The sequence below is a fragment of the Oncorhynchus keta genome, chromosome 4 (genome assembly GCF_023373465.1).
Source record: "Oncorhynchus keta strain PuntledgeMale-10-30-2019 chromosome 4, Oket_V2, whole genome shotgun sequence".
Taxonomy (NCBI): Eukaryota; Metazoa; Chordata; class Actinopteri; order Salmoniformes; family Salmonidae; genus Oncorhynchus; species Oncorhynchus keta.
Genome location: NC_068424.1, coordinates 81,738,388 through 81,810,060, shown reverse-complemented (window position 1 = coordinate 81,810,060; position 71,673 = coordinate 81,738,388). Strand labels below are relative to the sequence as shown.

Here is a 71,673-nt window from a genome sequence, read left to right as displayed (position 1 = left end):
CATAATACCTGCTTGAAATCAGATCCATAATACCTGCTTGAAATCAGATCCATAATACCTGCTTCAGATCAGATCCATAATACCTGCTTGAAATCAGATCCATAATACATGCTTCAGATCAGATCCATAATACCTGCTTGAAATCAGATCCATAATACCTGCTTGAACTCAGATCCATAATACCTGCTTCAGATCAGATCCATAATACCTGCTTGAAATCAGATCCATAATACATGCTTCAGATCAGATCCATAATACCTGCTTGAAATCAGATCCATAATACCTGCTTCAGATCAGATCCATAATACCTGCTTGAACTCAGATCCATAATACCTGCTTGAAATCAGATCCATAATACCTGCTTGAAATCAGATCCATAATACCTGCTTCAAATCAGATCCAAATACCTGCTTCAAATCAGATCCATAATACCTGCTTGAAATCAGATCCATAATACCTGCTTGAAATCAGATCCATAATACCTGCTTGAAATCAGATCCATAATACCTGCTTGAAATCAGATCCATAATACCTGCTTGAAATCAGATCCATAATACCTGCTTCAAATCAGATCCATAATACCTGCTTCAAATCAGATCCATAATACCTGCTTCAAATCAGATCCATAATACCTGCTTCAAATCAGATCCATAATACCTGCTTCAGATCAGATCCCTAATACCTGCTTCAAATCAGATCCATAAGACATGCTTCGGATCAGATCCATAATGCCTGATTCAAATCAGATCCCTAATACCTGCTTCAAATCAGATCCCTAATACCTGCTTCAAATCAGATCCATAATACATTCTTCAGATCAGATCCATAATACCTGCTTCAAATCAGATCCATAATACCTGCTTGAAATCAGATCCATAATACCTGCTTGATCTCAGATCCATAATGCCTGCTTGAAATCAGATCCATAATACCTGCTTCAAATCAGATCCATAATGCCTGCTTCAAATAATATCCATAATACCTGCTTCAGATCAGATCCATAATACCTGCTTCAGATCAGATCCATTATACCTGCTTCAAATCAGATCCCTAATACCTGCTTCAGATCAGATCCATAATACCTGCTTCAAATCAGATCCATAATACCTGCTTGAAATCAGATCCATAATACCTGCTTGATCTCAGATCCATAATGCCTGCTTGAAATCAGATCCATAATACCTGCTTCAGATCAGATCCATAATACCTGCTTCAGATCAGATCCATATTACCTGCTTCAAATCAGATCCCTAATACCTGCTTCAGATCAGATCCATAATACCTGCTTCAGATCAGATCCATAATGCCTGCTTCAGATCAGATCCATAATACCTGCTTCAAATCAGATCCCTAATACCTGCTTCAAATCAGATCCATAATACCTGCTTCAGATCAGATCCATAATACCTGCTTCAGATCAGATCCATAATACCTGCTTCAAATCAGATCCATAATACCTGCTTGAAATCAGATCCATAATACCTGCTTGATCTCAGATCCATAATGCCTGCTTGAAATCAGATCCATAATACCTGCTTCAGATCAGATCCATAATACCTGCTTCAGATCAGATCCATATTACCTGCTTCAAATCAGATCCCTAATACCTGCTTCAGATCAGATCCATAATACCTGCTTCAGATCAGATCCATAATGCCTGCTTCAGATCAGATCCATAATACCTGCTTCAAATCAGATCCCTAATACCTGCTTCAAATCAGATCCATAATACCTGCTTCAGATCAGATCCATAATACATGCTTCAGATCAGATCCATAATACCTGCTTCAAATCAGATCCATAATACCTGCTTGAACTCAGATCCATAATACCTGCTTGAAATCAGATCCATAATACCTGCTTGAAATCAGATCCATAATACCTGCTTTAACTCAGATCCATAATACCTGCTTGAAATCAGATCCATAATACCTGCTTCAAATCAGATCCATAATACCTGCTTCAAATCAGATCCATAATACCTGCTTCAAATCAGATCCATAATACCTGCTTCAAATCAGATCCATAATACCTGCTTCAGATCAGATCCCTAATACCTGCTTCAAATCAGATCCATAAGACATGCTTCAGATCAGATCCATAATGCCTGCTTCAAATCAGATCCCTAATACCTGCTTCAAATCAGATCCCTAATACCTGCTTCAAATCAGATCCATAATACATTCTTCAGATCAGATCCATAATACCTGCTTCAAATCAGATCCATAATACCTGCTTGAAATCAGATCCATAATACCTGCTTGATCTCAGATCCATAATGCCTGCTTGAAATCAGATCCATAATACCTGCTTCAAATCAGATCCATAATGCCTGCTTCAAATAATATCCATAATACCTGCTTCAGATCAGATCCATAATACCTGCTTCAGATCAGATCCATTATACCTGCTTCAAATCAGATCCCTAATACCTGCTTCAGATCAGATCCATAATACCTGCTTCAAATCAGATCCATAATACCTGCTTGAAATCAGATCCATAATACCTGCTTGATCTCAGATCCATAATGCCTGCTTGAAATCAGATCCATAATACCTGCTTCAGATCAGATCCATAATACCTGCTTCAGATCAGATCCATATTACCTGCTTCAAATCAGATCCCTAATACCTGCTTCAGATCAGATCCATAATACCTGCTTCAGATCAGATCCATAATACCTGCTTCAGATCAGATCCATAATACCTGCTTGAACTCAGATCCATAATACCTGCTTGAAATCAGATCCATAATGCCTGCTTCAAATCAGATCCCTAATACCTGCTTCAAATCAGATCCCTAATACCTGCTTCAAATCAGATCCATAATACATTCTTCAGATCAGATCCATAATACCTGCTTCAAATCAGATCCATAATACCTGCTTGAACTCAGATCCATAATACCTGCTTGAAATCAGATCCATAATACCTGCTTGAAATCAGATCCATAATACCTGCTTGAACTCAGATCCATAATACCTGCTTGAAATCAGATCCATAATACCTGCTTCAAATCAGATCCATAATACCTGCTTCAAATCAGATCCATAATACCTGCTTCAAATCAGATCCATAATACCTGCTTCAAATCAGATCCATAATACCTGCTTCAGATCAGATCCCTAATACCTGCTTCAAATCAGATCCATAAGACATGCTTCAGATCAGATCCATAATGCCTGCTTCAAATCAGATCCCTAATACCTGCTTCAAATCAGATCCCTAATACCTGCTTCAAATCAGATCCATAATACATTCTTCAGATCAGATCCATAATACCTGCTTCAAATCAGATCCATAATACCTGCTTGAAATCAGATCCATAATACCTGCTTGATTTCAGATCCATAATGCCTGCTTGAAATCAGATCCATAATACCTGCTTCAAATCAGATCCATAATGCCTGCATCAAATAATATCCATAATACCTGCTTCAGATCAGATCCATAATACCTGCTTCAGATCAGATCCATTATACCTGCTTCAAATCAGATCCCTAATACCTGCTTCAGATCAGATCCATAATACCTGCTTCAAATCAGATCCATAATACCTGCTTGAAATCAGATCCATAATACCTGCTTGATCTCAGATCCATAATGCCTGCTTGAAATCAGATCCATAATACCTGCTTCAGATCAGATCCATAATACCTGCTTCAGATCAGATCCATAATACCTGCTTCAAATCAGATCCCTAATACCTGCTTCAGATCAGATCCATAATACCTGCTTCAGATCAGATCCATAATACCTGCTTCAGATCAGATCCATAATACCTGCTTCAAATCAGATCCCTAATACCTGCTTCAAATCAGATCCATAATACCTGCTTCAGATCAGATCCATAATACATGCTTCAGATCAGATCCATAATACATGCTTCAGATCAGATCCATAATACCTGCTTCAAATCAGATCCATAATACCTGCTTGAACTCAGATCCATAATACCTGCTTGAAATCAGATCCATAATACCTGCTTGAAATCAGATCCATAATACCTGCTTGAACTCAGATCCATAATACCTGCTTGAAATCAGATCCATAATACCTGCTTCAAATCAGATCCATAATACCTGCTTCAAATCAGATCCATAATACCTGCTTCAAATCAGATCCATAATACCTGCTTCAAATCAGATCCATAATACCTGCTTCAGATCAGATCCCTAATACCTGCTTCAAATCAGATCCATAAGACATGCTTCAGATCAGATCCATAATGCCTGCTTCAAATCAGATCCCTAATACCTGCTTCAAATCAGATCCCTAATACCTGCTTCAAATCAGATCCATAATACATTCTTCAGATCAGATCCATAATACCTGCTTCAAATCAGATCCATAATACCTGCTTGAAATCAGATCCATAATACCTGCTTGATCTCAGATCCATAATGCCTGCTTGAAATCAGATCCATAATACCTGCTTCAAATCAGATCCATAATGCCTGCTTCAAATAATATCCATAATACCTGCTTCAGATCAGATCCATAATACCTGCTTCAGATCAGATCCATTATACCTGCTTCAAATCAGATCCCTAATACCTGCTTCAGATCAGATCCATAATACCTGCTTCAAATCAGATCCATAATACCTGCTTGAAATCAGATCCATAATACCTGCTTGATCTCAGATCCATAATGCCTGCTTGAAATCAGATCCATAATACCTGCTTCAGATCAGATCCATAATACCTGCTTCAGATCAGATCCATAATACCTGCTTGAAATCAGATCCATAATACCTGCTTCAAATCAGATCCATAATGCCTGCTTCAGATCAGATCCATAATACCTGCTTCAGATCAGATCCATAATACCTGCTTCAAATCAGATCCCTAATACCTGCTTCAGATCAGATCCATAATACCTGCTTCAAATCAGATCCATAATACCTGCTTGAAATCAGATCCATAATACCTGCTTGATCTCAGATCCATAATGTCTGCTTGAAATCAGATCCATAATACCTGCTTCAGATCAGATCCATAATACCTGCTTCAGATCAGATCCATATTACCTGCTTCAAATCAGATCCCTAATACCTGCTTCAGATCAGATCCATAATACCTGCTTCAGATCAGATCCATAATACCTGCTTCAGATCAGATCCATAATACATGCTTCAGATCAGATCCATAATACCTGCTTCAAATCAGATCCCTAATACCTGCTTCAGATCAGATCCATAATACCTGCTTCAGATCAGATCCCTAATACCTGCTTCAAATCAGATCCATAATACATGCTTCAGATCAGATCCATAATGCCTGCTTCAAATCAGATCCCTAATACCTGCTTCAAATCAGATCCCTAATACCTGCTTCAAATCAGATCCATAATACATTCTTCAGATCAGATTCATAATACCTGCTTCAAATCAGATCCATAATACCTGCTTCAAATCAGATCCCTAATACCTGCTTCAAATCAGATCCATAATACTGGCTTCAGATCAGATCCATAATACCTGCTTCAAATCAGATCCCTAATACCTGCTTCAAATCAGATCCATAATACCTGCTTCAAATCAGATCCATAATACCTGCTTCAAATCAAATCCATAATACCTGCTTCAGATCAGATCCATAATACCTGCTTCAAATCAGATCCATAATACCTGCTTCAAATCAGATCCATAATACCTGCTTCAGATCAGATCCATAATACCTGCTTCAGATCAGATCCACAATACCTGCTTCAAATCAGATCCATAATACCTGCTTCAAATCAGATCCATAATACATGCTTCAGATCAGATCCATAATACCTGCTTCAAATCAGATCCCTAATACCTGCTTCAGATCAGATCCATAATACCTGCTTCAGATCAGATCCCTAATACCTGCTTCAAATCAGATCCATAATACATGCTTCAGATCGGATCCATAATGCCTGCTTCAAATCAGATCCCTAATACCTGCTTCAAATCAGATCCCTAATACCTGCTTCAAATCAGATCCATAATACATTCTTCAGATCAGATCCATAATTCCTGCTTCAAATCAGATCCATAATACCTGCTTGATCTCAGATCCATAATGCCTGCTTGAAATCAGATCCATAATACCTGCTTCAAATCAGATCCATAATACCTGCTTCAGATCAGATCATAATACCTGCTTCAGATCAGATCCATAATACCTGCTTCAAAACAGATCCATAATACCTGCTTCAGATCAGATCCATAATATCTGCTTCAGATCAGATCCATAATACCTGCTTCAGATCAGATCCATAATACCTGCTTCAAATCAGATCCCTAATACCTGCTTCAAATCAGATCCATAATACCTGCTTCAAATCAGATCCATAATACCTGCTTCAAATCAGATCCATAATACAGTACATGATTATAAGCATCATGGTTGTTATATAAACTTCAAAATACTATACAGTTAACTTGCTCTACTACAAGCAGTTACATAATGCAATGTTTTCACATCCACTTTCTAGTAATTTAAATCTTTTTACAAAAAACAATTCTGACGACAATATACTGTGTATATAGCAGTATGTGGACACCCCTTCAAATGAGTGGATTCGGCTATTTCAGCCACACCTGTTGCTGACAGGTGCATAAAATCAAGAAAACAGCCATGCAGTCTCCACAGACAAACATTAGCAGTAGAATGGTCTTAATGAAGAGCTCAGTGACTTTCAACGTGGCAACCGCGATAGAACGGAACCACCGGTTGCTGGAGCGCGTAGTGTGTAAAAAAAAAAAAAAATCTGTCCTCGGTAGCAACACTCACTACCGGGTTCCAAACCGCCTCTGGAAACAACGTCAGCACAAGAACTGTTAGTCGGGAACGCTAACATGAAATGGGTTTCCATGGCCGAGCAGCCGCACACAAGACTATGATCACCATGTGGTATGCTAAGCGTTGACTGGAGCGGTGTAAAGTCTTGGACTGGAACAGTGGAAATGCATTATCTGGAGTGATCAAATCGAATTGGTCACATACACATATTTAGCAGATGTTATACAGTAGAATAGAATACAGTATATACATATGAGATGAGTAAAGTAGTATGTAAAGATTATTAAAGTGACTAGTGTTCACTTATTAATAAACTGGCCAGTGATTCCATGTACAGTATATAGGGCAGCAGCCTCTAAGGTGCAGGGTTGAGTTGCTGTGTGGTAGCTGGCTAGTGATGGCTATTTAATAGTCTGATGGCCTTAAGATAGAAGCTGTTTTTCAGTCTCTCGGTCCCAGTTTTGATGCACCTGTACTGACCTCGCCTTCTGGATGATAGCGGGCTGAACAAGCCGTGGCTCAGGTGGTTGTTGTCCTTGATGATCTTTTTGGCCTTTCTGTGACATCGGGTGCTTTAGGTGTCCTGGAGGGCTGATAGTTTGCCCCTGGTGATGCGCTGTGCAGAACGCACCACCATCTGGAGAGTCTTGTGGTTGCGGGCGGTGATACAGCCCGACAGGAGGCTTTCAATTGTGCATCTGTAAAAATGTGTGAGGGTTTTAGGTGACAAGACAAATTTCTTTAGCCTCCTGAGGTTGTGTGACATCGGGTGCTGTAGATATCCTGGTTTCGTCACCATCTGGCAGTCCAACGGACTAATCTGGGTTTGGAGAATGCCAGGAGAACGCTACCTGCCCCCAATGCATAGTGTCAACTTTTAAATTGGTGGAGGAGGAATAATGGTCTGGGGCTGTTTTTCATGGTTCAGGCCTCTTAGTTCCAGTGAAGGGAAATCTTAACGCTACAGCAAACAATGACATTCTAGATGATTCTGTGCTTCCATCAGCAGTCTATCAGCAGTCTATCAGTAGTCTATCAGTACCTATCAGTAGTCTATCAGTACCTATCATTACCTATCAGCAGTCTGTCAGCAGTCTATCAGTACATATCAGTAGTCTATCAGTACCTATCAGTAGTCTATCAGTACCTATCAGTAGTCTATCAGTACCTATCAGTAGTCTATCAGTACCCATCAGTAGTCTATCAGTACCTATCAGTAGTCTATCAGTACCTATCAGTAGTCTATCAGTACCTATCAGTAGTCTATCAGTACCTATCAGCAGTATGTCAGCAGTCTATCAGTACATATCAGCAATCTATCATTACCTATCAGTAGTCTATCAGTACCTATCAGTAGTCTATCAGTAGTCTATCAGTAGTCTATCAGTACCTATCAGCAGTCTATCAGTACCTATCAGTAGTCTATCAGTACCTATCATTACCTATCAGCAGTCTATCAGTACCTATCAGCAGTCTATCAGTACCTATCAGTAGTCTATCAGTACTTATCAGTAGTCTATCAGTACCTATCAGTAGTCTATCAGTACCTATCAGTACCTATCAGCAGTCTGTCAGCAGTCTATCAGTACCTATCAGCAGTCTATCAGTACCTATCAGCAGTCCATCAGTCGTCTATCAGTACCTATCAGTAGTCTATCAGTACATATCAGTAGTCTATCAGTAGTCTATCAGTACCTATCAGCAGTCTATCAGTAGTCTATCAGTAGTCTATCAGTAGTCTATCAGTACATAGCAGTAGTCTATCAGTAGTCTATCAATACCTATCAGCAGTATATCAGTAGTCTATCAGTAGTCTATCAGTAACTATCAGCAGTCTATCAGTAGTCTATCAGCAGTCTATCAGTAGTCTATCAGTAGTCTATCAGCAGTCTATCAGTATCTATCAGCAGTCTCAGCAGTCTATCAGCAGTCTATCAGTACCTATCAGTAGTCTATCAGTACATATCAGTAGTCTATCAGCAGTCTATCAGTATCTATCAGCAGTCTCAGCTGTCTATCATCAGCCTATTAGTACCTATCAGCAATCTGTCAGTAGTCTATCAGTATCTATCAGTAGTCTATCAGTACCTATCAGTAGTCTGTCAGTAGTCTATCAGTACCTATCAGTAGTCGATCAGTACCTAACAGCAGTCTGCCAGTACCTATCAGCAGTCTATCAGCAGTCTGCCAGTACCTATCAGCAGTCTGTCAGCAGTCTATCCGTACCTATCAGCAGTCTATCAGTACCTATCAGTAGTCTATCAGTACCTATCAGCAGTCTATCAGTACCTATCAGTAGTCTATCAGCAGTCTATCACCAGTCTGTCAGCAGTCTATCCATACCTATCAGCAGTCTATCAGTATCTATCAGTAGTCTATCAGTACCTATCAGTAGTCTATCAGTACATATCAGTAGTCTATCAGTACCTATCAGCAGTCTGTCAGCAGTCTATCAGTACCTATCAGTAGTCTATCAGTAGTCTATCAGCAGTCTATCAGTAGTCTATCAGTATCTATCAGTAGTCTATCAGCAGTCTATCAGTATCTATCAGTAGTCTATCAGCAGTCTATCAGTAGTCTATCAGTAGTCTATCAGTACATATCAGTACCTATCAGTAGTCTATCAGTACCTATCAGTAGTCTATCAGTACCTATCAGGACCTATCAGTAGTCTATCAGTACCTATCAGTACATATCAGTAGTCTATCAGTAACTATCAGCAGTCTGTCAGCAGTCTATCAGTACCTATCAGTAGGTTATCAGTACCTATCAGTAGTCTATCAGTACGTATCAGGACCTATCAGTAGTCTATCAGTACCTATCAGTACATATCAGTAGTCTATCAGTACCTATCAGTAGTCTATCAGCAGTCTATCAGTACATATCAGTAGTCTATCAGTACCTATCAGCAGTCTGTCAGCAGTCTATCAGTACCTATCAGTAGTCTATCAGTAGTCTATCAGAGGTCTATCAGTACCTATCAGTAGTCTATCAGTAGTCTATCAGCAGTCTATCAGCAGTCTATCAGTATCTATCAGTAGTCTATCAGCAGTCTATCAGTATCTATCAGTAGTCTATCAGCAGTCTATCAGTAGTCTATCAGTAGTCTATCAGTACATATCAGTACCTATCAGTAGTCTATCAGTACCTATCAGTAGTCTATCAGTACCTATCAGGACCTATCAGTAGTCTATCAGTACCTATCAGTACATATCAGTAGTCTATCAGTAACTATCAGCAGTCTGTCAGCAGTCTATCAGTACCTATCAGTAGGTTATCAGTACCTATCAGTAGTCTATCAGTACGTATCAGGACCTATCAGTAGTCTATCAGTACCTATCAGTACATATCAGTAGTATATCAGTAACTATCAGCAGTCTGTCAGCAGTCTATCATACCTATCAGTAGTCTATCAGTACCTATCAGTAGTCTATCAGTACCTATCAGTACATATCAGTAGTCTATCAGTACCTATCAGCAGTCTGTCTGCAGTCTATCAGTACCTATCAGTAGGTTATCAGTACCTATCAGTAGTCTATCCGTACCTATCAGTAGTCTATCAGTACCTATCAGTAGTCTATCAGTACCTATCAGTACATATCAGTAGTCTATCAGTACCTATCAGCAGTCTGTCTGCAGTCTATCAGTACCTATCAGTAGGTTATCAGTACCTATCAGTAGTCTATCCGTACCTATCAGTAGTCTATCAGTACCTATCAGTACCTATCAGTAGTCTATCAGTACCTATCAGTACCTATCAGTAGTCTATCAGTACCTATCAGTACCTATCAGTAGTCTATCAGTACCTATCAGTAGTCTATCAGTACCTATCAGTACCTATCAGTAGTCTATCAGTACCTATCAGTAGTCTATCCGTACCTATCAGTACCTATCAGCAGTCAGATTCTCTGTGTTTCATTAATAAAACATGGAGTCCATTTCACTCCCCTGTAGATTCACCATTTGTAATGTGTACCGTTATTTTGGTCAGGTCTCTCTCGAAAAAGAGATGCCTGGTTTCCATGAGAATAAACCTGGTAGAATAAGTTGTGTTGTGGGGTTTGGATGCAGGCCTGGGGAAGGCTGAGAGAAGGAAACCAGATGGAGAACTCTTTCTTCAGCATCTCTCCTCACACTCACTCCCAACCACTAGCCCCTCTCTCCCCTCTCTCCTCCCCCTAAGCCTCTAGCCCCTCTTCAGTACAGACAGAGGACAATGATGCCAAAATACATATGTTGTTATTACTAATGTTGGAAACATTAGCCTCCTGTATTGTCTACTCTGACCAGACTGTAATTAGAAACAGTAGCCTCCTGTATTGTCTCCTCTGACCAGACTGTCATTAGAAACAGTAGCCTCCTGTATTGTCTCCTCTGACCAGACTGTGATTAGAAACAGTAGCCTCCTGTATTGTCTCCTCTGACCAGACTGTCATTAGAAACAGTAGCCTCCTGTATTGTCTCCTCTGACCAGACTGTCATTAGAAACAGTAGCCTCCTGTATTGTCTCCTCTGATCAGACTGTGATTAGAAACAGTAGCCTCCTGTATTGTCTCCTCTGACCAGACTGTCATTAGAAACAGTAGCCTCCTGTATGGTCTCCTCTGACCAGACTGTCATTAGAAACAGTAGCCTCCTGTATTGTCTCCTCTGACCAGACTGTCATTAGAAACAGTAGCCTCCTGTATGGTCTCCTCTGACCAGACATGTCATTAGAAACAGTAGCCTCCTGTATTGTCTCCTCTGACCAGACTGTCATTAGAAACAGTAGCCTCCTGTATTGTCTCCTCTGACCAGACTGTCATTAGAAACAGTAGCCTCCTGTATTGTCTCCTCTGACCAGACTGTCATTAGAAACAGTAGCCTCCTGTATTGTCTCCTCTGACCAGACAGTCATTAGAAACAGTAGCCTCCTGTATTGTCTCCTCTGACCAGACTGTCATTAGAAACAGTAGCCTCCTGTATTGTCTCCTCTGACCAGACTGTCATTAGAAACAGTAGCCTCCTGTATTGTCTCCTCTGACCAGACTGTCATTAGAAACAGTAGCCTCCTGTATTGTCTCCTCTGACCAGACTGTCATTAGAAACAGTAGCCTCCTGTATTGTCTCCTCTGACCAGACTGTCATTAGAAACAGTAGCCTCCTGTATTGTCTCCTCTGACCAGACTGTCATTAGAAACAGTAGCCTCCTGTATTGTCTCCTCTGACCAGACTGTCATTAGAAACAGTAGCCTCCTGTATTGTCTCCTCTGACCAGACTGTCATTAGAAACAGTAGCCTCCTGTATTGTCTCCTCTGACCAGACTGTCATTAGAAACAGTAGCCTCCTGTATTGTCTCCTCTGACCAGACTGTCATTAGAAACAGTAGCCTCCTGTATTGTCTCCTCTGACCAGACTGTCATTAGAAACAGTAGCCTCCTGTATTGTCTCCTCTGATCAGACTGTCATTAGAAACAGTAGCCTCCTGTATGGTCTCCTCTGACCAGACTGTCATTAGAAACAGTAGCCTCCTGTATGGTCTCCTCTGACCAGACTGTCATTAAAAACCCAATAAATTAGTGAGTATGAGTGCTTCTACATCTGCATTACTTGCTGTTTGGGGTTTTAGGCTGGGCTTCTGCATAAGCACTTTGTGACATCTGCTGACATAAAAAGGGCTTTATAAATACATTTGATTGAGAGTAATGTAACCAGTTCAGCTGAAACATAGAAATAGAATCACTAGAACTGGCATTCCTCTTCAAGTCTATGATTTTGTGATTCTAATTCTATGAGCTGAACACCGGGCCTGAGCCTGTCGCTGTCCTATCAGCAACTCATCTTGACACGTGCTGCTGAAAAGTCACACCTTATTAAGACATTCCTCACCTGAAGAAGTCCCACCTTTCCACTCCTTTCCACAGTCAATCCCTGACATCTTTCTCCTTATTTGTCCCCCTTGCTACCAAGTCTAGGTTCAAAAGGCTCCTTAACAGGCCCCTGGATGCTTTCCATTGCCCCACTTGGGTACGTACGGCCAATTAAGGTCGCGTTTTTACCATCGGGATATTGCGCACCAAACGGATAACTTGAAATAACATGATGTAGGTTAATTAATGAAATAAATCAAAATAAAAATGTGTGATTATTTATTTGCCTAGTCAGTTTAAGATGTAATTATCTGTTTTTATGCATGGGCTGTGGCTCAATCCACCTCTGTCGCCCATCCCCTGTCTACTGTGGAAACGTGACAGAGCTACAGAACTGGTGTCAGACCAGGAAACATCCCAAAAAAATCTGTCAAAAAATCTGTCATCTCTTTTTATTTATTTTTTTATTTTACCCCTTCTTTTTATTTATTTTTTTATTTTACCCCTTTTTCTCCCCAATTTCGTGGTATCCAATTGTTTTTAGTAGCTACTATCTTGTTTCATCGCTACAACTCCCGTACGGGCTCGGGAGAGACGAAGGTTGAAAGTCATGCGTCCTCCGATACACAACCCAACCAAGCCGCACTGCTTCTTTAACACAGCGCGCTTCCAACCTGGAAAAATCAGTCATCTCACGAAAATGTCTGTAGCGTCCACAGTCTGACCCAACCTGGTCTCATAGCACTTCGTATATTATTCTGCACTTAAATCCAAGACATCCATTTGGTGTATGTTATATTTCGTATGGCATGTATTAATTTCTTGATGTCCATCACCCATTTCATATGATATGTTACAAATTACAATTTGTATCATGTGTTAAGAACTTGCAAAACGAATTCGCTAAACTTACCACAGTACCAGACAAAAGTTTGGGCACACCTACTCATTCAAGGGTTTTTCATTATTTTTGCTATTTTCTACATTGAAGAATAATAGTGAAGACATCAAAAAACTACCAAATATGGAATCATGTAGTAACCAAAAAAGTGTTAAAGTCACTGGCTTACTGGTGCTCTTCCATGACGTCCCTAGGAGGGCTGCGTCACTTGAGAGTCACTGACGTGGTCTTCCTGTCTGGGTTGGCGCCCCCCTTGGGTTGTGGAGATCTTTGTGGGCTATACTCGGCCTAGTCTCAGGGTAGTAGGTTGGTGGTTGAAGATATCCCTCTAGTGGTGTGGGGGCTGTGCTTTGGCAAAGTGGGTGGGGTTATATCCTGCCTGTTTGGCCCTGTCCAGGGGTATCATTGGATGGGGCCGCAGTGTCTCCTGACGCCTCCTGTCTCAGCCTCCAGTATTAATGCTGCAGTAGTTCATGTGTCGGGGGGGCTAGGGTCAGTCTGTTATATCTGGAGTACTCTCCTGTCTTATCCGGTGTCCTGTGTGAATTTAAGTATGCTCTCTCTAATTCTCTCTTTCTCTCTCTTGGAGGACCTGAGCCATAGGACCATGCCTCAGGACTACCTGGCATGATGACTCCTTTCTGTCCCCAGTCCACCTGGCCATGCTGCTCCAGTTTCAACTGTTCTGCCTGCGGCTATGGAACCCTGACCTGTTCACCGGACGTGCTACCTGTCCCAGAACTGCTGTTTTCAACTCTCTAGAGACAGCAGGAGCAGTAGAGATACTCTGAATGATCGGCTATGAAAAGCCAACTGACATTTACTCCTGAGGTGCTGACTTGTTGCACCCTCGACAACTACTGTGGTTGTTATTATTTGACCATGCTGGTCATTTATGAACATTTTAACATCTTGGCCATGTTCTGTTATAATCTCCACCCGGCATAGCCAGAAGAGGACTAGCCACCCCTCATAGCCTGGTTCCTCTCTAGGTTTCTTCCTAGGTCTTGTCCTTTCTAGGGAGTTTTTCCCAGCCACTGTGCTTCTACACCTGCATTGCTTGCTGTTTGGGGTTTTAGGCTGGGTTTCTGTACAGCACTTTGAGATATCAGCTGGTGTAAGAAGGGCTATATGAATACATTTGATTTGATTTAAACAAATCAAAATATATTTTATATTCGAGATTCTTCAAAGTAGCCACCCTTTGCCTTGATGACTGCTTTGCACACTCTTGGCATTAGACGTGTGGAAATCTGTCCTTTGGTCTGACGAGTCCAAGTTTTAGATTGTTGTTTCCAATCTCCGTGTTTTTGTGAGACTCTGCGTTGAACAGGTGATCTCTGCATGTGTGGTTCCCACCGTGAAGCATGGAGGAGGAGGTGTGATGGTTCCCACCGTGAAGCATGGAGGAGGAGGTGTGATGGTGTGGGGGTGCTTTGCTGGTGACGTCGGTTATTTATTTAGAATTCAAGGCTAATTTAACAAGCGTGGCTACCACAGCATTCTGCAGTGATACACCATCCCATCTGGTTTTGTGGCTTAGTGGGACTATCATTTGTTTATCAACAGGACAATGACCAGACACACCTCTAGGCTGTGTAAGGGCTTTTTGACCAAGAAGGAGAGAGTGATAGAGTGTTGCATCAAATGACCTGGCCTCCACACTTCAACCAAATTGAGATGGTTTGGGATGAGTTGTTCCACAGAATCCAAAGGAGATGATTGTGGACTTCAGTACACAGCAGAGGGTGCAACCCCCCCTATCTACATCGACAGGACGTGGAGAAGGTGGAAAGCTTCAAGTTCCTTTGCGTACACATCACTGACAAACTGAAATGGACCACCCACACAGACCGTGTGGCAAAGAAAGTGCAACAGAGTCTCTTCAACCTCAGGAGGCTAGAGAAATTTGTCACCTAAAACCCTCACAAACGGCATTTTTGTCACTTAATGTTTACATATCTGGCAGGACTCATCTCATGTGTGTGTACTGTTTTCTATACTATTCTACTATATCTTAGTGTGTTCCGCTCTGACATCGCTCGTCCATATGTAAAAAGAAACGTCCTCTCACTGTCAACTGTGTTTATTTTCAGCAAACTTAGCGTGTAAATATTTGTATGAACATAAATAGATTCAACAACTGAGACATAAACTGAAGAAGTTCCACAGATGTTTGACTAACAGAAATGGAATAAAGTGTCCCTGAACAAAGGGGAGGTCAAAATCAAAAGTAGCAGTCACTATCTGGTGTGGTCACCAGCTGCATTAAGTACTGCTGTGCATCTCCTCCTCATGGACTGCACCAGATATGCCTGTTCTTGCTGTGAGATGTTACCCCACTCTTCCACCAAGGCACCTGCAAGTTCCCAGACATTTCTGGGCGGAATGGCCCAAGCCCTCACCCTCCGATCCAACAGGTCCCAACAAGCTCAGTCCGATGATGTTGTGACACACCGCCCCAGACCATGACGGACCCCCCACCTCCAAATCGATCCCGCTCCAGAGTACAGGCCTCGGTGTAACACTCATTCCTTCGACGATAAACGCGAATCCGACCATCACCCCTGGTGAGACAAAAACCGCGACTCGTCAGTGAAGAGCACTTTTTGCCAGTACTGTCTGGTACAGCGACGGTGGGTTTGTGCCCATAAGCGACATTGTTGCCGGTGATGTCTGGTGAGGACCTGCCTTACAACAGGCCTACAAGTCCTCAGTCCAGCCTCTCTCAGCCTATTGCGGACAGTCTGAGCGCTGATGGAGGGATTGTTTGTTCCTGGTGTAACTCGGGCAGTTGTTGTTGCCATCCTGTACCTGTCCCGCAGGTGTGATGTTCGGATGTACCGATCCTCTGCAGGTGTTGTTATACGTGGTCTGACACTGTGAGGACGATCAGCTGTCCGTCCTGTCTCCCTGTAGCGCTGTCTTAGGCGTTTCACAGTACGGACATTGCAATGTATTGCCCTAGCCACATCTGCAGTCCTCATGCCTCCTTGCAGGGTGCCTAAGGCACGTTCACGCAGATGAGCAGGGACCCTGGGCAGCTTTCTTCTGGTGTTTCTCAGCGTCAGTAGAAAGGCCTCTTTAGTGTCCTAAGTTTTCATAACTGTGACCTTAATTGCCTACCGTCTGTAAGCTGTTAGTGTCTTAACGTCCGTTCCACAGGTGCATGTTCATTAATTGTTTATGGTTCATTGAACAAGCATGTGGAAACAGTGTTTAAACCCTTTACAATGAAGATCTGTGAAGTTATTTGGATTTTTACGAATTATCTTTGAAAGACAGGGTCCTGAAAAAGGGACGTTTCTTTTTTTGCTGAGTTTCTATCGTCTTAATTCATTCCTACTTAGATTTGTGTGTAATGGGTGTATGTTGTGTAATTTGTTAGATATTACTTGTTAGATATTGCCCTATGACCCCCAGATAACCCATACAAATTAATGCAGGTAGTTTTGTTCATCACCCTGCTCACCACCCTGCTCACCACCCTGCTCACTCCTCACTGAATTACAAGTCTGTCTGATTGACTGACCGCACCCGGCCAGGACCTCTCCTTGTCCACCATTACGTCATTCACAATGCCTGCGTCTCAAACGGCATCCTATTCCCTATAAAGTGCACTACTTTTGACAGGGAGCCACAGGGGATAGGGTGCCATTTGGGACGTAACTAACCCTCACTCCAATACCTCACCACCAGACTATGCTGCACAACACAGTAGAACAACAATAAGGAAAGGTAGACATAACACACCTGAAGGCAGTAAGTCACACAGAACTAATCAAGGATAGGATCTGTGGAAGAGCCTGGACATAGACAGGGAACACAGAACTAATCAAGGATAGGATCTGTGGAAGAGCCTGGACATAGACAGGGAACACAGAACGAATCAAGGATAGGATCTGTGGAAGAGCCTGGACATAGACAGGGAACACAGAACGAATCAAGGATAGGATCTGTGGAAGAGCCTGGACATAGACAGGGAACACAGAACGAATCAAGGATAGGATCTGTGGAAGAGCCTGGACATAGACAGGGAACACAGAACGAATCAAGGATAGGATCTGTGGAAGAGCCTGGACATAGACAGGGAACACAGAACGAATCAAGGATAGGATCTGTGGAAGAGCCTGGACATAGACAGGGAACACAGAACTAATCAAGGATAGGATCTGTGGAAGAGCCTGGACATAGACAGGGAACACAGAACGAATCAAGGATAGGATCTGTGGAAGAGCCTGACATGCACAGGGTATCCCTGTGACTGCTGTGTTCAGTCAACAGTCACATCCCCCCTCACAATCAGATGTACAGCAGCGTACAGAACACGGACATGCTTTCTCCACTAATAGAAATCAGTAGAGAGCTATGGCAGTCTCACAAATAATACTCAATGAATGCACTACTTTTGACCACAACCCAAGTAGTGCACTATGGAAGGAATAGGGTACCATTTTGGGTAACAGCCTAGCTGTCAGGTGGGCCGGTAGATTGCCCACATAGAGCACTTAGAGGTGTTCTATACCCTCCTCTGTTTGTGTTCCATGATGACTCAATATATCACACACCTTACCTCCGGGGTCAACCAACCAGAGACCAACTACAAAATACCAAGGGTATGTTTTCATACACAACCCCTTCAGGTTGAGTGGAGGGTCTGATTAATCACCACCCATCGTTCTCTGCTCAGCGGACCATCACCAGGCTAATTACAGGTAATAGATGATGTCTGGGTCAGATGGATGGATAGAGTACAGACAGTCCTCAGGGTCTCCTGTTCTGACTAGAACCTGGCTCTAGAACCTGGCCTTAGAACCTGGCCCTATAACCTGGCCCTAGAATCTGAGAAACCTTAGCTCTGGAATAAATCTACCTATTTTCTCCCTTTCTCTGTGTCCATCATTCTCTCTTTCTCCCTCAATCAGACTCTCTCTCTCTCTTTCCATACAGCTATCTCTACCATCATTCTCTCTTTCTCCCTCTCATTCACTCTTTCCAGACTCTCTCTCTCTCTCTCTCCCTCTTTTCCTCCCTCCCTCTCTCTCTCTCTTTCCCCTCTCTCTCTCCCTACTTCTCTCTCTCTCCCTACTCTTCCATCATTCTCTCTTTCTCCCTCTCATTCACTCTTTCCATACTCTCTCTTTCTCTCTCTTTTTTCCCTCTCTCTCTTTCCCTCTCTCTCTTTCTCTCTTTCCCTCTTTCCCTCTCTATCGGTCTTGATCACTGCAGCCATCAGAATGTTGACTTTGGACCTGGGAGTGAAAATGAACACTGAGAATGCACTCAACTCCCTTTTGACACACTGCCCCTCTAACCCCCCCCCCACTATCCCTCTACAATCCCCCGCAGTCATCTCTTTTCTCATGTCTTTCTGTAGTCTAGTTGACATTCAGCTTCCTGTTTTGGGTTAGCAGTCATCTCTGGGGTTTTCTCATGTCTCTGTAGTCTAGTCGACATTCAGCTTCCTCTTTTGGGTTAGCAGTCATCTCTGGGGTTTTCTCATGTCTCTCTGTAGTCTAGTCGACATTCAGCTTCCTCTTTTGGGTTAGCAGTCATCTCTGGGGTTTTCTCATGTCTCTCTGTAGTCTAGTTGACATTCATCCGTCCTGTTTGGGTTAGCAGTCATCTCTGGGTTTTTCTCATGTCTCTCTGTAGTCTAGTTGACATTCAGCTTCCTGTTTTGGGTTAGCAGTCATCTCTGGGTTTTCTCATGTCTCTGTAGTCTAGTCACATTCAGCTTCCTATTTTGGGTTAGCAGTCATCTCTGGGGTTTTCTCATGTCTCTCTTTAGTCTAGACCATTCAGCTTCCTGTTTTGGAAGCAGTCCTCTGGGGTTTTCTCATATCTCTCTGTAGTCTAGTTGACATTCAGCTTCCTGTTTTGGGTTAGCAGTAATCTCTGGGGTTTTCTCATGTCTCTCTTTAGTCTACCGACATTCAGCTTCCTGTTTTGGGTTAGCAATCATCTCTGGGGTTTTCTCATGTCTCTGTAGTCTAGTCGACATTCAGCTTCCTGTTTTGGGTTAGCAGTCATCTCTGGGGTTTTCTCATGTCTCACAGTAGTCTAGTTGACATTCATCCGTCCTGTTTTGGGTTAGCAGTCATCTCTGGGGTTTTCTCATGTCTCTCTGTAGTCTAGTTGACATTCAGCTTCCTGTTTTGGGTTAGCAGTCATCTCTGGGGTTTTCTCATGTCTCTGTAGTCTAGTTGAATTCATCCGTCCTGTTTTGGGTTAGCAGTCATCTCTGGGGTTTTCCTCTCTTTAGTCTAGTCGACATTCAGCTTCCTGTTTTGGGTTAGCAGTCATCTCTGGGGTTTTCTCATGTCTCTTTAGTCTAGTTGACATTCATCCGTCCTGTTTGGGTTAGCAGTCATCTCTGGGGTTTTCTCATGTCTCTCTGTAGTCTAGTCAACATTCAGCTTCCTGTTTTGGGTTAGCAGTCATCTCTGGGGTTTTCTCATGTCTCTTTAGTCTAGTTGACATTCATCTGTCCTGTTTGGGTTAGCAGTCATCTCTGGGGTTTTCTCATGTCTCTCTTTAGTCTAGTTGACATTCATCCGTCCTGTTTGGGTTAGCAGTCATCTCTGGGGTTTCTCATGTCTCTCTGTAGTCTAGTCGACATTCAGCTTCCTGTTTTGGGTTAGCAGTCATCTCTGGGGTTTTCTCCTCTCTTTAGTCTAGTCGACATTCAGCTTCCTGTTTTGGGTTAGCAATCATCTCTGGGGTTTTCTCATGTCTCTCAGTAGTCTAGTCGACATTCAGCTTCCTGTTTTGGGTTAGCAGTCATCTCTGGGGTTTTCTCATGTCTCTCTTTCCTAGTTGACATTCAGCTTCCTGTTTTGGGTTAGCAGTCATCTCTGGGGTTTTCTCATGTCTCTCTGTAGTCTAGTTGACATTCATCTGTCCTGTTTTGGGTTAGCAGTCATCTCTGGGGTTTTCTCATGTCTCTCTGTAGTCTAGTCGACATTCAGCTTCCTGTTTTGGGTTAGCAGTCATCTCTGGGGTTTTCTCATGTCTCTCAGTAGTCTAGTTGACATTCATCCGTCCTGTTTTGGGTTAGCAGTCTCTCTGTGGGGGTTTCTCATGTCTCTCTGTGGGCTTTTCTCATGTCTCTCTGTGGGCTTTTCTCATGTCTCTCTGTGGGCTTTCTCATGTCTCTCTGTGGGCTTTTCTCATGTCTCTCTGTGGGCTTTTCTCATGTCTCTCTGTGGGCTTTTCTCATGTCTCTCTGTGGGCTTTTCTCATGTCTCTCTGTAGTCTAGACGTTGCTTGATGTTTTGGGTTAGCAGTCATCTGTGGGCTTTTCTCATGTCTCTCTGTAGTCTAGACGTTGCTTGATGTTTTGGGTTAGCAGTCATCTGTGGGCTTTTCTCATGTCTCTCTGTGGGCTTTTCTCATGTCTCTCTGTGGGCTTTTCTCATGTCTCTCTGTGGGCTTTTCTCATGTCTCTCTGTAGTCTAGATGTTGTTTGATGTTTTGAGCATCATCGTGGGCTTTTCTCATGTCTCTCTGTGGGCTTTTCTCATGTCTCTCTGTGGGCTTTCTCATGTCTCTCTGTGGGCTTTTCTCATGTCTCTCTGTGGGCTTTTCTCATGTCTCTCTGTGGGCTTTTCTCATGTCTCTGTGGGCTTTTCTCATGTCTCTCTGTCAGACTTGCTTGATGTTTTGGGTTAGCAGTCATCTGTGGGCTTTTCTCATGTCTCTGTAGTCTAGACGTTGCTTGATGTTTTGGGTTAGCTCATCTGTGGGCTTTTCTCATGTCATGTCTCTGGGGCTTTTCTCATGTCTCTGTAGGCTTTTCTCATGTCTCTCTGTAGTCTAGATGTCAGTTTGATGTTTTGGTTTAGCAGTCATCTGTGGGCTTTTCTCATGTCTCTGTGGGCTTTTCTCATGTCTCTCTGTGGGCTTTTCTCATGTCTCTCTGTAGTCTAGATGTTGTTTGATGTTTTGGGTTAGCAGTCATCTGTGGGCTTTTCTCATGTCTCTCTGTGGGCTTTTCTCATGTCTCTCTGTGGGCTTTTCTCATGTCTCTCTGTGGGCTTTTCTCATGTCTCTCTGTGGGCTTTTCTCATGTCTCTCTGTAGTCTAGATGTTGTTTGATGTTTTGGGTTAGCAGTCATCTGTGGGCTTTTCTCATGTCTCTCTGTGGGCTTTTCTCATGTCTCTCTGTGGTCTAGTTGACATTCAGCTTCCTGTTTTGGGTTAGCAGTCATCTCTGGGGTTTTCTCATGTCTCTCTGTAGTCTAGTTGACATTCATCCGTCCTGTTTTGGGTTAGCAGTCATCTCTGGGGTTTTCTCATGTCTCTCTTTAGTCTAGTCGACATTCAGCTTCCTCTTTTGGGTTAGCAGTCATCTCTGGGGTTTTCTCATGTCTCTCTGTAGTCTAGTTGACATTCATCCGTCCTGTTTTGGGTTAGCAGTCATCTCTGGGGTTTTCTCATGTCTCTCTGTAGTCTAGTCGACATTCAGCTTCCTGTTTTGGGTTAGCAGTCATCTCTGGGGTTTTCTCATGTCTCTCTTTAGTCTAGTTGACATTCAGCTTCCTGTTTTGGGTTAGCAGTCATCTCTGGGGTTTTCTCATGTCTCTCTTTAGTCTAGTCGACATTCAGCTTCCTGTTTTGGGTTAGCAGTCATCTCTGGGGTTTTCTCATGTCTCTCTGTAGTCTAGTTGACATTCAGCTTCCTGTTTTGGGTTAGCAGTCATCTCTGGGGTTTTCTCATGTCTCTCTTTAGTCTAGTTGACATTCAGCTTCCTGTTTTGGGTTAGCAGTCATCTCTGGGGTTTTCTCATGTCTCTCAGTAGTCTAGTTGACATTCATCCGTCCTGTTTTGGGTTAGCAGTCTTCTGTGGGGGTTTCTCATGTCTCTCTGTGGGCTTTTCTCATGTCTCTCTGTGGGCTTTTCATGTCTCTCTGTGGGCTTTCTCATGTCTCTCTGTGGGCTTTTCTCATGTCTCTCTGTGGGCTTTTCTCATGTCTCTCTGTGGGCTTTTCTCATGTCTCTCTGTAGTCTAGACGTTGCTTGATGTTTTGGGTTAGCAGTCATCAGTGGGCTTTTCTCATGTCTCTCTGTAGTCTAGACGTTGCTTGATGTTTTGGGTTAGCAGTCATCTGTGGGCTTTTCTCATGTCTCTCTGTGGGCTTTTCTCTCTCTCTGTGGGCTTTTCTCATGTCTCTCTGTGGGCTTTTCTCATGTCTCTCTGTAGTCTAGATGTTGTTTGATGTTTTGGGTTAGCAGTCATCTGTGGGCTTTTCTCATGTCTCTCTGTGGGCTTTTCTCATGTCTCTCTGTAGTCTAGGGCTTTGATGTTTTGTCAGTCATCTGTGGGCTTTTCTCATGTCTCTCTGTAGTCTAGATGTTGTTTGATGTTTTGGGTTAGCTCATCTGTGGGCTTTTCTCATGTCTCTCTGTGGGCTTTTCTCATGTCTCTCTGTGGGCTTTTCTCATGTCTCTCTGTGGGCTTTTCTCATGTCTCTCTGTGGGCTTTTCTCGTGTCTCTCTGTGGGCTTTTCTCATGTTTGGGTTAGCTCTGTAGTCTTGTTGTTTGATGTTTTGGGTTAGCTCATCTGTGGGCTTTTCTCATGTCTCTCTGTGGGCTTTTCTCATGTCTCTCTGTGGGCTTTTCTCATGTCTCTCTGTAGTCTCGACGTTGCTTGATGTGAGGTTGTTGACTGACGTTTGCCTGACGTTGACAGATCACTATTCCACACAGCCTTTAAGTAGTTCTATAGTATCAGAACAGTAACAGTAGTCGTATAATATAGTAGTTTAACTACTGAGTCTTAAAAAAAACACAACTACCACACAGCTCAGCCACCCACATGTTAACCTGCCTGCCTTCCTGGCTCGGTCTGGCTCCATTTACTGAAATTAGTTTACAGAACATTTACCCTACCAGATGTGAGATCGTTAGGCCATTATTTACAGTAGGGATACAACGGCCTCTATCATCAGCAGCTGTGTGTGTGTGTGTGTGTGTGTGTGTGTGTGTGTGTGTGTGTGTGTGTGTGTGTGTGTGTGTGTGTGTGTGTGTGTGTGTGTGTGTGTGTGTGTGTGTGTGTGTGTGTGTGTCCTTCTTGTTCCTCTGCTGAAGCAACATCTCCTCCTCTAAAGTGTATTATCCCATGAAAAGGAAAAACGTGTTCCAATTTGTAAACAGCACTGACCTCAAACCATCGTTGGTAATGAATCCTATTTGATCTCTCTATGTGGACACTGTGCTTCTAAGAGAACATAGTAACGCTTTACTTGACACCCAGTGTCATAACATGGTTATGGCAAGGTGATAACCGTGTTATAATGTGTAATAACAGCTGACATAACATGGTCATAACATGGTCATAACACTGTCGTGACCCACATATCTGAGACCTGTTGTGACATATATTGAGTTATTTACTGGCTGGTTATGACACCTACATAACGACACCTACATAATGACATCTACATAATGACATCTACATAATGACATCTACATAATGACATCTACATAATGACACCTACATAATGACACCTACATAATGACATCTACATAATGACATCTACATAATGACACCTACATAATGACATCTACATAATGACACCTACATAATGACACCTACATAACGACACCTACATAATGACACCTACATAATGACACCTACATAATGACACCTACATAATGACATCTACATAATGACACCTACATAACGACATCTACATAATGACACCTACATAATGACACCTACATAACGACACCTACATAATGACACCTAACATCAAATGACACCTACATAACGACATCTACATAATGACACCTACATAATGACACCTACATAATGACATCTACATAATGACACCTACATAATGACATCTACATAATGACATCTACATAATGACACCTACATAATGACATCTACATAATGACACCTACATAATGACATCTACATAATGACATCTACATAATGACATCTACATAATGACATCTACATAATGACACCTACATAATGACACCTACATAATGACATCTACATAATGACATCTACATAATGACATCTACATAATGACATCTACATAATGACACCTACATAATGACACCTACATAATGACATCTACATAATGACATCTACATAATGACACCTACATAATGACACCTACATAATGACATCTACATAATGACACCTACATAATGACATCTACATAATGACATCTACATAATGACACCTACATAATGACACCTACATAATGACATCTACATAATGACACCTACATAATGACATCTACATAATGACATCTACATAATGACCTACATAATGACACATACATCAAAACTGGCTATGATACCTACATAAGAGTGTCAAAACCCACAAAACCTGCCACACAAGGCAACACATTCCATTACTCCATAGTCTACTTGTCAACAGTATATTTATGTTATATTGTTTTTGAAATTGACCATATTAAATGATCATTGTAATTGTTCACCACATTGATGTTGGACATGGCAGCTACACACCAACACTGTTACTGATGACAGGGATGAATGTAGGAGCAGATTTCAGGAGCAGGACAACACAGCCTCTTTGTGACTGATAACTGGCATAAGGTCATGTACGTGATTGGCCTATCTGGCTGATATGATTATGATCCTATGATGTCAGGGTAGTGGGTTCGATCCCGGGGACCACCCATACATAGAATGTAAGCACACATGACTGTAATAAAAGCGTCTGCTAAATGGCATATATTATTATTATATTATGTCATAATGCTTCTTGACAGTGTCATAAAGTGCATTTTCTAACAAGTTATTTTAAAAGATGATGAACAAAAACAAACAAAAAATGTAATTACAACAAAGGACTTAAGAAACAAACTTTCGAATTAAAGGAAACTTCTTGTCAGGAACCACATTTGAATAAATGTGGGTTGACACTTATGTACGGGACATAACCAGCCACAAATAACACAACAGGTGTAGTAGATATATGGGTCGTGACAGTGATACGACATATTATGACATGGTTATGACCGTGTTATGACTCTGGGTGTCAAGTGTTACCAAACACGTTTATTTATTTATAGAGAAGCAAGAGAGAATGGCTATTAAACATCATGTAAAGATTCGTACATCGGTCGGCACGTCGTCTAGCGTTTAGAGCGTTGAACCAATTACCAAATGATTGCTGGTCAGGATTCCCGAGTCGACGAAGTGAAAAATCTGTTGACGTGCTCGAGCAAGACACTTCACCCATGTCGCTCTGTATAAGAGCATCTGCTAAATGACTCAAATGTTAATTGTCCATTCGCACTTCGACGTCTTCCAGCGATGTTTTTTTTTTTTTTTTTTACTTCTACTGTTGAAAAGCGATACTCCAAATATAAATACAGTAAAGTACCAACAATAAAGAAAGAAGAAGACATTTTTTTTTTTTTAGACAACTGCAAACTTCAAGGAGTTTCAAAGAATTCATGACGTCATCGGCCTCCCCCTTGCTCGAGGAACAATAGGACCGCTCTCTTCCGTGTTTTCTAGAAGGAATCCGAGCAGTACATTATAAAGAACATTCAACATTCTTCTAATCAGAAAGCTGTTAAAACAATCAATATGAGCGCATCCTCTAAGGTCTTTGTATAATGTGTAATTTGTTATAACCCCTTCTAGCATTGTCTGTTTGTATACTTCTTGTTAGTATACTGGTTTTTCTACAATAAAAAAATAAAAATAAAATATATATAAACAACAACAAACTATAAGATCACTATATTGGTCAATTGCACACAAGTTTCAACTGAAATTTGGCTTCTGTTTTTAACCCAACCCCTCTTTAAGACACCATAGAGGAGCAATGGAGAACCCACCCACTTACAAAAGGACATCAGTCAATTGAAATAAATAAACATCAGGCTCTAATCAATGGATTTCACATGACTGGGCAGGGGCACCGCCATGGGTGGGCATGGGAGAGAAGAGGCCCACCCACTAGGGAGACAGGCCCAGTCAATAAGAATTTGTTTTTCCACCCACAAAAGGGCTTTAATTACAGACAGAAATAGTCCTGAGTTTCATCAGTTGTCCGGGTGGCTGGTCTCAGACGATCCGGCAGGTGAAGAAGTCAGATGTGGCTGTCCTGGGTTGGCGTGGTTACACATGGTCTGTCCTGGGTTGGCGTGGTTACACATGGTCTGTCCTGGGTTGGCGTGGTTACACATGGTCTGTCCTTGGTTGGCGTGGTTACACATGGTCTGTCCTGGGTTGGCGTGGTTACACATGGTCTGTCCTGGGTTGGCGTGGTTACACATGGTCTGTCCTGGGTTGGCGTGGTTACACATGGTCTGTCCTGGGTTGGCGTGGTTACACATGGTCTGTCCTGGGTTGGCGTGGTTACACATGGTCTGTCCTGGGTTGGCGTGGTTACACATGGTCTGTCCTGGGTTGGCGTGGTTACACATGGTCTGTCCTGGGTTGGCGTGGTTACACATGGTCTGTCCTGGGTTGGCGTGGTTACACATGGTCTGTCCTGGGTTGGCGTGGTTACACATGCAGTCATCATGCCAATTGCACACTCCCTCAAAACTTGAGAGATCTGAGAGAGCTGACAAGGTAAAAAAAAACATGTGGTTCTGCCCCTGAACAAGGCAGTTTAACCCACTGTTCCTAGGCAGTCATTGAAAATAATAATTTGTTCTCAACTGACTTGCCTAGTAAAATATAAACACTGTTGACAGTGACTCAAAGCTGCCATCTACAGGAGGCAGCATGCCATTACACCATATCATAACCAACCCTACAGCTCCACCTTGTGGTGGCACTGTCAACATGCACTAAATGACAAAAGGGAAATCGATTAGACTACAGTTTAAAGACAACCAATAAACAATACATGAATCAAAAAGGTAAAAACACAAAATTATTCTAATAAAGGCCATTGACGGCCAAAAAGTCCTGATTTTAACTTTAATTCGAGAAATGAACTGTAAGTGAGTTGTGTTTGTGACTTTTGTCTGGTTGGTCCTCGTCTCTCGTTGGAGCCCATTGCCTTCGACTCCTCTCCAATAAACACAACACACACAAGGTGTTTTTAAAACATTCATTTTATTAGCCAGTACAGGTTAACCGTGATATAAGGCTCTGTCTAACAAACCAGGGGGGGATTCCTTCCAGACAAATCAAAACAACGCCAGTGAAAGGTTGCTACCAGCCCCTCCCTGTTGGTCACATCTTCAGTAGAAACTCTCCAATCAATATAAACTTCACATATGTAATTCAAATGTATGTTTGACCGATAGTGTTAAAGTAATATCTAATATCTTTACCGCTGCAGACCGCCTCAAACTGACACGTCTACAGGTCTCACTACTTCAATACTGCTAATAGAACAACTGACTGGACTTTAGTACTGAAGACAACAGCAAACAGAACTCCTAACTCCTTAGTCTCACCCTACCTTCAACCCAGAGAGGAGAAACCGTGATGACAGTCTCATCCTACCTTCAACCCAGAGAGGAGAAACCGTGATGACAGTCTCATCCTAACTTCAACCCAGAGAGGAGAAACAGTAATGACAGTCTCATCCTACCTTCAACCCAGAGAGGAGAAACAGTAATGACAGTCTCATCCTACCTTCAACCCAGAGAGGAGAAACAGTAATGACAGTCTCATCCTACCTTCAACCCAGAGAGGAGAAACAGTAATGACAGTCTCATCCTACCTTCAACCCAGAGAGGAGAAACAGTAATGACATCATCTAAGATACATTTATTAGTAGGTAGATGTAGCCTGGCATAGCATGCAGGTAAATACTCTTCATCCTTAGAGGATGATGAAGATAATGCTTAAATTGAAGCGTGAAGCAGGAAAGGGTCTCTGGAACGGCTTGGGGGTACAGAGAAGTGTGTGAGTGTGTGTGAGAGAGAGATATAGGTGATCCAATGCATGTACAATGTGTGTGTGTGTGTGTGTTTGTGTAAAAGATATGTATTTGGTGTGTGTGTGTGTGTAAGCTCTTCAAGCTATGATCGGCCCCAGGCTGAGCTCTACGTGGTGTGTGAGCCAGATGGCCTCGGTGGGGGCGTCGCCCTCCTCGCTCGGCCTTATGGGAGCCGCCAAGTTGCGGAAGTCGTGGCGGATCTTAAAGGACACCGTGACATCCCCGTCCTCCTCGCGCTGAGGGACCACCTTGATGAAGAAACCGATCTTATTGGATTTCCTGAAGGCCACCACACTGGAGGAGAGACAGGAGCAGAGAGGGAAGGTTAGGAGATGAGGGCCTGAGAGGGAAGGTTAGGAGATGAGGGGCTAGAGAGGGAAGGTTAGGAGATGAGGGCCTGAGAGGGAAGGTTAGGAGATGAGGGCCAGAGAGGGAAGGTTAGGAGATGAGGGCCAGAGAGGGAAGGTTAGGAGATGAGGGCCAGAGAGGGAAGGTTAGGACACCAGGGCCAGAGAGGGAAGGTTAGGAGACCAGAGCCAGAGGTAAAATGTCATCCTACTCCCTATAAAGTACACGTGTTCTAAACTAATGTCCTTGCTCCTCAGTTCATACAGCACGAGGATCTCCTTCCAGAGAGACATCAGGGACTGTAACATACTCTGTTTCACGGAATCATGGCTCTCTCTGGATATACTGTCCTGGTCCATACAGCCAGCTGGGTTCTCAGTTCATTGCACAGACAGGAATAAAGAACTCTCCGTGAAGAAGAAAGGTGGAGGTGTATGTTTCATGATTAACTACTCTTGGTGTGATTGTGATAACATACAGGAACTCAAGTCCTTTTGTTCCCCTAACTTAGAATACCTCACAATCAAATGCAGACCATATTACCTCCCAGGAGAATTCTATTCTGTTATAGTCACAGCAGTGTATATTCCCCCTTATGCTGACACAGCGACGGCCCTCAAACTAAACTGGAAACCACATATCCTGCGGCCGCATTTATTGTAGCTGGGCATTTTAACAACGCAAATTTGAGGAAAATTCTACCGAAGTTCTAACAACAAATTGACTGTAGTACTCGCTTAGAAATAAAAAACACTAGACCACTGCTACTCGCCCTTTTGAAGATGCCCCCCTCCCCCGACCTCCCTTTGGCAAATCAGATCACAACTCCATTTTTCTCCTCCCTTCCTATAGGCAGAAACTGAACAAGGAAGTACCCGAGCTAAGGTCTATTCAACGCTGGTCTGACCAGTCTGAATCCACGCTTCAAGATTGTTTTTGATCACCGGACTGGGATATGTGCCTCTGAGAATAACATTGACGTTTACACAGACACAGTTCATCAGGAAGTGTATAGAGGATGTTGTTCTCACTGTGACTATTAGAACCGACGATAACCAGAAACCGTGGAGAGGTGGCAGCATTTGCGCAAAACTGAAAGTGAGAACTACCGCATTAAACCATGGCAAGGTGTCGGGGAACATGGTTGAATACAAACGGTGTAGTTAATCCCTCCGTAAGGCGGTCCAACAGACAAAACGTCAGAATAGAGACGAAGTGGAGTCGCAATTCAACGGTTCAGACGAGACATGTGGCAGGATCTATAGACAATCATGGATTACATGAAAACCAGCCATGTTGCGGACACCAATGTAGTTGTATTTATTATGGTTCCCCAGTAGCTGCTGTTAAGGCAGTAGCTACTCTACCTGGGGGCCAGCAACATTAAGGCAGTAGCTACTCTACCTGGGGGCCAGCAACATTAAGGCAGTAGCTACTCTACCTGGGGTCCTAGCAACATTAAGGCAGTAGCTACTCTACCTGGGGGCCAGCAACATTAAGGCAGTAGCTACTCTACCTGGGGTCCTAGCAACATTAAGGCAGTAGCTACTCTACCTGGGGGCCAGCAACATGAAGGCAGTAGCTACTCTACCTGGGTCCTAGCAACATTAAGGCAGTAGCTACTCTACCTGGGGTCCAAGCAACATTAAGGCAGTAGCTACTCTACCTGGGGTCCTAGCAACATTAAGGCAGTGGCTACTCTACCTGGGGTCCAGCAACATTAAGGCAGTAGCTACTCTACCTGGGGGCCAGAAACATTAAGGCAGTAGCTACTCTACCTGGGGCCTAGCAACATTAAGGCAGTAGCTACTCTACCTGGGGTCCAAGCAACATTAAGGCAGTAGCTACTCTACCTGGGGTCCTAGCAACATTAAGGCAGTGGCTACTCTACCTGGGGTCCAGCAACATTAAGGCAGTAGCTACTCTACCTGGGTCCTAGCAACATTAAGGCAGTAGCTACTCTACCTGGGGTCCTAGCAACATTAAGGCAGTAGCTACTCTACCTGGGGTCCTAGCAACATTAAGGCAGTAGCTACTCTACCTGGGTCCTAGCAACATTAAGGCAGTAGCTACTCTACCTGGGGTCCTAGCAACATTAAGGCAGTAGCTACTCTACCTGGGGGCCTAGCAACATTAAGGCAGTAGCTACTCTACCTGGGGTCCTAGCAACATTAAGGCAGTAGCTACTCTACCTGGGGTCCAGCAACATTAAGGCAGTAGCTACTCTACCTGGGGTCCTAGCAACATTAAGGCAGTAGCTACTCTACCTGGGGTCCTAGCAACATTAAGGCAGTAGCTACTCTACCTGGGGTCCTAGCAACATTAAGGCAGTAGCTACTCTACCTGGGGTCCTAGCAACATTAAGGCAGTAGCTACTCTACCTGGGGTCCTAGCAACATTAAGGCAGTAGCTACTCTACCTGGGGGCCAGCAACATTAAGGCAGTAGCTACTCTACCTGGGGTCCTAGCAACATTAAGGCAGTAGCTACTCTACCTGGGGTCCTAGCAACATTAAGGCAGTAGCTACTCTACCTGGGGTCCTAGCAACATTAAGGCAGTAGCTACTCTACCTGGGGTCCTAGCAACATTAAGGCAGTAGCTACTCTACCTGGGGTCCTAGCAACATTAAGGCAGTAGCTACTCTACCTGGGGGCCAGCAACATTAAGGCAGTAGCTACTCTACCTGGGGGCCAGCAACATTAAGGCAGTAGCTACTCTACCTGGGGTCCTAGCAACATTAAGGCAGTAGCTACTCTACCTGGGGTCCTAGCCAGTAGCAACATTAAGGCAGTAGCTACTCTACCTGGGGTCCAGCAACATTAAGGCAGTAGCTACTCTACCTGGGGGCCAGCAACATTAAGGCAGTAGCTACTCTACCTGGGGGCCAGCAACATTAAGGCAGTAGCTACTCTACCTGGGGGCCAGCAACATTAAGGCAGTAGCTACTCTACCTGGGGGCCAGCAACATTAAGGCAGTAGCTACTCTACCTGGGGTCCTAGCAACATTAAGGCAGTAGCTACTCTACCTGGGGTCCTAGCAACATTAAGGCAGTAGCTACTCTACCTGGGGTCCTAGCAACATTAAGGCAGTAGCTACTCTACCTGGGGTCCAGCAACATTAAGGCAGTAGCTACCTACCTGGGGTCCTAGCAACATTAAGGCAGTAGCTACTCTACCTGGGGTCCTAGCAACATTAAGGCAGTAGCTACTCTACCTGGGGGCCAGCAACATTAAGGCAGTAGCTACTCTACCTGGGGTCCAGCAACATTAAGGCAGTAGCTACTCTACCTGGGGTCCTAGCAACATTAAGGCAGTAGCTACTCTACCTGGGGGCCAGCAACATTAAGGCAGTAGCTACTCTACCTGGGGTCCTAGCAACATTAAGGCAGTAGCTACTCTACCTGGGGTCCTAGCAACATTAAGGCAGTAGCTACTCTACCTGGGGGCCAGCAACATTAAGGCAGTAGCTACTCTACCTGGGGGCCAGCAACATTAAGGCAGTAGCTACTCTACCTGGGGGCCAGCAACATTAAGGCAGTAGCTACTCTACCTGGGGGCCAGCAACATTAAGGCAGTAGCTACTCTACCTGGGGTCCTAGCAACATTAAGGCAGTAGCTACTCTACCTGGGGTCCAGCAACATTAAGGCAGTAGCTACTCTACCTGGGGCCAGCAACATTAAGGCAGTAGCTACTCTACCTGGGGCCAGCAACATTAAGTAGCAGTTAGCAGTAGCTCTCTACCTGGGGGCCAGCAACATTAAGGCAGTAGCTACTCTACCTGGGGTCCTAGCAACATTAAGGCAGTAGCTACTCTACCTGGGGTCCAGCAACATTAAGGCAGTAGCTACTCTACCTGGGGTCCTAGCAACATTAAGGCAGTAGCTACTCTACCTGGGGGCCAGCAACATTAAGGCAGTAGCTACTCTACCTGGGGTCCTAGCAACATTAAGGCAGTAGCTACTCTACCTGGGGCCAGCAACATTAAGGCAGTAGCTACTCTACCTGGGGTCAGCAACATTAAGGCAGTAGCTACTCTACCTGGGGGGCCAGCAACATTAAGGCAGTAGCTACCTACCTGGGGCCAGCAACATTAAGGCAGTAGCTACTCTACCTGGGGTCCTAGCAACATTAAGGCAGTAGCTACTCTACCTGGGGGCCAGCAACATTAAGGCAGTAGCTACTCTACCTGGGGGCCAGCAACATTAAGGCAGTAGCTATCTACCTGGGGGCCAGCAACATTAAGGCAGTAGCTACTCTACCTGAGGGCCAGCAACAGCTTTGTAAGGCAGTAGCTACTCTACCTGGGGGCCAGCAACATTAAGGCAGTAGCTACTCTACCTGGGGTCCTAGCAACATTAAGGCAGTAGCTACTCTACCTGGGGTCCTAGCAACATTAAGGCAGTAGCTACTCTACCTGGGGGCCAGCAACATTAAGGCAGTAGCTACTCTACCTGGGGTCCTAGCAACATTAAGGCAGTAGCTACTCTACCTGGGGTCCTAGCAACATTAAGGCAGTAGCTACTCTACCTGGGGGCCAGCAACATTAAGGCAGTAGCTACTCTACCTGGGGGCCAGCAACATTAAGGCAGTAGCTACTCTACCTGGGGTCCTAGCAACATTAAGGCAGTAGCTACTCTACCTGGGGGCCAGCAACATTAAGGCAGTAGCTACTCTACCTGGGGGCCAGCAACATTAAGGCAGTAGCTACTCTACCTGGGGGCCAGCAACATTAAGGCAGTAGCTACTCTACCTGGGTCCCAGCAACATTAAGGCAGTAGCTACTCTACCTGGGGGCCAGCAACATTAAGGGTAGCTTCAGCCAACAACATTAAGGCAGTAGTTACTCTACCTGGGGGCCAGCAACATTAAGGCAGTAGCTACTCTACCTGGGGGCCAGCAACATTAAGGCAGTAGCTACTCTACCTGGGGGCCAGCAACATTAAGGCAGTAGCTACTCTACCTGGGGGCCAGCAACATTAAGGCAGTAGCTACTCTACCTGGGGTCCTAGCAACATTAAGGCAGTAGCTACTCTACCTGGGGTCCTAGCAACATTAAGGCAGTAGCTACTCTACCTGGGGGCCAGCAACATTAAGGCAGTAGCTACTCTACCTGGGGGCCAGCAACATTAAGGCAGTAGCTACTCTACCTGGGGGCCAGCAACATTAAGGCAGTAGCTACTCTACCTGGGGGTCAGCAACATTAAGGCAGTAGCTACTCTACCTGGGGGCCAGCAACATTAAGGCAGTAGCTACTCTACCTGGGGGCCAGCAACATTAAGGCAGTAGCTACTCTACCTGGGGGCCAGCAACATTAAGGCAGTAGCTACTCTACCTGGGGGCCAGCAACATTAAGGCAGTAGCTACTCTACCTGGGGGCCAGCAACATTAAGGCAGTAGCTACTCTACCTGGGGTCCTAGCAACATTAAGGCAGTTTAAAATATACCACACCTCCTCGGGCCTTATTGCTTTATTCTACTATGATTTGATATGACCCTATTGTACTTCAGACTCACTCTGGGTCGTCCTGGAAGTCCTGTGGCTCGGCCAACTCGTCGTAATCTGCTGCAGCATCCTTCCCTGCCAGGACCAACTCCTTGGTAGGAACAATCACCTATAAAACATCATCATCATCAACAACAGAGGTGAGAGGTCAGCAGTAGCTTTGTAAAGGGAGGGTATATTACTGGAAACTTTCGAAAATTGACCAGTAAACTACCAGAATTGTGATATCTTTCAAGGCTTTTGGGGCGGCAGGTAGCCTAGTGGTAAAAGCGTTAGGCCAGTAACCTGAAAGGTTGCTCGATCGAATCCCTGAGTTGACAAGGTAAAAATCTATTCTTCTGCCCCTGAACAAGGCAGTTAACCCACTGCTCCCCGGTAGGCCGTCATTCTAAATAAGAATTTGTTCTAAATTGACTTGCCTAGTTAAATAAAAATTGTGTAATCTATCACAAGACACAGCTCGTGGCCCTTTTGGGTACTTTAGCTCATCATAGGAGTCTAATCATTTCTGGCCCTCTGTATGGCCTTATCACAAAATAACTTAAAACATTTTTTTTAAACAAATTAAGAATGAGAAAGCTGTAAAAAAAATATATATATATAATATATCCTTCCTAAATGTAAACCATCAACTTAGTGATTACCATTGGTGTTTGCTATGAGGGTTTCAGCCATTTTGTATTTGAGATTCTTCAAAGTAGCCTCCCTTTGCCTTGATGACAGCTCTGCAGACTCTGGGCATTGAATGAGTACACTTTTGACTGGGACAGCATGCATATTTTATTTTTCTAAATATATATATATATACACGTTTTTTTTATTGTTTTACTGTGACAATGTATTTGCTGTCAATGTTTTGGGGCCAAACTAGTAGTTGTGAAAACTGGTAAATAGATAGAAGAGTTACAGAGTGAAAATAAAGACATTGTTGATTAGATGCTTTTTTCAATTCATTTGTCTATTTTCTCTTGAACCACATGATCTATCTATCATAAACTCATGGATACAGAAAGAAAAACTATATATAAATATATGTTTTCAAGTATAAATTACTGAAGATGCAATAGAAAATCTGTTACTAAAGATCCCGGTAACCTTGGTAAATTACCAGTAGCTTTCCAACATTAGTCTGTAGTACCTTAGCAGTGCTATTGATGTCCTCTGGGTCTCCTTCCTCACAGCCAACCAGGGTGACGTGGGTAATATTCTCCACAGGGTTGGTCAGGGTGAGCAGCACCTGGCACTCCTACAGACAACATGATACCACTCATACTGTAAGTCATTCTGCTCCCCTACAGACAACATGATACCACTCATACTGTAAGTCATTCTGCTCCCCTACAGACAACATGATACCACTCATACTGTAAGTCATTCTGCTACCCTACAGACAACATGATACCACTCATACAGTAAGTCATTCTGCTACCAAACAGACAACATGATACCACTCATAGTGTAAGTCATTCTGCTCCCCTACAGACAACATGATACCACTCATACTGTAAGTCATTCTGCTACCCTACAGACATGATACTACTCATACTGTAAGTCATTCTGCTACCCTACAGACAACATGATACCACTCATACAGTAAGTAATTCTGCTACCCTACAGACAACATGATACCACTCATACTGTAAGTCATTCTGCTACCCTACAGACAACATGATACCACTCATACTGTAAGTCATTCTGCTCCCCTACAGACAACATGATACCACTCATACTGTAAGTCATTCTGCTACCCTACAGACAACATGATACCACTCATACTGTAAGTCATTCTGCTACCCTACAGACAACATGATACCACTCATACTGTAAGTCATTCTGCTCCCCTACAGACAACATGATACCACTCATACTGTAAGTCATTCTGCTCCCCTACAGACAACATGATACCACTCATACTGTAAGTCATTCTGCTCCCCTACAGACAAAATGTGACACAGATTGTCTTCAAACATGTTTTGGGGCCTGTTCCATTACTTGAATAATTGACTTGCCTTCTGGAAGCGCAGGTTTGGAATGGACATTATTCTGACCTCGGGGATGTAACTCCTTTAGGATTGAAAATCACATCACTTTACTGAGACATAATACAACAAAACCAACATTGAAGAGTAGAAAACAAAAAGGTGAATGTGTTTCGGTACAGAGGAGATGCTAAGCAATACTTACACAGCCACCAGCTGGATTTTGAACTTTATTGAGGTTGGGTTGAATTCTGGCTTGCTCAGATTGTGCTCACATTTCTAGGAAGAAAAGAAACATTTCTACCATCAAGATAAACTGACAGAAAAACAACAGTAAAATAATAGAAAAAGGATAATTTCTTGAGAAGGTTAGTGTCGTGTAAAGTACTGTGTCTCGTAAACTGACCCTGCATCGCAGAGAGCGCTTGATCAACAGGTGTTTGTGTTTGGGGTGGAGCTGAGAGGCTCCGGCTGGCTGGAAGTCAGGCTGGAGCAGCCGCTGACGCAAGGATGTTACTGGAATACATAACACACACCAGGGAGTTAACAAAACCTGGTCAACCAGACCACAAAACACAGTCAACAACAAAACCCGGTCAACCAGACCACAAAACACAGTCAACAACAAAACCTGGTCAACCAGACCACAAAACCTGGTCAACCAGACCACAAAACACAGTCAACAACAAAACCTGGTCAACCAGACCACAAAACCTGGTCAACCAGACCACAAACCTGGTCAACCAGACCACAAACCTGGTCAACCAGACCACAAAACACAGTCAACAACAAAACCCGGTCAACCAGACCACAAAACACAGTCAACAACAAAACCTGGTCAACCAGACCACAAAACCTGGTCAACCAGACCACAAACACAGTCAACAACAAAACCTGGTCAACCAGACCACAAAACCTGGTCAACCAGACCACAAAACCTGGTCAACCAGACCACAAAACCTGGTCAACCAGACCACAAAACCTGGTCAACCAGACCACAAAACACAGTCAACAACAAAACCCGGTCAACCAGACCACAAATCCTGGTCAACCAGACCACAAAACCTGGTCAACCAGACCACAAAACCTGGTCAACCAGACCACAAATCCTGGTCAACCAGACCACAAAACCTGGTCAACCAGACCACAAAACACAGTCAACAACAAAACCCGTCAACCAGACCACAAATCCTGGTCAACCAGACCACAAATCCTGGTCAACCAGACCACAAAACCTGGTCAACCAGACCACAAAACACAGTCAACAACAAAACCCGGTCCACCAGACCACAAACCTGGTCAACCAGACCACAAAACCTGGTCAACCAGACCACAAAACACAGTCAACAACAAAACCTGGTCAACCAGACCACAAAACCTGGTCAACCAGACCACAAAACACAGTCAACAACAAAACCTGGTCAACCAGACCACAAAACCTGGTCAACCAGACCACAAAACCTGGTCAACCAGACCACAAAACCTGGTCAACCAGACCACAAAACCTGGTCAACCAGACAACAAAACACGGCAGATTTGAAAACAACCACAGCATACCCTAGTTATTGATATAGCAGTAGACTTTATTATAACAAATAGCTCTAAGGAAAAGTAGTGGATGAAGCTAGAATCCTTAGTCGCGATATTATTTGAATTAAAATTAAATGATGTGTACCCCTTGACTCTTGAAGAATAGAACTGATAAATGCCCTCCCTCGTGAGCTTTGTTCAACTGTCGTACCCCATCTGAACACAAAATATAAGCTTGTTTTACTGAAAATGTTTGGAAAACAACAAATGTAAAAACACTGTATAGCCTCATAACATGGTTAAAACACTCATTTTTAATATCAGTCCTTGCATCCATAGCTTTGTCTATTAATCTGAGAGTGGGTTACATTTCTGCAGCCCCATCGCTCAGATGTTTACCAAAACAGTGGAGGAGAGCACACTTTGTTATTGTTTCAATTAACGATTGTAGATTATTTTTTCTTTCTATTAAGTACTAATCATTGTTACCCTCAGGTAGGTGGATAGGTCTGGGTTAGTGTAGAGTTCAAGGTCCGGGGTTAGGCTTAGGGGTTAGGTTTAGGGGTCGTTGTCTCTTACCCTCAGGTAGGTGGATAGGTCTGGGTTAGTGGTTAGGCTTAGGGGTTAGGTTTAGGGGTCGTTGTCTCTTACCCTCAGGTAGGTGGATAGGTCTGGGTTAGTGGTTTGGTTTAGGTTTAGTAGTTAGGGTTAGAGGTTAGGCTTAGGGGTTAGGTTTAGGGGTTAGGGGTTGTTGTCTCTTACCCTCAGGTAGGTGGATAGGTCTGGTGTAGGTTTAGTGGTTAGGGGTTAGTGGTTAGGTTTAGGGGTTAGTGGTTATTGTCCCTTACCCTCAGGTAGGTGGATAGGTCTGGGTTAGTGGTTAGGCTTAAGAGGTTAGGTTTAGGGGTCGTTGTCTCTGACCCTCAGGTAGGTGGATAGGTCTGGGTTAGTGTAGAGTTCAAGGTCCGGGGTTAGTGGTTAGGCTTAGGGGTTAGTGGTTATTGTCCCTTACCCTCAGGTAGGTGGATAGGTCTGGGTTAGTGGTTAGGCTTAGAGGTTAGGTTTAGGGGTTAGTGGTTGTTGTCTCTTAGCCTCAGGTAGGTGGATAGGTCTGGGTTAGTGTAGAGTTCAAGGTCCGGGGTTAGTGGTTAGGCTTAGGGGTTAGGTTTAGGGGTTAGTGGTTATTGTCCCTTACCCTCAGGTAGGTGGATAGGTCTGGTGTAGGTTTAGTGGTTAGGGGTTAGTGGTTAGGTTTAGGGGTTAGTGGTTATTGTCCCTTACCCTCAGGTAGGTGGATAGGTCTGGGTTAGTGGTTAGGCTTAAGAGGTTAGGTTTAGGGGTCGTTGTCTCTGACCCTCAGGTAGGTGGATAGGTCTGGGTTAGTGTAGAGTTCAAGGTCCGGGGTTAGGTTTAGGGGTTAGTGGTTATTGTCTCTTACCCTCAGGTAGGTGGATAGGTCTGGGTTAGTGTAGAGTTCAAGGTCCGGGGTTAGGTTTAGGGGTTAGTGGTTATTGTCTCTTACCCTCAGGTAGGTGGATAGGTCTGGGTTAGTGTAGAGTTCAAGGTCCGGGGTTAGGTTTAGGGGTTAGTGGTTATTGTCTCTTACCCTCAGGTAGGTGGATAGGTCTGGGTTAGTGTAGAGTTCAAGGTCCGGGGGTAGTGGTTAGGCTTAGGGGTTGTTGTCTCTTACCCCCAGGTAGGTTGATGGGTCTGGATTAGTGGTTAGGGGTTGTAGTCTCTTACCCTCAGGTAGGTTGATGGGTCTGGTATAGGGTTAGGGGTTGTTGTCTCTTACCCCCAGGTAGGTTGATGGGTCTGGTATAGGGTTAGGGGTTGTTGTCTCTTACCCTCAGGTAGGTTGATGGGTCTGGTATAGGGTTAGGGGTTGTAGTCTCTTACCCTCAGGTAGGTTGATGGGTCTGGTATAGGGTTAGGGGTTGTTGTCTCTTACCCCCAGGTAGGTTGATGGGTCTGGTATAGGGTTAGGGGTTGTAGTCTCTTACCCCAGGTAGGTTGATGGGTCTGGTATAGGGTTAGGGTTGTTGTCTCTACCCCCAGGTAGGTTGATGGGTCTGGTATAGGGTTAGGGGTTGTAGTCTCTTACCCCCAGGTAGGTTGATGGGTCTGGTATAGGGTTAGGGTTGTTGTCTCTTACCCCCAGGTAGGTTGATGGGTCTGGTATAGGGTTAGGGGTTGTTGTCTCTTACCCCCAGGTAGGTTGATGGGTCTGGTATAGGGTTAGGGGTTGTTGTCTCTTACCCCCAGGTAGGTTGATGGGTCTGGTATAGGGTTAGGGGTTGTTGTCTCTTACCCTCAGGTAGGTTGATGGGTCTGGTATAGGGTTAGTGGTTGTTGTCTCTTACCCCCAGGTAGGTTGATGGGTCTAGGTTAGTGGTTAGGGGTTGTTGTCTCTTACCCTCAGGTAGGTTGATGGGTCTGGTGTAGGGTTAGGGGTTGTTGTCTCTTACCCTCAGGTAGGTTGATGGGTCTGGTGTAGCAGTCTTCAGGCAGTGGCTCCACTTCATCTAAAGCCTGAGCTGGTTCTATGTTAATCTCCTTCTGGTCTTCACCTTCCTTCAGACTAGAATAGGGACAGACACAGTGAAGGCCATTATAGGAGACAAGGACAGACACAAGGGCAGACATTATAGCAGACAGGGAAATAAGTATTTATGAACTACCAGCATGGCTTTATCCCAAACTGCACCCTATTCAGTGAACAACATGATTTGTCATGTCCGTGAACAATAAAGCAATAATGGTGCATTATAGTATCAGAATGTGATACTCATACATTATGGACAATATAAAGGAATGGTGCATTATAGTATCAGAATGTTATACTCATACATTATGGACAATATAAAGGAATGGTGCATTATAGTATCAGAATGTGATACTCATACATTATGGACAATATAAAGGAATGGTGCATTATAGTATCAGAATGTGATACTCATACGTTATGGACAATATAAAGGAATGGTGCATTATAGTATCAGAATGTGATACTCATACGTTATGGACAATATAAAGGAATGGTGCATTATAGTATCAGAATGTGATACTCATACATTATGGACAATATAAAGGAATGGTGCATTATAGTATCAGAATGTGATACTCATACGTTATGGACGCTAACATTTTAGTGAATGCAAAGTAATACTCACGAAAGACCAGCCAGACTGGTGATAGGAGCTCCAGGTCTCTGTCTCTGTAGTCTGGTACCCAGACCATACTTCTCCTTTACAGAGCAACACAAACACAAATGTCAACTAACTCACAGACAAGACACCACCATGTGGTAAACTTACAGGGGAGGAAACACTGGCATTTCTATTGATAACTGTTCAAATGTTTAGATTTTTCAAATATATAAATTGGGAAAACATTTACTAGCACAAATACCTAAAAAATACAATTCTGATTGAAGCCAAATAAATAAACCAAACCTAGAGAAATATTTTTTGGTTTTTGGATGAAGAGAACACAAATCTTTATGTTAACAGTGAGTTACAACCGTCTACTATACTACAGGCATTAACATTACATTTCCGAGAGAGAACAGTGTTTGTCTGTCAAAGTTGTGAAAAGTACAACTCACCACCACATGAATAGTGTGTTGCTGGGGGACGGAGGGGTTAAAACCAACATATCAGCGTGCAGAAGCAAAGACAAAGAAGAAAGTATCAAGTGAAACCAAAGCAGCAAACATGGCAGGTAACTGACGACATGCAACAGCAACAGAAAAGCATTAGTGGTATAGCTGAAGACTCCTCAGCTGCAGTAGCTAGTATCTAGCTAGCTAGCACACAGCGAGCTTATAGTGACTCTTCAGCTGCAGTAGCTAGTATCTAGCTAGCTAGCACACAGCGAGCTTATAGTGACTCTTCAGCTGCAGTAGCTAGTCTATAGCTAGCTAGCACACAGCTACAGTGCCGTGCGAAAGTATTCGGCCCCCTTGAACTTTGACCTTTTGCCACATTTCAGGCTTCAAACATAAAGATAGAAAACTGTATTTTTTTTGTGAAGAATCAACAACAAGTGGGACACAATCATGAAGTGGAACGACATTTATTGGTTATTTCAAACTTTTTTAACAAATCAAAAACTGAAAAATTGGGGCGTGCAAAATTATTCAGCCCCTTTACTTTCAGTGCAGCAAACTCTCTCCAGAAGTTCAGTGAGGATCTCTGAATGATCCAATGTTGACCTAAATGACTAATGATGATAAATACAATCCACCTGTGTGTAATCAAGTCTCCGTATAAATGCACCTGCACTGTGATAGTCTCAGAGGTCCGTTAAAAGCGCAGAGAGCATCATGAAGAACAAGGAACACACCAGGCAGGTCCGAGATACTGTTGTGAAGAAGTTCAAAGCCGGATTTGGATACAAAAAGATTTCCCAAGCTTTAAACATCCCAAGGAGCACTGTGCAAGCAATAATATTGAAATGGAAGGAGTATCAGACCACTGCAAATCTACCAAGACCTGGCCGTCCCTCTAAACTTTCAGCTCATACAAGGAGAAGACTGATCAGAGATGCAGCCAACAGGCCCATGATCACTCTGGATGAACTGCAGAGATCTACAGCTGAGGTGGGAGACTCTGTCCATAGCACAACTCTGGCCTTTATGGAAGAGTGGCAAGAAGAAAGCCATTTCTTAAAGATATCCATAAAAAGTGTTGTTTAAAGTCTGCCACAAGCCACCTGGGAGACACACCAAACACGTGGAAGAAGGTGCTCTGGTCAGATGAAACCAAAATTGAACTTTTTGGCAACAATGCAAAAACGTTATGTTTGGCGTAAAAAAAACACAGCTCATCACCCTGAACATACCATCCCCACTGTCAAACATGGTGGTGGCAGCATCATGGTTTGGGCCTGCTTTTCTTCAGCAGGGACAGGGAAGATGGTTAAAATTGATGGGAAGATGGATGGAGCCAAATACAGGACCATTCTGGAAGAAAACCTGATGGAGTGTGCAAAAGACCTGAGACTGGGACGGAGATTTGTCTTCCAACAAGACAATGATCCAAAACATAAAGCAAAATCTACAATGGAATGGTTCAAAAATAAACATATCCAGGTGTTAGAATGGCCAAGTCAAAGTCCAGACCTGAATCCAATCGAGAATCTGTGGAAAGAACTGAAAACTGCTGTTCACAAATGCTCTCCATCCAACCTCACTGAGCTCGAGCTGTTTTGCAAGGAGGAATGGGAAAAAATGTCAGTCTCTCGATGTGCAAAACTGATAGAGACATACCCCAAGCGACTTACAGCTGTAATCGCAGTAAAAGGTGGCGCTACAAAGTATTAACTTAAGGGGGCTGAATAATTTTGCAAGCCCAATTTTTCAGTTTTTGATTTGTTATAAAAGTTTGAAATATCCAATAAATGTCGTTCCACTTCATGATTGTGTCCCACTTGTTGATTCTTCACAAAAAAAATACAGTTTTATATCTTTATGTTTGAAGCCTGAAATGTGGCAAACGGTCGCAAATTTCAAGGGGGCCGAATACTTTCGCAAGGCACTGTAGCTTATAGTGACTGTTCAGCTGCAGTAGCTAGTCTATAGCTAGCTAGCACACAGCTAGCTTATAGTGACTGTTCAGCTGCAGTAGCTAGTCTATAGCTAGCTAGCACACAGCTAGCTTATAGTGACTGTTCAGCAGCAGTAGCTAGTCTATAGCTAGCTAGCACACAGCTAGCTTAGTGACTGTTCAGCTGCAGTAGCTAGTCTATAGCTAGCTAGCACACAGCTAGCTTATAGTGACTGTTCAGCTGCAGTAGCTAGTCTATAGCTAGCTAGCACACAGCTAGCTTATAGTGACTGTTCAGCTGCAGTAGCTAGTCTATAGCTAGCTAGCACACAGCTAGCTTATAGTGACTCGTCAATGTTCCAGTATGCCCCAGGTTCTAACCTAAACCAGTCCTTCTGTCCATACACACGAACTATACATGCAGTTCAATCAATGTCAACATACTGGAACATAACATTACATCATGTAGGCTATTCAGAAATAGTTGCCTTGTTAATTTCAGATCCCGCCACCAGCAGGGTTAATAACACAGCCATAACCATCACAACAAATAAAGATTAAAAGCATATTTGAAAATGCTCATTATTTAAAATAAAAAAAATAAAAAAGTGGGAGCTGGGTTGTGGTTATCGAGAGAGGTTTAACGTGTAAAACAGTTCGTATTCCAGAGAGAAGCGTGAAAGCTGAGCATGTTATCTGCCGGAGTGTGTGTGTGGTGTACCGAGAAGGCCAGAGGCATATAGGGTCGTCTCCTGGCCAGCTTCTTCCTGTCCCTCTCCAGTTTCTCTCTCTGGGCCAGCTGCTGGTAATACTCTATCAGTTTATTGATCTGAAAGAAAAATACCCAACATAACATGAGTCTGACTGTCATAGGATATTATTATTATAATAGGAGGAAGTGACAGGTCAGAGAACCATGTATACAGTAAACATATATATATATATATATATATATATATATATATATATATATCTCTCATCAGCATACCCCTTTTATTTTATAATTTCACCTTTATTTAACTAGGCAAGTAAGTTAAGAACAAATTCTTATTTAGAATGACAGTCTAGGAACAGTAGGTTAACTGCCTTGTTCAGGGGGCAGAACGGCAGCTTTTTACCTTGTCAGCTCGGAGGTTTCGATCTAGCAACCTTTCCGTTACTGGCCCAACGCTCTAACCACTAGGCTACCCTGCCGCCCCACCCATGTATGTTACCAGCAGGAAACAAATAGTAGAAAGCACAAGTCAAAGCCAACACTTAAGCCTGGGGCCTGTATCAGGAGTGTGTCTATTTGTGGTTGATCACAAAGTGTTTTTATTTTATTCTAAAATACAGCATCAATTACAATAGACTCTATGTAACTTCCAGTGTCACAGCATTCTACTGCCTGGGGTTGTCGAGCTCGACATGTGAGAAACACTTGAGAGAGCGAGAGAGAGAAAATAGATCCGACCATAAGGAAGGCAACACACCCGTTGAGTATGAGGGTTGTCCGGCTCCTGCCATCCTCCACTGGCTGAAGTGAAGACACACGAAAAAAATATATACAAAAGAAGTGAAATAGTCCTCCATAAAACACCTAACAAGTCAATCACACAACAGACACATAGGCTACTAGTCAAGTACATGATAAGGGACACATCTCTATTCAGAGTTACAATTACAAACAAAGCTCCATACATCAGATATTAATTTGTTTAGCATTTGAGCCATTCTAACATAGCCTATTAACAAGTCAGTCCCATACATCTCTCCCTCATCACCAATACAGGGGGGGGGGGGACACACACACACTTCCTTCAGTAACTTAGTAACTAGGATCACCAGCAAGGTTTGCTATTTGATTTGGTTGAAGCCACTTCTCACACTCACTCAGCCACAGGATAGCAGATCATGCTTAACATAGGCCCAATATACAAAAGTAAAAAAATAGTCGACAGTCCATTATCTCCCGCTCATCATCAACAGTAAGGTAGGCCTGTCACTCACCCACAGACTTGTCAGCCATGCCCACATCTCTGGATGTCCAGCGACAGAAGCCACAGGCCAGGTAGTAGGCCTTCTTCATGGTCGTCTTGCTGGGGTCGTCAGGAAGAGGGGCTGGGATGTTGGTTGCCCGGGTGGACAGGGTGTGCATGCAGCACGGGCAGTCGAAGCAGTTGGCACACCTGGGACACGACGAGGAAGAAGGTATAGCTACTTATAAACACTACCTTTGTTCTTCAACCGGAAGAACTAGTCGCAGTACTCAATGCCAGCTTTTATGGCTTTCCTTAACCCTAAACTAGGCTATAACTCACCTTAACCTAATCTTCGACCCCATATAATTACATATGTAATAGTAATGGGAAGGGTCAAGTTACATATCGGAATATTAATTTAAGCAATATTATTTTGGTGATAATTGGCTGTAGCTGCACCAAAACGCCAATATTTTTCCTTCAGAACTTGTTCACCGTCTTTTGAAATAGGGAGTCAAATAAACATGAATGATAGATAACCCTAAGCTTAACCTCTATGCCTAACCTGAAGTTTTCGTTCAGCTGGTTGCATATCCTCTTCCTAGAACAAAACAGAGAGCTGGGAAATGTAGGCTGGATGCAGCAGAACATTGTCAATGGCTACACAATAAGGAATAGGTCTATGCCATAGACCGTATATATAACAGGTCTAAGCCGATGCTCAGTTGCAAATGTTTCTCACCTGTTCTTCTTCAGCTTTGCCTCTGCTGAAGGCATATTCTCCAGGCAGCTCGGACAGTAATGCGAGTCCACCTAGAAAACAGAGGCAGCATTCAACAATCTATGTTAGTGGCACCTTATTTGGGGAGAACGGGCTTGTGGTAATGACTGGAACGGAATTAGTGGAATGGTATCATATACATCAAACACCTGGTTACCAGGTGTTTGATGCCATTCCATTTACACCGTTCCGGACATTATGATCCGTGGTTAAGTGGGAATACATGAATGTGCGTTGCTATCCATCGTAGCTAGCTACTAGTTACAACTGCACAGATAGATATTGGTTAATGCCGAAACATGATTAGTATGCGTTAGCAACCTATAAGCTTCAGTATAATACAAATTAAGAGTTTCTGTGGGTGAGGGTCACTGTCAGTTGTGTGGCTGTGTAAAATGAATAATCATGGCTGTCTGACGTGGCACGTATCCGACAAGATAAACAGGTAGCCAGCGACCTAAATAAGATATTTCACAATAATAATGACCTCTGTGAAAATGTGTTGATCTGAGACCGCACTGTGGTCGATCTGTCTGGGTGTGGTGATGAAGTACGTTAGCCAGCTAGGAGGCTGTGAAGCTAGCCAACCATTAAAAACGCTTTTCAAATGCTCGTTGGGTTTAAATTGTATTTCCAGTGGGAATTTGTGTCACTGTAAATTGGACAAAATAAGTTAATAGTGAACACAAACGATGTATTGTGTTGTTTGGTTAGCGGTCTTGCTTGATTGTTAACAGTTAGCTTAGCTAGGTAGCTAGCTAAAACGTACAACATTATGAAAGTAGGACGGAAGTAAAGACGACATATCCGACCAATCACACGACAGACCTGTTTAATAAATGTTGATTGACGTGCGATATGGCAAATAAGATTACAATGTTTATTGTACGTGGGCTGGACGATGTTGACCAATCCCTCCCAAACCGCTAACGCTACGAGCTTTGCAAGCTAGCTAGATATCTGTAGGATTGAGATAGTTAGACACACGGCAGTGTTGACATTTTCGTCACTTACCTCGTGAGACACACATTCTAGGGAACGCAATTCACTGCAATACCGACAAAAATAAAGTGTCGACAACGGCGATCGGATCTTTTTCTCTCCGTGAACTAGGTAGAGAACCCTGTCAGGTTGCAAAAGGGACGCCATCTCTAAACCGATGCCGCGTTCAAATCCACTGGGAACACGGAAGAGTACGAGATCAAATAATGACGTCAGTGATCTTCAGGTCGGAAAATGTTGGAAGCTCCGGAAAGAGGCCCGAGTTCCTGAGTTGGTTCGGCCGTACAAATCGATTTTTTTTTTCAGTCTGAGCTCGTTTTTTTTTTTTTTTTTCTCGAAATCCCAGTTGTTTTGTAGGCGCTTGACGTATGAAGTAGGAGATTTTCGAGTTCCCGAGCTCCCAATTAGTTTGAACGCGGCATGAATCCTCAGGCGTCGACGTCTCCTACTGTTGTCGTTTGGTCGATGGCGCCACCGGTTGGTGGGTTATGATAGTGTTTGTTTTTTTGGTGAGGTGAAGTTTTATTTTAAACCAGCTTTGTTCAAGGGTTTTTCGTCATTTTTAAACTATTTTCTACATTGTAGAATAATAGTGAAGACATCAACACCATGAAATAAGACATGAAATCATGTGGTAACCAAAAAAGTGTTAAACAAATCTAAATATATTTTAGATTATTCAAAGAAGCCAAATCAAATAAAAAAATCGAATCAAATGTTATAGGTCACATACACATGGTTAGCAGATGTTATTGCAAGTGTAGCGGAATGCTGATGCCTCTAGATCCGACAGTGCAGCAGTATCTAACAGGTAATATCTAACTATTCCACAACAAAACCTAATACGGATAAGAATATAAAGTATAAAATATATGGATGGCCCACCCTTTGCCTTGATGACAGCTTTGCACACTATTGGCATTGTCTCACCCAGCTTCACCTAGAATGCTTATCCAACCGTCTTGAAGGAGTTCCCACATATGCTGAACACTTGTTGGCTGCTTTTCCTTCATGCTGCGGTCCAACACATCCCAAAGATGGCGCCGGAGGGTATGCCTGCTATTTTATAGCCTCTTAACCAACCATGCTATTTTGTTGTTTTTTCACATTTTTTGTAACTTATTTTGTACATAATGTTGCTGCTACTGTCTCTTATCAAATCAAATTTATTTATAAAGCCCTTCGTACATCAGCTGATATCTCAAAGTGCTGTACAGAAACCCAGCCTAAATCCCCAAACAGCAAGCAATGCAGGTGTAGAAGCACGGTGGCTAGGAAAAACTCCCTAGAAAGGCCAAAACCTAGTAAGAAACCTAGAGAGGAACCATGCTATGAGGGGTGGCCAGTCCTCTTCTGGCTGTGCCGGGTGGAGATTATAACAGAACATGGCCAAGATGTTCAAATGTTCATAAATGACCAGCATGGTCAAATAATAATAATCACAGTAGTTGTCGAGAGTGCAGCAGGTCAGCACCTCAGGAGTAAATGTCATTCGGCTTTTCATAGCCGATCATTCAGAGTATCTCTACCACTCCTGCTGTCTCTAGAAAGTTGAAAACAGCAGGTCTGGGACAGGAAGCACGTCCGGTGAACAGGTCAGGATTCCATAGCCGCAGGCAGAACAGTCACTGGCTTCATCAATAAGTGCATCGATGACGTCCCCCCCACAGTGACTGTACGTATATACCCCAACCAGAAGCCATGGATTACTGCCAACATCCTCACTGAGCTAAAAGGTAGAGCTGCCGCTTTCAAGGAGCGGAACTCTAACCTGGAAGCTTATAAGAAATCCCGCTATGCCCTCTGACGAACCATCAAACAGGCAAAGCATCAATATAGGACTAAGATCAAATCGTACTTCACTGGCTCCGACGCTTGTCGGATGTGGCAGGACTTGAAAAATATTACAGACTACAAAGGGAAACACAGGCGAGAGCTGCCCAGTGACACGGGCCTACTAGACGAGCTAAATTACTTCTATGCTCGCTTCGAGGCAGGTAACACTGAAACATGGATGAGAGCCTCAGCTGTTCCCGGACGACTATGTGATCAAGCTCTCCGCAGCCGATGTGAGTAAGACCTATAAACAGGTCAACATTCACAAGGCCGCAGGGCTAGACGGATTACCAGGACGTGTACTCTGAGCATGCGCTGACCAACTGGCAAGTGTCTTCACTGATATTTTCACCCTCTCCCTGCCTGAGTCTGTAATACCAACATCTTCCAAGCAGACCACCATAGACCCTGTGCCAAAGAACACTAAGGTAACCTGCCTAAATGACTATCGACCCGAAGCACTCACGTCTGTACTCATGAAGGGCTTTGAAAGGCTGGTCATGGCTCACATCAACACCATTATCCCAGAAAAACTAGACCCACTCTAATTTGCATACCGCCGCAACAGATCCATAGATGATGCAATCTCTATTGCACTCCACAGTGCCCTTTCACACCTGGACAAAAGGAACACCTATGTGAGAATGCTATTCATAGACTACAGCTCAGTGTTCAACACCATAGTGCCCTCAAAGCTCATCAGAAAGCTAAGGACCATTGGACTCAACACCTCCCTCTGCAACTAGATTCTGGACTTCCTGACAGGCCGCCCCCCGGGTGTTAACATCCAACACGCTGATCCTCAACACAGGGGCCCCTCAGGGGTGCGTGTGCAACAGTATAGCTTCTGTCCCCTCGCCCGAACCAGGGACCCTCTGCACACATCAACAACTGACACCCACGAAGCATCGTTACCCATCACGCCACAAAAGCCGCGGCCTTTGCAGAGCAAGGGGAACAACTACTTCAAGGTCCCAGAGCAAGTGATGTCACCGATTGAAACGCTATTAGCGCGCACCACCGCTAACTAGCTAGCCATTTCACATCAGTTACATGTGCTCAGTCCCTTCCTGTACTCCCTGTTCACTCATGACTGCATGGCCAGGCACGACTCCAACACCCTCATTAAGTTTGCCGATGACACAACAGTGGTATGCCTAATCACCAACAACGATGAGACAGCATATAGGGAGGTGGTCAGAGACCTGGCCATGTGGTGCCAGGACAACAACCTCTCTCTCAATGTGATCAAGACTAAGGAGATGATTGTGGACTACAGGAAAAGGAGGACCGAAGACACGCCCATTGTCATTGACGGGGCTGTAGTGGAGCAGGTTGAGAGCTTCAAGTTCCTTGATGTCCACATCACCAACAAACTAACATGGTCCAAGTACACCAAGACAGTCGTGAAGAGGGCACGACAAAACCTATTCCCCCTCGGGACACTGAAAAGATTTGGCATGGATCCTCAGATCCTCCAAATGTTCTACAGCTGCACCATCGAGAGTATCCTGGTTGCTTCACTCCCTGGTATGGCAACTGCTCGGCCTCTGACATCAAGGCACTACAGAGGGTAGTGCGTACGGACAAGTATATTCCTGGGGTCAAGCTTCCTGCCATCTAGGACCTCTATACCAGGCGGTGTCAGAGGAATGCTCTAAAAATTGTCTTCAGCCACCCTAGTCATAGACTGTTCTTTCTGCTACCACACCGTAAGCGGTACAGGAATGCCAAGTGTAGGTCCAAGAGGCTAACAAACAGCTTCTATCCCCAAGCCATAAGACTCCTGAACATCTAATCAAATGGCTACGCAGACTATTGCCCCCCCTTTACGCTGCTGCCACTCTCAGTTATCTGAATACATCACTTTAATTACTCTAACCACATTTATTTATTACTTCAATTACCTCGACTAACCAGTGCCCCTGCACATTGACTCTGTACCGGTACCCCCTGTATATAGCCTCCACATTGACTCTGTACCGTAACCCCCTATATATAGTCTCCACATTGACTCTGTATCGGTAACCCCCTGTATATAGCCTCCACATTGACTCTGTACCGTAATACCCTGTATATAGCCTCCGCATTGACTCTGTACCATAATACCCTGTATATAGCCTCAGGTCTACACCTGTTGTATTTGGTGCATGTGACAAATAGTACTTGATTTGAAACCATCTCAATTGAGTTGAGGTCGGGTGATTGTGGAGGCCAGCTCATCTGATGCAACACCCCATCCCTCTCTTTCGTGGTCAAATAGCCCTTACACAGCCTGGAGGTGTGTTAGGTCATTGTCCTGTTGAATAAAAATGATAGTCCCACTAAGCGCAAACCAGATGGGATGGCGTATCGCTGCAGAATGCTGTAGTTGCCATACTGGTTAAGTGTGCCTTGAATTCTACATAAATCACAGACAGTGTCACCAGCAAAACACCCCCACACCATCACACCTCCTCCTCCATGATTCACGGTGGGAACCACACTTGCAGAAATCATCTGTTCACCAACTCTGCATCTCACAAATACTTTTATTTATTTTATTTAACCTTTATTTTACAAGGCAAGTCAGTTAAGAAGAAAGTTATAATATGGCTACTAACACTTGGAAAGCTATATCAAAGTCCAAGTATACAGATTTGACGATATTCTTGCAGAAAAATGTAATATGAATGCGAATGTCTCCTTCACGATTTGCCCAAATGTACCTGGGAACTTCACACTAAAAGTCTTGTAGTTCACTCATACTTCAAGTTATCCTTCTGAAACTGCTGCTGCCATCTTGTGGACACTACTGGAGTGATGACTGGAAGTGATGACTGGAACTGTGACCGTTCTCTTGCATTTCAAAGATAGTGATAGAAAAAAAAACGGTTGGTTTCATCTTTGTATTTTCTTCTACCAGATCTATTGTGTTATATTCTCCTAAATTCAATTCACATTTCCACAAACCTCAACGTTTTTCCTTTCAAATGGTACCAAGAATATGCTTGTCCTTGCTTCCGGGCCTGAGCTACAGACATTTAGATTTGGGTATGTAATTTAGGCGAAAATTGAAAAAAAAGGGAATATCCCTAAGAAGATTTATTAAACCCTAACCCATAGAGTTAACGTTAGCCAGCTAGTTAGCGTTTAGCCACCAAGCCGCCTTGCTAACGTTCGCCACAACAAATCTATTTTACGTTATGTGCAAATGACCACTGACTTGATTGTGTGACTCATCCCAGGATACAGAGGAAGATACAAAAGAGTTTCAGAACCAAGTTATGATGGATGATGATCTCCAGCCCTGTCAGAAGAGGGCGCCAACACAAAGCGGTCTGGGGACTCCCACCTGGAAGTGCCTGTGGGTCTTAAAAGGGGTTTTAACCATAGACACACATTGGCCCTGCCCTGTTATAATTTAGCCTATTGCTTACAGGAAATAAAAAATGTAAATAAAAAAAAATAAAAATGAATTCAAATTAAAAAATGTATTCAAATAAAAAAATTAATTCAAATTAAAAAAATTACAGCTCTATGATGTTATATTGATTAACGTTATTTTATTACTGTTTACATTAAAGAAACTGTGGCGAAGACACTTTCTGAACGTTGGACCCCTTGTCCTGTATGATTTACTCCTCACATCAAATGAAATCATTAATCGTCTTTTAGGATGTATTGATCATTTGCTTTCTGCTACTTTGCAGGGATGAAACTGTAGATAGGACACTGAAATTATTCATTTGAAATGGAAAGGCTTTACCACTGCGCTTGTCCCTGTCACTTTTTTACAATTATCTATGATATCTTAATTATTCACATACACCTTGCAACCTAAGATGAGTTGTTTTCTTTCTATTTTAAACTATTTATTTCTGGACATTCTCTCCATTCCTGACTCGGGGAAATTATTTGTAAACAAGGAGCCAAGAATTGGACTGTAATGTTGAACCGGCTTTAGACCAAGAGGAAGACTCTGAGAAGGAAGAGGACGAGAGAAAGAAGATTCAAGCAAAACTGGGAAACAATATGCCTCTCGAATTTCTGCTTTTCACAAAACATTAGCCAAAACAACCCCACCCAACCACCACCAGCAGCAGTCAAAGCTCGGATCCAACACAAGACTAGTCAATTCGATCGGGTTCAAGTACATTTACATCTCTGTAAATGTGATATTTCAGTTTTTTTTTAAATACATTTGCAAAAAAAATCTAAACCAGTTTTCTCTTTGTCATTATGGGGTATTGTGTGAATAAGGCTGTAAAGTAACAAAATGGATTTTTGTGTGTAGATTGATGAGGGTTGGGAATGATTTAAACCATTTTAGAATAAGGCTGTAAAGTAACAAATTGGATTTTTGTGTGTAGATTGATGAGGGTTGGGAATGATTTAAACCATTTTAGAATAAGGCTGTAAAGTAACAAATTGGATTTTTGTGTGGAGATTGATGAGGGTTGGGAATGATTTAAACCATTTTAGAATAAGGCTGTAAAGTAACAAATTTGATTTTTGTGTGTAGATTGATGAGGGTTGGGAATGATTTAAACCATTTTAGAATAAGGCTGTAAAGTAACAAATTGGATTTTTGTGTGGAGATTGATGAGGGTTGGGAATGATTTAAACCATTTTAGAATAAGGCTGTAAAGTAACAAAATGGATTTTTGTGTGTAGATTGATGAGGGTTGGGAATGATTTAAACCATTTTAGAATAAGGCTGTAAAGTAACAAATTGGATTTTTGTGTGTAGATTGATGAGGGTTGGGAATGATTTAAACCATTTTAGAATAAGGCTGTAAAGTAACAAATTGGATTTTTGTGTGTAGATTGATGAGGGTTGGGAATGATTTAAACCATTTTAGAATAAGGCTGTAAAGTAACAAAATTGATTTTTGTGTGTAGATTGATGAGGGTTGGGAATGATTTAAACCATTTTAGAATAAGGCTGTAAAGTAACAACATTGATTTTTGTGTGGAGATTGATGAGGGTTGGGAATGATTTAAACCATTTTAGAATAAGGCTGTAAAGTAACAACATGGATTTTTGTGTGGAGATTGATGAGGGTTGGGAATGATTTAAACCATTTTAGAATAAGGCTGTAAAGTAACAAAATTGATTTTTGTGTGTAGATTGATGAGGGTTGGGAATGATTTAAACCATTTTAGAATAAGGCTGTAAAGTAACAACATTGATTTTTGTGTGTAGATTGATGAGGGTTGGGAATGATTTAAACCATTTTAGAATAAGGCTGTAAAGTAACAACATGGATTTTTGTGTGGAGATTGATGAGGGTTGGGAATGATTTAAACCATTTTAGAATAAGGCTGTAAAGTAACAAAATGGATTTTTGTGTGGAGATTGATGAGGGTTGGGAATGATTTAAACCATTTTAGAATAAGGCTGTAAAGTAACAAAATTGATTTTTGTGTGTAGATTGATGAGGGTTGGGAATGATTTAAACCATTTTAGAATAAGGCTGTAAAGTAACAACATGGATTTTTGTGTGTAGATTGATGAGGGTTGGGAATGATTTAAACCATTTTAGAATAAGGCTGTAAAGTAACAAAATGGATTTTTGTGTGTAGATTGATGAGGGTTGGGAATGATTTAAACCATTTTAGAATAAGGCTGTAAAGTAACAAATTGGATTTTTGTGTGTAGATTGATGAGGGTTGGGAATGATTTAAACCATTTTAGAATAAGGCTGTAAAGTAACAAAATGGATTTTTGTGTGTAGATTGATGAGGGTTGGGAATGATTTAAACCATTTTAGAATAAGGCTGTAAAGTAACAAAATTGATTTTTGTGTGTAGATTGATGAGGGTTGGGAATGATTTAATCCATTTTAGAATAAGGCTGTAAAGTAACAAAATGGATTTTTGTGTGTAGATTGATGAGGGTTGGGAATGATTTAAACCATTTTAGAATAAGGCTGTAAAGTAACAACATGGATTTTTGTGTGTAGATTGATGAGGGTTGGGAATGATTTAAACCATTTTAGAATAAGGCTGTAAAGTAACAAAATGGATTTTTGTGTGTAGATTGATGAGGGTTGGGAATGATTTAAACCATTTTAGAATAAGGCTGTAAAGTAACAACATTGATTTTTGTGTGTAGATTGATGAGGGTTGGGAATGATTTAAACCATTTTAGAATAAGGCTGTAAAGTAACAAAATGGATTTTTGTGTGTAGATTGATGAGGGTTGGGAATGATTTAAACCATTTTAGAATAAGGCTGTAAAGTAACAACATTGATTTTTGTGTGTAGATTGATGAGGGTTGGGAATGATTTAAACCATTTTAGAATAAGGCTGTAAAGTAACAACATGGATTTTTGTGTGGAGATTGATGAGGGTTGGGAATGATTTAAACCATTTTAGAATAAGGCTGTAAAGTAACAAAATGGATTTTTGTGTGGAGATTGATGAGGGTTGGGAATGATTTAAACCATTTTAGAATAAGGCTGTAAAGTAACAAAATTGATTTTTGTGTGTAGATTGATGAGGGTTGGGAATGATTTAAACCATTTTAGAATAAGGCTGTAAAGTAACAACATGGATTTTTGTGTGTAGATTGATGAGGGTTGGGAATGATTTAAACCATTTTAGAATAAGGCTGTAAAGTAACAAAATGGATTTTTGTGTGTAGATTGATGAGGGTTGGGAATGATTTAAACCATTTTAGAATAAGGCTGTAAAGTAACAAAATGGATTTTTGTGTGTAGATTGATGAGGGTTGGGAATGATTTAAACCATTTTAGAATAAGGCTGTAAAGTAACAAAATGGATTTTTGTGTGTAGATTGATGAGGGTTGGGAATGATTTAAACCATTTTAGAATAAGGCTGTAAAGTAACAAAATGGATTTTTGTGTGGAGATTGATGAGGGTTGGGAATGATTTAAACCATTTTAGAATAAGGCTGTAAAGTAACAAAATGGATTTTTGTGTGTAGATTGATGAGGGTTGGGAATGATTTAAACCATTTTAGAATAAGGCTGTAAAGTAACAAAATGGATTTTTGTGTGTAGATTGATGAGGGTTGGGAATGATTTAAACCATTTTAGAATAAGGCTGTAAAGTAACAACATGGATTTTTGTGTGTAGATTGATGAGGGTTGGGAATGATTTAATCCATTTTAGAATAAGGCTGTAAAGTAACAAAATGGATTTTTGTGTGTAGATTGATGAGGGTTGGGAATGATTTAAACCATTTTAGAATAAGGCTGTAAAGTAACAACATGGATTTTTGTGTGTAGATTGATGAGGGTTGGGAATGATTTAAACCATTTTAGAATAAGGCTGTAAAGTAACAACATGGATTTTTGTGTGTAGATTGATGAGGTTTGGGAATGATTTAAACCATTTTAGAATAAGGCTGTAAAGTAACAACATGGATTTTTGTGTGTAGATTGATGAGGGTTGGGAATGATTTAAACCATTTTAGAATAAGGCTGTAAAGTAACAAATTTGATTTTTGTGTGTAGATTGATGAGGGTTGGGAATGATTTAAACCATTTTAGAATAAGGCTGTAAAGTAACAACATGGATTTTTGTGTGTAGATTGATGAGGGTTGGGAATGATTTAAACCATTTTAGAATAAGGCTGTAAAGTAACAACATGGATTTTTGTGTGTAGATTGATGAGGTTTGGGAATGATTTAAACCATTTTAGAATAAGGCTGTAAAGTAACAACATGTGGATACTGAATGCTTTTCAAATGCGCTGTATATAGATGACTCTGTCTGTCACCATGTACTTGGCAGGGATCTTCTGCTTGATGTATAGGGGTAAGGGGTAGTTGAGGTAGCTATGAACTGTACCTATAGGTATCGGTAAAGTGACGAGGCAACAGCGTATGTGGTGAGTATGAAAGTGTGTGTGTGCATACTCAGTGCAAGACAATTAGTGCAAAATAAGGCTTGTGTCTGGAGCAGTGCTGTAGCTCTAATAGAATTGAATTGTATACAGTTTACAAATACAGTTTGAATTGTATACAGTTTACAAATACAGTTTGAATTTAATTGTATACAGTTTACAAATACAGTTTGAATTGAATTGTATACAGTTTACAAATACAGTTTGAATTGAATTGTATACTGTTTACAAATACAGTTTCAATTGAATTGTATACTGTTTACAAATATAGTTTGAATTGTATACCGTTTACAAATACAGTTTGAATTTATTGTATACTGTTTACAAATACAGTTTGAATTGAATTGTATACACAGTATACAAATACAGTTTGAATTGAATTGTATACACAGTATACAAATACATTTTGAATTGAATTGCTAAATGTTTTGGTCTTCTCTCTAGTCAGTGTGAGCCTGGTGGAGAGCATCCGTGAAGGACTATATTACCCACCGCATTCCTCATCCATGTAAATCATCTCTGATACATTACATTACATTTAAGTCATTTAGCAGACGCTCTTATCCAGAGCGACTTACATGGACTAACCTACTGATCAGCGCCAACAGCTCTGTGGACATAGCTGCTTTCTACTTCACCCTCCGAGACACTGACCTGGGACTCACAGAGCCTAGTGCTGTACAGGTAGGAGAATACTGATCTGGGACTCACAGAGCCTAGTGCTGCACAGGTAGGAGAATACTGACCTGGGACTCACAGAGAGAGCCAGAGGAGTTAACAGATGTTAGGCTGGTGGTGAACCAGACTGGTTCTGCGGTGGGAGAGAGAGAGCCAGAGGAGTTAACAGATGTTGGGCTGGTGGTGAACCAGACTGGTTCTGTGGTGGCAGAGAGAGAGAGCCAGAGGAGTTAACAGATGTTGGGATGGTGGTGAACCAGACTGGCTCTGTGGTGGCAGAGAGAGAGCCAGAGGAGTTAACAGATGTTGGGCTGGTGGTGAACCAGACTGGTTCTGTGGTGGTAGAGAGAGAGAGAGCCAGAGGAGTTAACAGATGTTGGGATGGTGGTGAACCAGACTGGTTCTGTGGTGGCAGAGAGAGCGCCAGAGGAGTTAACAGATGTTGGGCTGGTGGTGAACCAGACTGGTTCTGTGGTGGTAGAGAGAGAGAGAGCCAGAGGAGTTAACAGATGTTGGGATGGTGGTGAACCAGACTGGTTCTGTGGTGGCAGAGAGAGCGCCAGAGGAGTTAACAGATGTTGGGCTGGTGGTGAACCAGACTGGTTCTGTGGTGGAAGAGAGAGAGCCAGAGGAGTTAACAGACTCAGCTACAGGAAGTCTTCTTTAAGGGACTGAACAACTCAATACCCCCAATCCCTTTCCAATGACAATGTCAAACACTGTGGTAGATGATGCTAACGGTGATGACCCATTGTGTGCGTCCTAAATCGCACCATACTCCATATATAGTGCACTATTTTTTTAACTGAGAAAATAGTGCACTTATGTAGGGAATAGGGTGGGTGAATTTGGGACATATTCCCATATTAGTCTTAGACAATTGTTTTGGCATATACTTCCACTGGTCCTCAGTATGCTGCCTATTACAAGCGCTTACATTGCATTGATTGCTTACAATCAACTACTAATTTCATAATTATGTTCTGTTACACTCAGCATTTTACTGTATATATATTTGAATTTATTGGTGTATACATATTTTCTACTTGAGTTATTTTCTGTAACTGTTTTTGCTTCTCAATTGAAGTGTCAGCATTCTTGAAGGTCTGTTTTTGATCAATTACTTTTGCTTTGACTGACTGACACTCAGTGTGAATCAAGGCATGTGTTGTCTATATGGGAAAAGTCTGATGGCCTGTCAGTGTCATGTCGGATGCATTTTTGTCTCATGTCATCTGTTGCTTATTTTTAAAACCAAAGACATTTCAACTTCGTTCTTGTTCTTAAAATGAAATATTTTTTATTTTTAAGCCCACGAATCCTTGTCTTGAATCATAATTGGACCAATCTAATGTTCCGGAAGTAAAACTTTTTCCAGAAGTCAAACATTACCGTCTTCCGGTGATGTGCCGCTGGACTTAAATAATAATTTAGAAAAGATAACCATTACTTGCTGATAAATTAAACGGAAGGCTACAATCAAGTAGGCGTCGGCGGGATATCATGTTTTATCATGTAAGATGTTCGATTTGTATGATCTTGTGACGATAACACCCATGGCTAACTATGCTATCGCTAGTGCTAGCTTTGTTAGCCGGTTGGCTAGCTAACTGCTCTGTTAACTGTTACCAAAATGAAAACCTAAACGTTCCATAATAACATATTTAACTGTTTGCTACGTGTCTGGCGGTGATAGTTTAAGAAAGCTACATGTTACTTTTGGGTGTTTTCACACATGGACCCACCCTTTCAGCCGATGTTTGTGAACTCCGTGTGTTTTTTTTGTGTGTGCTGTGTGATTACACACCAAAGGAACTCGGACCCCTCCAAAGAGCCCCCCCCGAAGCGAACCGAATTGAGGCCATCTCGAGAGGTGATCTGAGTTCGGTTCGCTTGAATTACGCGGTCCGGTTCCCGTTTTTAGGATAATGTGAATTTAAAGCTCCCCAATGTTCGCTTGTTATTATTCCCGCAACACACACGAGACTACTTCAACAACACCGTTAACCCCTGCCATGATTCCTCACACTGGAGTCACAAAAGAGAGATGATGTGCAGGGAAAATGTGTAGTTTAATTTTTTTTTGTTGCAATATGTGATCAATAGGCTGAGAGCTTCATACGCTATTCTAATAGTGTGAGAAGACAATATATTTGCTGAGAATCGCAACATTGGGTACAAAATATATTCTCGTTTTTAAAAAGGGGCAGTAGCCTACCTTGGTTGTACAATTTTCAATGACATTATTATTTATTTTGCAGTTATTATCCTACTATTTATTTTGTTAGCCATCAAATGTACATGTTAACAGTGTCTTCCGATTAGAATGATAACTAATGGTAGCAGTCGGATAACACATTCTGATTGAATGACTTGTCCTGCACTTTGTAAAAACCCAGAGGGAATGTTGGAGAAAGATATTGGTTCCTTTCTTAAACATAGCAATGTGAAAGCAAAGGGGTCTCTGTCCACAAAATATGTGAAATGAACTGGCAAAAGAGTTGAGTCCTTATTCAAATGCAAGGGCCGTGTGAATACAAAGATAACCGGAGTTCTTTAGCTTTTTTATTTTATTTTTTACCCCAGAGTTCACTTTAAAGAGGACTATATGTGAAAACACCCTTAGACTCAATGAAAGTAACTGCTGTCATTCTTAGCTATAAACAGTATGACTTGTTCAGTACTAGGTTACCCACTGTAAAAACAAACTGTACACTAACTATATATAACCTATAACCTATCAAGTTTGGACACCTACTCATTCAAGGGTTTTTTGTTATTTTGACTATTTTATACATTGTCGAATATAGTGAAGACATCAAAACTATGAAATAACACATATGGAGTCATGTAGTAACCAAATCAGTGTTAAACCAATTAAAATGTATTTTTGTTTTTTTGATTCTTCAAAGTAACCACCCTTTTCCTTGATGACAGCTTTGCACACTCTTGACATTCTCTCATCCAGCTTCATAAGGTAGTCACCTGGAATGCATTTTAATTAACAGGTGTGCCTTGTTAAAATGTAATTTGTGGAATTTTCTCTTTAATGCGTTAGAGCCAATCATTTGTATTGTGATAAGGTAGGGGTGGTATACAGAATATAGCCCTATTTGATAAAAGACCAAGTCCATATTATGGCAAGAACAGCTCAAATAAGCAAAGAGAAACGACAGTCCATCATTACTTCAAAGAAATGAAGGTCAGTCAAACAGTAAAAATGTCAATAACTTTGGAAGTTTCTTCAAGTACAGACTGAAAAAACCATCAAGTGCTATGATGAAACTGTCTCTCATGAGGACCGCCACAGGAAAGGAAGACCCAGAGTTACATCTGCTGCAGAGGATAAATTCATTAGAGTTAAATGCTTCACAGAGTTCAAGTAACAGACACATCTCAACATAAACTGTTAAGAGGAGACTGCGTGAATCAGGCCTTCATGGTCGAATTGCTGGAAAGAAACCACTACTAAATCAAATCAAATCAAAAGGACACCAATAAGAAGAAGAGAGACTTGCTTGGGCCAAGAAACACAAGCAATGAATATTAGACCAGTGGAAATCTGTCCTTTGGTCTGATGAGTCCAAATGAGAGATTTTTTGTTCCAACCTCTGTCTTTGTGAGACAGAGAAGGTGAATGGATGATCTCTGCATGTGTGGTTCCCACTGTGAAGCATGGAGGAGGAGGTGTGATGGTGTGGGGGTGCTTTTCTGGTGAAACTGTCAGTGATTTATTTAGAATTCAAGGCACACAACCAGCTGATTACCACAGCATTCTGCAGTTATACGCCATCCCATCTGGTTTGAGCTTAGTGGGACTATCATTTGTTTTTCAACAGGAAAATGACCCAACACACCTCCAGGCTGTGTATGGGCTATCTGACCAAGAAGGAGAGTGATGGAGTGCTGCATCAGATGACCAGGCCTCCACAATCACCCAACCTCAACCCAGTTGAGATGGTTTGAGATGAGTTGGACTGCAGAGTGAAGAAAAAGCAGCCAAAAAGTGCTCAGCATATGTGGGAACTCCTTCAAGACGGTTGGAAAAGCATTCCTCGTGAAGCTTGTTGAGAGAATGTCAAGAGTGTGCAAAGCTGTCATCAAGGCAAAGGGTGGCTACTTTGAAGAATCTAAAATCAAAAATATATTTTGGTTTGTGTAACACTTACTTGGTTACTACATGATTCCATATGTGTTATTTCATAGTTTTGATGTCTTCACTATTATTCTACAATGTATAAAATAGTACAAATAAAGAAAACTATTGAATGATTAGGTGTGTTTATAAACTTTTGACTGGTACTATATATATATATAATCATTCACAGATTTCCCTGGAGCATGAGATCCTGCTCCACCCTCGGTACTTTGGTCCCAATCTCCTGAACACTGTGAAACAAAAGCTCTTCACAGAAGTGGAGGGAACATGCACAGGAAAGTGAGTAGTATTGAGCCTGGGAAGCTTCCCATTTATTAACCTGGAACCCACACTCAGTATTGCTCAGTGTAGTGAAACAAAGTCATATTCAGTTTGGACTCCAGGCTACATTTCAACATAGACAAGAGACCACAAATTGTCTTTAGTTTGCACACTTCCACAACACTGGGTAGGTTGTTTTGACCAGTAACACGTTGATATGCTTGTTCAGTTATTGACTCAGTAATTCCCTGTTTCAGATATGGATTCGTCATTGCAGTGACCACCATTGACAACATTGGTGCAGGTGTCATCCAACCAGGCAGGGGATTTGTGCTTTACCCTGTCAAGTACAAGGCTATTGTTTTCCGTCCATTCAAAGGCGAGGTGGTAGATGCCGTGGTTACCCAGGTCAACAAAGTAAGGAAACAAGACAAAGGCTTCCTTCCCCCTATGTCAGGCGTCATCAACTAGATTCAGCCGCTGGACGATTTAAGAAATATTACAAGTAATTTGTTGCCTGCAAATTGACCGTATTGAAGCCCAAACAGATAGAATATTTGACTAAAACATTATTTCAAACCATGCTACCATTTCTATACAATCACATATCTCTCTACTATGCATGGGAATACTTTGGAATATATTTCCAAAATTTAAATCAGAGCTAATTTGCTGGTGTTTTTATAGTCTTTTATCCCCAACTATTAATTATTTTGGGGGCGGGGGTCCAAATAAAATAATCCGTGGGCCAAATTCATTGTTCTAGGTACAAAAGATAATGTACAAATGTTTAAAAAATAATAATTATAAAAACTAATAATTATAAAAACTATCTGAGAGGTTGCCCTGAAAACATGGAGTGCTGACAGACAGTCAGTCACCTGAGTGGCTCAGTGACCTGGGACGTTGGAAGATAGTCTATGACTGAGATGTAGACATATTTCTGGGCGTCTGCCATGACGGAAAGGATGGGGGATAGATCGTCTTGAGCGTCCATAAGTTGATATTTGAAGTGGAGCACTCTGAAACAATGGGACAGTTTAACCATCAGTAGCATTATGCAAAAGGGGGTTAGCTCTTCAGACTGTGTGGAACAATAACACCCTATTCCCTTTATAGTGCACTACTTTTGACCAGAGTCAATAGGGTAGTGCACTACTTTTGACCAGAGTCAATAGGGTGCAATTTGAATAGGGTGCAATTTGGGACACAGCCAAATCTTCTATAAATCTCATTACCATCTGAAATAAGGATTGACAATAATAGATCATATTGTTTTCATGGTGAAATTTAAAATAATTTAAGATGTCCTGTTCTTTTCAGGTTGGACTGTTCACAGAGATCGGCCCCATGTCCTGTTTCATCTCTCGTCACGTAGGTCCACATGGAAATGTCTCCTTTTAGTGGTCGAATGGTTTTATTCAGGAACTCTTTAATAAATGTCAATGTGGTTACTTACTGTTTCTGCAGTCCATTCCCTCAGAGATGGAGTTTGACCCCAACTCAAATCCTCCCTGTTATAAGACCACTGATGAGGTGAGATCTAAAACTTGTTCTTTACTAAATAGTGGTGGTTTGGTTGTCATTTTACTAACTGAATGTTTAGTAAACACAACTCTTGGATTACATGTCTTCTTATTAAGGATTATGTCTTCTCCATATTAGGACATTGTAATCCAACAGGATGATGAGATTCGGTTAAAGATCGTGGGAACAAGAGTGGATAAAAACGACATTGTGAGTATGCTGTCAAATCCCCATCAACTAAGGATGCTACCTGACAGACTTATACAATGGATTCAGAAAGTATTCAGACCCCTTGACCTTTTCTACATTTTGTTACGTTACAGCCTTATTCTAAAATGGATGAAATACATTTTTTTTTAAAATCAGCAATCTACACACAATACCCTATAATAACAAAGCGAAAACAGGTTTTTAAAAATGTTTACTAATTTATTAAAAATATTTAAAAAACAGAAGTATTCAGACCCTTTGCCCTATGAGACTCAAAATTGAGCTCGGATGCATCGTGTTTTCAATGATCATCCTTGAAAAGTTTCTACAACTTGATTGGAGTCCACTTCTGGTAAATACAATTGATTGGACATGTTTTGGAAAGGCACACACCTGTCTATATAAGGTCCCACAGTTGACAGTGCATGTCAGAGGAAAAACCAAGCCATGAGGTCAAACAAATTGTTCATAGAGCTCCGAGACAGGATTCTGTCGAGGCACCGAGCTGGGGATGGGTACCAAAAAATGAAAGTGGCCTCTTTCATTCATAAATGGAAGAAGTTTGTAACCACCAAGACTCTTCCTAGAGCTGAGCACCCGGCTAAACGGAGCAATCGGGGGGGAGAAGGGCCTTGGTCAGGGAGGTGACCAAGAACCCGATGCTTACTCTGACAGAGCTCTGGAGTTCCTCTGTGGAGATGGGAGAACCTTCCAGAAGGACAACCATCTCTGCAGCACTTCACTAGTCAGGCCTTTATGGTAGAGTGGCCAGACTGAAGCCACGTCTAAGTAAAAGACACATGACAGCATGCTTGGAGTTTGCCAAAAGGCACATGAAGGACTCTCGGACCATGCGAAACAAGATTCTCTGGTCTGATGAAACCAAGTGGCTTTGGGACACCATCTCAGTGAATGTGGTGGCCATCATTGGCCCAGCCAGAGCAAAGTACAGAGATCCGGAAAACTTGAACCCGATCAATGCAACATCTCTGGAGAGACCTGAAAATAGCTGTAGCAACGCTCCCCATCCAACCTGACAGAGCTTGAGAGGATCTGCAGAGAAGAATGGGAGAAACTACCCAAGCACAGGTTCCTTAAGCTTTTAGCATCATACCCAAGAAGACTCAAGGCTGTAATTGCTGCTAAATGTGCTTCAATAAAGTACTGAGTAAAGGGTCTGAATAATTTATTTGAATGTGATATCCTGCTTTTTATTTTGATACATTTTTATAAAAAAGTTCTAAAAACCTGTTTTTGCTTCACCATTCTAAGGTATTGTGTGTAGATTTGTTTTTCCCCCTCATCAATGTAATCAATCATAGAATAAGGCTGTAACGTAACAAAATGTGAAAAAGTCAAGGTGTCTGAATACTTTCTGAAGGCCCAGTATATCCTCACAGATTGCAAGCCACCGCGCACTATCTAAAGTATGAAATATTTCCATAGTCTCATTCATCCCCGTAAAGAGCCCTGTAAAGTTGCAATGTTGAACATTTACTTTCCTCTTTTTCAGTTCGCTATTGGATCCCTCATGGACGATTACCTGGGTATGTTGTTTTTTCACTTTTATTGGTCTTCTTTTTTTTAGGAAGAGTCTTGATGGTTACAAAGTTCTTCCATTTATGAATGAAAGAGGCCAACTTTCATTTTTTTGGTACCCAGCCCCAGCTCGGTGCCTCGACAGAATCCTGTCTCGGAGCTCTACGAACAATTTGTTTGACCTCATGGCTTGGTTTCTCCTCTGACATGCACTGTTAATCTTTTTTTTAAAAGATTGAATTGATCTGCAAATCATATTTTTTTTCTCTTTCTCTTCTCAGGTCTTGTCAGCTGATGTCCCTGCAGTGCTATGCTGATGTATCAACATCTCTCATATTTTATGTAAATGCCTCGACAATATAGTACTGTCATTTTTCTAGGTTGATAATGTGGTATTGCTACAAGTCCTGTACTAAGTGGGGACACCATATGAATACATACTATTGAAACCGCACAGAGCCTGTTGATAAGCAGGTGGTTATGTTGCTGTATCGTCTGAGTTACTCTTCCAGTTGCTGTTGTATATTGTATTTCTACAACTTGAACTGGAAATAAATGTTTATTTTTTGGTAATGTTGACCTTGTCTTCATTGAATGTTTTGCAAAATATGTTTTGCATTGAGGTCTGCTTCATTTTGTATGTGTTGTGCTTTTTAAAATACACACAAATAACAAATGGGATACAGACCTATCCGTCACATTCAATCAATGGAAATTCTTTGAAACCAACTTCGAAAAATGCATTACATTTTACTGTTGTAACGCAAAATCGTCCCCACTTTGATTTTTGGGACCATAATGCAATTCTACATCAAAAATACATCACTGCGTTTTCAGTTTTTGAAGAAAATGGCGGAAAATATGCAGCCGGATTCATTGCTCTAACTAATTATGACAAATGTTAACAACATGTTCGAGCAATGTAATAACTTTTCAAATAAGTTACATTACACGTTATTTTGACTGACAATTTGTTATCTACGCTATCCTTACGTACAACTGTTAGAGTTGCTTAAATTCGAATCTGGTATCAGGATAAATATAACAATGAGTCACCGATTGTATACTATGTATTTTTTTTATTAGCTAGGTAATAAATGGCAAATGCAACTTTCGTATATATGGGCTCACTGTAATACCAGCAGGGCAGAACAGAGAACTGACAGGATGTATGTAAACAGTTGTTCTTATACTGTGATGGATAGGAACCCAAACCGGCTGCGCGCGTGCGCCATCGAGCCCTTGGCGTAGCAGACGGTGGTTGGCCGCGCGAGCAGTGTGGGTGCAATAATTGAATAACATGGATTTCTACATTTATTTTGCGACGCTCGCGCAAGCGACGTGTCCGATCTGGTCAGCATGTTACGCTAACAAACTCGCAAGTGGTTGCATAGCAACAGCGTCAACTTCCGGCAGACAGGCGAAGCGCTAGTACAGTGTTCGCTTACCGTATACTCAAATGAACTAATAGTATACCAATAGTATGAAGTATATCGTATAATAGTATGGGTATTAAAACACAGCTCATGTTGTCTTTTTTGGGGGCAGATATGCCCATTTATTTTCAGCATTTTCAGTCAACGTTTGATTTCAGCGACGCGCCCCAACAGGCAGTAAATACGTCACTGGTGCGCGCCCTGAGTCTTCCTTTCTCTCGTCCTAAAGATGGCGGCAGGGGTGAGTAAGATGGAGAGATGCCTTGTCACTTTATTGTTATTTGCTTTTCAGCAACCATCTGTACAAAATCTCCCCCATCCGTCTACTTATCCGTTACCTTTAGTATTCCTGACACATTTAGCCACTTTAAACTTCATTGCTATGTTTATTTTATTTTTTAACCCCTCATAAAGTATTCATTGACGATGCAGCATAATAGCATTCGCGATGGTAAAATGACGCCTCTTTCCGTACCTTGTGCCACGTTGGGTTCTTCAGAGTCCGTGACGATTAATGAATGAAATTACTTGCTGTCTATTTTGTACCTTGTGTGTCATGGCTTATTTACTGTTTTTATTTGCAAAGTATCCATACATTGCCATCCGGAGTCTCTGGGGAGCATACTTGTGGCTACTTAGCTAAATAGCTAGGAAAGTAGGTGGTACTAGGTAACAGTAGGTATCAAACTAACTAGTTCGCTTGCTGTTTGGATAGGATTGTGGTCAACTTTAGGGGTAGGCCACTACCAATACAGGATATTAATTATGATTGCCAAAGTATCTTTGTGATGTGCCCTAATCCTAATGACTTGGCATAACTTTGACTTTAGCAAGCTCAGTTGCCAATGCAAGGAAGTGTGAGATTTAAAGGGGTGTAACCTCTGCCTACACTGGTTGTAACAATGGGCATATCCTGTACATTCCCAACACCAAGGGGCCAATTGAGTTGCTTGTTGTGTAGCTGTTGTGAGATATATTTATATAAAAAAAATGTTTTAAGCTGTTTTACTGACATTCTTATGATGTATTATTAAAATGTTTTTTTTTTTTTTTTTTACCAGCAATCAGATTCTAGGCTAGCCCAAAGTCAGTCGTTTCATCTTACCGTCCGAAGTTAGTGTATACAGCTGGCTATACATCCCTATCCCCCGTGGTTAGCACTTAAAACATCCATAAAGTGACTAATATCAAGGGATGCAAGTCTCGGATGTTGCGTTTAGCCAATCGGGCTGCAGCAGCCTGTTTACCACTCGTTAAACGCAGGGCACAACATAAGGAAGTAGCATTAGCTTAAAATGTTGGTAAAATATTTAGGCTATTTTGTCACATTGTAAGCGTAGCAATGAGCACAGGACAGTAGGCTATAAGTGCACATTTTCCAAAATACAATACATTTTCTGGAGTACGCCATTCTCAAAATACACTGCAAATTTGATGCCTTTTAGTGCTTTATTATAAAGTTGTTTATACATGTTTTATGGTGAAAATGATCTTCCCCAAATTTGGTATTTGACTGCAGTCATGACTCGTGACTGACCGGTGACGGTAACAGCCCTAAGTAGGACCAAGCTTTTTATCTGTGACTGGGGAAACTGTCCCATACTGTAGGGTGTCTACACACTGCCCCAAGTGGTTGAAAACAAGATTTCATTCAATTTCGCTTCCTAATGTTATAAAATACATTTTACCAAGACAAATATAATTATTCTTAATCTTTGAGTGTTATTTCTCTTAACACATCGACATTATATATTTTTTTTAAAAAAGTAGATTTTGGTAACCTAATGCAATCGTTAATAATAACCGAGTGGCGCTGCTTTCTCACACTGTCTCGAGGATTTTACATGTTGTGTTTAACGTCTACAAAGTTGTTTCCTCGGGTCACTGAATTAACATGACACGGGCTGAATTCAATGTAAAACGCTATGAAAATAAAAAAGCTTGCTGTACCGCTCAGTGCTCCGTTGACATTTTACAGAGAGAGAAATCGTTGAAAAAGAAAAGGAATTTTGCATTAATATGAAAGGCGTATGCTAAATTATTAAATTACTACATTTAAAAAAAATTGATTTGACTTTTATTGAACTTGGGGCGGCAGGGTAGCCTAGTGGTAAGGGCGTTGGACTAGTAACCGAAAGGTTGCAAATTCTAATCCCCGAGCTGACGAGGTACAAATCTGTCGTTCTGCCCCTGAACAAGGCAGTTAACCCACTGTTCCCCTTAACAAGGCAGTTAACCCACTGTTCCCCTGAACAAGGCAGTTAACCCACTGTTCCCCTTAACAAGGCAGTTAACCCACTGTTCCCCTGAACAGGCAGTTAACCCACTGTTCCTAGGCTGTCATTGAAAATAAGAATTAGTTCTAAACTGACTTGCCAAGTTAAATAAAGGTAAAAATAAATAAACTATGCATGTCATGTCTAAAAATCGATATCTGTGCTATGTTTTATATCCTCCGGAGTTCAAGAACATGAGTTCAAGGAAGAGCCTGTCATTTAGCCTTCATTTTCTCACAGCATCCAGCCAGCCTAGCTGACGCGATGCTTTTTTTCCAGATTATTTTTTTACCAGTTAATTTTTTTCTCTGGCCTCAATTGATTAAGGCACCCTAATTTTGGTCATCCTACAAGGGTAAAAAACTCCCAATAAGTTAACATATTAATAACATAATTTGACCCATTGGTCAAAAGGTGTTTTTTGATTGAACACCTACTGTTAGAAACAACTAGTTATGTAGCTACTGGTGTTTTTTGATTGAACAGCCTACTGTTAGAAACAACTAGTTATGTACTGTGTTTCTGCTTGTTGTTCCTGCCTAAACCACCACCTGGATCGAAAAGCACGACTGTGTACAGGGTTTTCCTCCCCATTTAATATAGTTGTGATTGTTCTCTCGTCTCCCTTCCGTAGACTCTGTACACGTATCCAGAGAACTGGAGAGCCTTCAAGGCTCAGATTGCAGCCCAGTACAGCGGTGCCCGCCTCAAGGTACTACATGTTTAAACCTGCCTTATCATATTTATTTATTCTTATTGCCCTGTGATTTTGTTGTTAAATGTTGTATTTATATTGGTTTTTACTACGGCTGTAACGATGACAATGTAACTCTGTTTACACAAGCAGCCCAATTCTGATCATTTGCCACCAATTTGTAATTTGACCGATCAGCTCTGTTGGCCATAATTGGGCAAAAGATAAGAATTGGGCTGCCTGAGTAAACGCATTTCTCTTGGGATGAATAAAGTATCATCTCGTCTCTCTTAAGGTGGCCAGCAGCGCCCCCGCCTTCACCTTCGGGCAGACGAACCGTACCCCCGCCTTCCTCAACAACTTCCCCTTGGGCAAGGTCAGTTTCTGTATTCATTTTGTAATGTGATCCATCTGAAATAGCACCCTATTCCCTACACCGTGCACTACTTTTGACCAGGTTCTTATATAGGGAATAGGGTGCCACTTGGGATACTAACATGGTTTACCTTGTACATATCCTTGAACTTGGATGATAAGATGTTGTATTGTCTGTGTTAGCAGCGCTATATTCCCCCCAAAAAATAGTTTGTATGATGCAATGATGTTTTGAATTTCTTCACCTGAAATAATCATGAAGTTTTTTTTATTGAGCTTTTTAACCCTGAGCATCAGATGTAAACATTGGCTATTGGTTGGTGTCTCCCATCTAGGAACAGGTGTTGAAAATGGACTTTCCAACGAATCAAATGAATGACTGACTGTTTTCCTTTTTTTTTTTTACTGTTCCCCCTCGCCAGGTTCCAGCTTTTCAAGGCGATGACGGCTTCTGTCTATTCGAGAGTAATGCCATTGCTCACTACCGTAAGTCTGCTTTTCACATCCTGTCTTATTCTGCATCTGGAGTAAACATTTTAACATGGAAATAGCTGTTCATTCAGCCGACAGTAGCAGCCAATGTGTGGTGTTCAATGTAGCCCTACATTCCATGAGACTTGAGGAGAAGAAGAAAAAACATGCAGAGCTTGACATTAACCTGATTATCCACTTATCCTTCAGACAAGGGGGTGACTAAAAGATAGTGTGGTGGTTGATGCAAGAAACAAAAATGCATTATTCCCATACCATTTATTATAGAGAATCAGAATCTATGCTACTCTCTGCCTATTGGCTACTTGGCATATTCAAGCCTGTCTCAAAATAAATCACTTCCACTTTGAGGCAAAAGAAAAAGCTCCTTACCTTACTCGCTTTTCAAAGATGGCTAGAAATGCACACGTTTTGTCTTGCTGGATGCAACCACTCCCCCTATTGCTGACTACGAATCATCTATAACTGGGCTAACAACTCAAAGTAGCAAAGGATATGAACAAAATGTGCATGTGGCTACATGCAGCTCTAACCTTTGATCTCAAAACAAGAGCATCTACTCACAACTGCTCATGCTGTGAACACAGTCCAGTTCTAAGTAAATGACACAGATCCATATATGGCAATGGTCTATTTGCATATAGGTCTACGGCAGCTCTGATTGGTTATGGTGCACTGGTCTGTAGAGTACGGGCTTAGTCGTTCAATAGAATCCGATTCGTTATGCCTACAACCCAAATCTATTGCATAATAAGCTTTGCGTATGAAGTCTTGCAGTTTTGTTTCGGTATGTTGGATTGAAAGTGACTAATATTGTGTTGACTCGATCACAATTCCCACAGTAAAGGGAAACGTGCTTCTCTGTGGGTGGGGGGCAGAGATTTCTTCTGAGCGCCCATCTAAGAGGGAACATTGTCCAATACGGTAGTTACAATGACTGCCTCCCGGGGAACAGTGGGTTAAGTGCCTTGTTCAGGGGCAGAACGACAGAGATTTTTACCTTGTCAGCTCTACTATACTACTAATAATATGCAAATATTAGCAACTATGACTGAGGAGCAGTCCGTTTGATATGGGCACCTTTCATCCAAGCTACTCAATACTGCCCCCATGTCACCAAGAAGTTTTAAGCAGCTCTGCCCCTGCAGCCATAAGAAGTTAAGATCTGTGCCAACATTCTCATTGTATGTACTGTCTTCTCCTCCAGTGAGCAATGAGGCCCTGCGTGGCAGCAGTCCC

At 42.1% G+C, this 71,673-nt stretch overlaps 3 protein-coding genes, 2 long non-coding RNA genes and 1 other non-coding gene across 13 annotated transcripts in view; 4 read left to right on the top strand and 2 right to left on the bottom strand.

Annotated features, from left to right (window-relative positions):
* Window positions 1-27,583: 27,583 nt before the first annotated feature.
* On the bottom strand, window positions 27,584-47,354 carry LOC118384079 (dynactin subunit 4). 4 transcript variants are annotated; one of them, XM_052517579.1, is made up of 15 exons: window positions 47,104-47,354; window positions 46,051-46,121; window positions 45,874-45,909; window positions 45,337-45,515; window positions 44,820-44,863; window positions 44,069-44,176; window positions 41,406-41,426; window positions 40,972-41,045; window positions 40,267-40,379; window positions 36,675-36,784; window positions 36,474-36,547; window positions 36,299-36,353; window positions 35,428-35,535; window positions 34,301-34,398; window positions 27,584-28,731 (listed from the first exon to the last, which is right to left on the bottom strand). In XM_052517579.1, exons 1-15 carry the CDS (start codon window positions 47,236-47,238, stop codon window positions 28,515-28,517), a joined length of 1,443 nt encoding a protein of 480 aa, XP_052373539.1. In that variant the 5' UTR covers window positions 47,239-47,354; the 3' UTR covers window positions 27,584-28,514. The 4 variants fall into 4 exon arrangements, with proteins under 4 accessions (XP_052373539.1, XP_052373541.1, XP_052373542.1 ...); XM_052517581.1 differs by lacking the exon at window positions 41,406-41,426 and having other exon boundaries at window positions 47,104-47,350; XM_052517582.1 differs by lacking the exon at window positions 45,874-45,909 and having other exon boundaries at window positions 47,104-47,345.
* On the bottom strand, window positions 28,739-33,560 carry LOC127929605 (uncharacterized). Of its 4 annotated transcripts, none has more exons than XR_008135420.1 (5): window positions 33,388-33,560; window positions 32,640-32,752; window positions 32,074-32,410; window positions 31,394-31,543; window positions 28,739-30,339 (listed from the first exon to the last, which is right to left on the bottom strand). It is a non-coding gene; the product is annotated as an uncharacterized LOC127929605 (long non-coding RNA). The 4 variants fall into 4 exon arrangements; XR_008135425.1 differs by lacking the exon at window positions 33,388-33,560 and adding an exon at window positions 32,898-32,991; XR_008135427.1 differs by lacking the exon at window positions 32,640-32,752 and having other exon boundaries at window positions 32,074-32,261; window positions 33,125-33,560.
* LOC127929611 (uncharacterized) lies at window positions 38,637-40,126 on the top strand. Of its 2 annotated transcripts, none has more exons than XR_008135445.1 (4): window positions 38,637-38,761; window positions 39,363-39,551; window positions 39,861-39,912; window positions 40,016-40,126. It is a non-coding gene; the product is annotated as an uncharacterized LOC127929611 (long non-coding RNA). The 2 variants fall into 2 exon arrangements; XR_008135456.1 differs by having other exon boundaries at window positions 39,964-40,084.
* An 11,457-nt stretch (window positions 47,355-58,811) lies between the features above and the next one.
* Window positions 58,812-65,738, top strand: LOC118381859 (DNA-directed RNA polymerase II subunit RPB7). The gene is made up of 8 exons (XM_035768751.2): window positions 58,812-58,980; window positions 61,794-61,903; window positions 62,143-62,302; window positions 63,209-63,259; window positions 63,356-63,421; window positions 63,551-63,622; window positions 65,136-65,169; window positions 65,443-65,738. Exons 1-8 carry the CDS (start codon window positions 58,969-58,971, stop codon window positions 65,454-65,456), a joined length of 519 nt encoding a protein of 172 aa, XP_035624644.1. The 5' UTR covers window positions 58,812-58,968; the 3' UTR covers window positions 65,457-65,738.
* Window positions 65,739-66,755: 1,017 nt separating this feature from the next.
* Window positions 66,756-71,673, top strand: part of LOC118381849 (elongation factor 1-gamma) — a 15,445-nt gene continuing 10,527 nt past the window's right edge. The window contains exons 1-5 of the mRNA XM_052517578.1: window positions 66,756-66,838; window positions 69,508-69,585; window positions 69,863-69,943; window positions 70,365-70,428; window positions 71,642-71,673. The exon at window positions 71,642-71,673 is cut by the window's right edge and continues 111 nt beyond it. Coding sequence (XP_052373538.1) covers window positions 66,827-66,838; window positions 69,508-69,585; window positions 69,863-69,943; window positions 70,365-70,428; window positions 71,642-71,673 — 267 coding nt within the window. The 5' untranslated portion in view covers window positions 66,756-66,826. The remainder of the gene's footprint in view (window positions 66,839-69,507; window positions 69,586-69,862; window positions 69,944-70,364; window positions 70,429-71,641) is intronic.
* On the top strand, window positions 70,161-70,237 carry LOC118384104 (small nucleolar RNA SNORD36). Its single transcript, XR_004825805.1, has one exon. It is a non-coding gene; the product is annotated as a small nucleolar RNA SNORD36 (small nucleolar RNA).

Bases quoted from the DNA above. Each gene is read 5' to 3' on its own strand.
- LOC118384079 (XM_052517579.1), bottom strand. From the start codon at position 47,238: ATGGCGTCCCTTTTGCAACCTGACAGGGTTCTCTACCTAGTTCACGGA. The intron at 46,122-47,103 runs GTAAGTGACGAA...TCTGTTTTCTAG, and splicing joins TAGAATGTGTGTCTCACGAG to GTGGACTCGCATTACTGTCC. The intron at 36,785-40,266 runs GTAAGAGACAAC...TATGTATTCCAG, and splicing joins ACCCATCAACCTACCTGAGG to TAACATCCTTGCGTCAGCGG.
- LOC118381859 (XM_035768751.2), top strand. The intron at 62,303-63,208 runs GTAAGGAAACAA...TGTTCTTTTCAG, and splicing joins TGGTTACCCAGGTCAACAAA to GTTGGACTGTTCACAGAGAT. The intron at 63,422-63,550 runs GTGAGATCTAAA...TCTCCATATTAG, and splicing joins GTTATAAGACCACTGATGAG to GACATTGTAATCCAACAGGA.